Source organism: Quercus lobata, chromosome 7 (assembly GCF_001633185.2).
Source record: "Quercus lobata isolate SW786 chromosome 7, ValleyOak3.0 Primary Assembly, whole genome shotgun sequence".
NCBI classification, from domain to species: Eukaryota; Viridiplantae; Streptophyta; class Magnoliopsida; order Fagales; family Fagaceae; genus Quercus; species Quercus lobata.
Window position 1 is genome coordinate 11914503 of NC_044910.1, and position 72089 is coordinate 11986591.

At 35.4% G+C, this 72089-nt stretch overlaps 4 protein-coding genes and 2 long non-coding RNA genes across 6 annotated transcripts; 5 read left to right on the plus strand and 1 right to left on the minus strand.

Moving 5' to 3' along the window:
* The first annotated feature begins 2153 nt into the window (after positions 1-2153).
* On the plus strand, positions 2154-4825 carry LOC115954065 (probable serine/threonine-protein kinase PBL12). The gene is made up of 6 exons (XM_031071920.1): positions 2154-2367; positions 2542-2759; positions 2861-3005; positions 3747-3874; positions 3977-4097; positions 4394-4825. Exons 1-6 carry the CDS (start codon positions 2238-2240, stop codon positions 4735-4737), a joined length of 1086 nt encoding a protein of 361 aa, XP_030927780.1. The 5' UTR covers positions 2154-2237; the 3' UTR covers positions 4738-4825.
* Positions 4826-15453: 10628 nt separating this feature from the next.
* Positions 15454-16576, plus strand: LOC115952604. The gene is made up of 3 exons (XR_004083481.1): positions 15454-15562; positions 15661-15805; positions 16536-16576. It is a non-coding gene; the product is annotated as an uncharacterized LOC115952604 (long non-coding RNA).
* Positions 16577-22058: 5482 nt separating this feature from the next.
* LOC115951588 (receptor-like protein 7) lies at positions 22059-24692 on the plus strand. The gene has a single exon (XM_031068762.1). The coding sequence runs from the start codon at positions 22059-22061 to the stop codon at positions 24690-24692; it is 2634 nt and encodes an 877-aa protein (XP_030924622.1).
* Positions 24693-24740: 48 nt separating this feature from the next.
* LOC115951589 (receptor-like protein 34) lies at positions 24741-25355 on the plus strand. The gene has a single exon (XM_031068763.1). The coding sequence runs from the start codon at positions 24741-24743 to the stop codon at positions 25353-25355; it is 615 nt and encodes a 204-aa protein (XP_030924623.1).
* Positions 25356-39864: 14509 nt separating this feature from the next.
* On the minus strand, positions 39865-40814 carry LOC115954330. The gene is made up of 2 exons (XM_031072256.1): positions 40491-40814; positions 39865-40422 (listed from the first exon to the last, which is right to left on the minus strand). Exons 1-2 carry the CDS (start codon positions 40653-40655, stop codon positions 39865-39867), a joined length of 723 nt encoding a protein of 240 aa, XP_030928116.1. The 5' UTR covers positions 40656-40814.
* Positions 40815-45271: 4457 nt separating this feature from the next.
* On the plus strand, positions 45272-58916 carry LOC115953750. Its single transcript, XR_004083781.1, has 3 exons — positions 45272-45522; positions 57439-57550; positions 57748-58916. It is a non-coding gene; the product is annotated as an uncharacterized LOC115953750 (long non-coding RNA).
* The last annotated feature ends 13173 nt before the right edge of the window (positions 58917-72089 follow it).

Genomic DNA, 72089 nt, shown 5'->3' on the forward strand with positions numbered 1-72089 from the left:
CAGTTTACAACTACAAAGGTTAGGCCCTTTTGTAGCTGTACTCTGGTTATGTAATATATTATAAACCCGATTTAAAACACTATTATTATTTTCGTGTGTGTTCTAGTAAGTATTACTATTTACTAAAAAAAAAAAATTCCCATTACATTCTATTTCATTCTTTTCCATTCCTTTCCCTTATTTAAATACATCCCATTCCATTCTATTCCTTTTTGATCCCTTATGATCATTCCATTCTATTTCATTCCATTCCCTTATGAACTCCCAAACGAAGCCTAAATAACCTTGATTGGATATTTTAAAATAAATGAATGGAAATGAATGAAAATAAATGGAATGTAAGTAATCTTCTCTGGGAGCAACATGGAGGAAATGAAATGAAATCATTTTATAACAATATTACTATTAGACCCCTATTTTAAAATAAATGGTTTAATATATAGGGGTATTTTGAGAGTTTTAGTAAAAAAATTATTAAATTTAATTTCATTCCCTCCCATTCCTCCCAATTTCAGGGGGAATGAATATTTGTGATTTTAAGGGAATAGAAAGGAATGAGTGTTCCCTCATATTCATTTCATTCCCTTTATTAAAACTCCCAAACAAGGGAAGTGAAGAATATTCTAAAATTATTCTTTTCATTCTTTTCCATTCCATTCCATTTCCTTCTCCCAAACGCGGCCTAAAGGAATATAGGAGAATTGTAACCATTCATATTCCAATCTAGGCATACCCATTTTGTCCCTATTTAAACCTAGATTGCACAGATAATTTCGAACCACAAAAATGAGAGACCTTTAAATAGTAGTTTAGATATAGATTCTATAGAAGATAGATATAGATATATAGTATAGATATTAAAGAATACACACACACTAACCTCATCACACGTGCTCCACACGTGCGATGAAGCTTTTTTTTTTTTTTTTTTTGAGTTTATTGTAATTTTTCAATTTAAATTTATCTATTGTAAGTGAGGTTACACATAAATGAATTTTTAAGAAACTAAAATTTAAGAAAATTTAAGAACATAAATGCTAGGATTAGTGTGTTCTAGTTTTTAGGAAAAAGTGAATCAAACGTGTGTGAGATATATTTAAATTTAAATAGAGAATGTCCTAATTTTTAAGAAAAAAGTTTCTCTAGTAGTTTTTTTTTTTTTTTTTTGAATTTTGTTGAATTACAATTTTAACCCCAGTTTTTATTTTTTAAGAATAAGGATTATCTAATTAGATTAGGGGTATTTTTGAAACTATAACTAACTTTTTGAATCCTCTAAATATATAGAGATTAAGAACATTTTAAATTTGATAATAAAAAAAAAAAAAAAGAGCATTTTAAATTATAGGAGTTTTTATGGGAGTTAAATGTGGGAGAGCAAAATCAAAAGTGTATATATCTATTTAGTTGAGTCTTTTTTTTACCGAATGTGAGGTTGTTTTTATTTTTTATTTTTAAATAAAATATTAGAAACCTGTGTTATTTACCTTATGTTTCTAATTTTCTTTAAAGAAAAAAAATGTTTTGATTGTTTAGAATAAGTGGGTTAGTACTTAGTGGGAGCATTCCCATTTTTGTAGGCAATGTATTTTTTTTTTAATTTATCTAATATTTTGGAGTTTTTAAATTAGTAATTTTACATATCTAACCTTACTATTTAATATTTACAAACGGATAGTTTTGAAGGTATTTGGATATCAAAATTAAGGATTTTAAATATAGGAAGCCTTTTAAATGATAGTATAGATATAGATACTCTCAAATTTTATTTTAAAGTAAAACATAATTTTGGTCCCTAAACTTTAAAAAGTTCTTTTTTCGCCCCTAAACTTTGTAAAGAGTTTTTTGAATAGTATAAAGACAAAAATAAGGATAAAAAAGAATTTTTTTTAATAAGTTAAGGATGAAAAATAAATTTTTAATAAAATTTAAGGATATAAATAAAAAAATTTCAATATTTTATGGGCGGAATATGATTTTTTTAATAATTTAAGAATAAAAAATAAATTTTTTAAAGTTTAGTAATAAAAAATAAACTGTCTAAGACAGTGCTTTACACTTTATTCTATTTAAAATTAAAGAAAACGGTTTACATGCGGTATATATTAGGTGTCCGTGTCGGAGTAAAGGGTGGGAAATATTGAGTAGTGAGTAGTGATGCTCATAGGAAGGACAAAGGAGCGAGAGAAGAGAAGTTTAAAGAATTAGGGTTTTGGTGTTGTTTGTTGCTGAGAAGAATGGAAGTGGAAACCAGGGAATCGTTTATCTACCATAAGGCTTTTCTTGAACATAGAGAGCAAGTTATACAACGCGACCGTCTCGCTCCACCCCGAGTTTTGCCCGTACATAAATCTCTTCCTTCCATTGGTATCTACTTTCTATCAATCAATTGCGTTTTTATTTTATTGGGGTTTGTTTACATTCTTCTCATTAATCTACATTCATTCATTCTCTCTCTCTCTCTCTCTCTCTCTCTCTCTCTCTCTGTGTTTTATTTAAATAATTGAAGAAATTCTGAATCTCTTGTGTTGTGTTGGGTAGGATCTCACAAGCCGCTCTTATATTCAATGGAAGAATTGGCAGATATGACTGACAATTTTAATGAAAAAAATTTGATTGGAGAAACCTTATTTAGCAAACTGTACCGTGGGACAATCCGACATGGCTGGCTTCCTTTTGAAGATTGGGTTGTCACTGTGAAGATTTGGGATTATACTCTACCAACATCGTGTTATCTCAACGCAAATGAAATTACTAATGTATATATGTTTTTTACTTAATTAAGTTCTTGCAATTATTTTTTGTGTTTCTTGTTTTCGCATTTGAAAAAAGTGATCATTTTTTACATGATTTGTGACAGGAAGAAGTAATGTTTTTAACACAACCAAGTGCAAAACAACATCCAAACGTGGTAAATTTGTTAGGCTATTCTAATAGACGCTTCCTTGAAGCTGTTGTTTATGACCTCAATCCTTTGGATACTGTTCATAACTTGGCTACCACAGGTATTACTATTGTTGTTCTATTTTTTTGCTATAAGATTGGCTCCATCTAAATGTCTCATTTGTACCCAATCCATTGTTATAGGAGAAGTGACATTTCAATTCAAATCAATTGGTATAAATTAAATATAATTTTGGTGGTGCGCTAGATTTTTACCATATCTCAAATTTTGGAGTAATAGAATAAGACTCCCAAATGATTGAAAATAGCATATCTTAAAATTGCCAATGAGTTCTAGCTCAACTACCACCTCTTCCCTTTATAACTGCTATGTGGGGGTGAAGTCGTGGGTTCACGACCCATTGGGTGTGTGAGTAACTTAACAATTTAAAAAAATTGGCATTTGATATGTACCACAAATCCACTCTAATTTTATATTTTAACTTCTCTCCTTGTTCCCGCTTTACTTTAAAATTTATTAATTGTCATTTTTTTCAAACTTGAATGTGGATTTATATTATGGATGAAGCATCTTGGAAAACATGGGATGGTCCAACTGGTGGTGTAAGATTTATTTTTTGGGGGGGGGTCCCAGGGATGGTATTTTAAAGAAAAAACCTTTTTTTATTTTGAGGTCACAGGTGATTCAGTTGTAATATGGTAAATACATTGGACTTTTTTTGGAACGTAGTGAATTGGTTGTATTTATCCAGATATGTTAAAATTTGGTAGTGAAGTTATAATTTTTACTTTTGTAGATAAATTGTTATTACTGTCATTAAATTCTTTATGTTTGTGTTTAGGTAGTCTTACTTGGCTTCAAAGGATTAAAGTGGCTCTTGGATTTGCTCGTGCACTTGAATTTCTTCATGATCCAAAAAAGCCTTATTTAGTGCGCAACATTAACGCAGCTCATATAATTCTTGATCAAGTTCAGTAATTGACTCTTGATAGCTATCAGTAAATCCATCTTTTTCCCTCTTTTTACTCTTTTTTTTTTGCTTTATCCTTGACTTTTTAATGTGATGTTTAGGATTGCAACCCAAAGATATTTGACTTTTCAACCATGAGCGGAGGTATTCTTGGTAAGCTGACTCGCCTCAAAGAGCAACTGTTGACTGTTGGCTATGATGATCCAGAAGACTTCCCCTTAGGTATTGAGGCTTGAAGTTATATGTTTTCAATTCAATGCATGCTTTTAGATTTGTTCATCTAGTGTTAGTATTCTACTTTCTTTCTTTTCTTCTCTCTTAATTTTTATGCCGTAGGAGTTGGACAACTTCATTATGGACCAGGCTGTACACAATGTAAAGCATTCATCATGTTTTGACGAGCTATAACAGCATTATGATAAGAGCCTCTAACGGCTTACACTAATGGATTTATCTAGAAAAACTATGTTTTTTTGAGTATTTCTTACTCACTGCAAATTGATTATTGAGTTTGTCAGGTGGACCAGAGGAAGGTGGATTTGAGGTAACCTACCACGATGTCTTCTCTTATGGTGTTGTTCTCCTGGGGCTAATAACAAAAAGAATTGTGGACAAGGAAGATACTCTGAAGACTTTGGTTTACCGTTGGGCCTGGAAGCACTATAGGCCTAATCGTTATCTTGTGCATGAAAGCCTTGTTGAAGACCCTGGCTTTTATGCTTCTGATGGAATAATGATAACTGAGCTTGCCATGCGCTGCATTCAAATAGAACTTGATAAGCGTCCTTCCATGAAGGATGTTGTCAAGCGTCTTGAGGGTTCACAAGCTGTTCAACTTTATGGCAATGTAGTTGGAATGTAAAAACAGATGATACCTGTACTGATCAATTTGGGAATTTGGGACTTTAGAAGGATTCAGTTATTTCTTTATTTGATTTCACTACCTTTTTATAGGATTACTTGTTCTGTATCAATTGCAGTTACGAAGTTGATTCGTGTATATGGTTTCAGCGTCGCATGAGGTCCGCAAATATGATGTATATTGCATGGGAAGCACTGCTGGAAGAACAAGTTATCACATTTTTGTTTACTTGTGCATTTGATTGGATTTGGGGTCAGCGCTTCAGACAACGAAAAAGAAGTGAGAAAAAGAATAGAAGTAGCAAGTTGCTAATAGATGTTTTAGATAGGGTTGTAAACTGAGCTCTTTTTGAATAATTTGAGCTTTACTTAGGAAAAGGCTTGTCTGTGTTTATTTAGCAAATAAAGTAAGTTTAAGCTAAACAATTATTTAAAACAAGCCAAACTCAAACATAGAAATGTGTTTGCAAATAACCTTGTGAACATGAGGTTCGATATATATATATATATATATATATATTTTTTTTTTGTGGTCAAAAGGAACTTATATTAAGAACTAACTGGAAAAACCAGAGGCAGGACAAAGCCTGTTACAGAAAACACCCAAGGAGTCAACCTCAATCAGAGGAATCAGCTCGAGGGGGAAAAGAATGCACAGAAAAAAACAAAGATTGAGCCAGACCAAACTTAGCTAAATGATCCGCACATTTGTTAGCTTCCCGGAAAATATGCTCAACACGGACCTCAGGGAATTGATCAATTAAAAGCTTGTAGTCATCCAGCAGGGGAGAAATCATAGTATTGTAGTATGAAGACTTATTAAGAACTTCTACCAGCGACTTTGCATCAAGTTCAATCACAACAACACCAATGTTCAGATGACGGCAAAGTTGGAGACCATCCAGGAGAGCCCAAATTTCAACCACAAAGCTGTCAGCTCTACCAATCTTCCTAGAAAAACCCATCACCCAATTGCCACGATCATCCCTTATCAAACCACCACCAGTTGCATTACCTGCCGAGAATGTTATGATTTGATTTCGCACCACAAAGCAAGAACTCAGTTGCTAATTTAGTTACCACCATGTCAATATTCGGGTTGGGCCTTTTGTTGGAAAAACAAGCATTGTTTCTTTGCTTCCATATCATCCATATCGCATAAGGGAAGAGAATGTTCCAAGGAAGACCGGCTGCATTCTGGGAGGACTTGAGGCTAGAATTAGAAATCAACCAATCTTTAATGCCTTGGGAGAAGAAAGAAGGACACAGATAGCTGGTTCCAAGTTTAAACCAAATCGGTTTGACCATGTTACAATCCCGGAGGGCATGAGTTAAAGTTTCAGCTTTAGAATGGCACATCGGGCAGGAAGTATCAATAAGGATTCCTCTTTTTGCTATAACCTCCTTGACTGCAATACTATTGTGCATGCATCTCCAAATGAACATCTGAATTCTAGGCAACGTTTGGAGTTTCCAAATCCAAGATCCAGCAAAAGATTCTGCTTCCATAAGATTTGAGGTAATAAGATAAGCACTCCCCATATCAAAACTCCCTTTTGGAGAAAATTTTCATGCCAACTTATCATTATTCCTTGCTATAAGAGGAATCAGGGTTGCTTGGATTTCCTCTAATCCCTAAAGGGAGGTTGAAAGGGATCTTCGACCAATCCCATCTTCCCATAGATATCACATCTTTAAGCTTGAGGGTGGCCAAGTCTAGAGGGAGGGGACCCTGAATGAGGGCTCTAATGGAGCCAAGATTAGACCAGCAATCAACCCAAAAATTGAGGTTGCTCTCGTGCCCTGGGATCCACTTTAACCCTTTTTTGAAAGTATCCTCACCTTTCTTCATACCTTTCCAAGTAGGGGAGCTTGGGAGATTAGCTTCATTCCTCGAGTTAATTCTCTGCCTCGTACAATATTTATATTTAAGAACCTTGACCCAAGGAGCATCATTCTCAGTGTGAAATCTCCAGTTAAGCTTGGCAAGGAGAGCTGTATTCCTGCCTTTAGCCGATTGCAATCCCAGACCTCCCAACTTCTTTGGCTTAGTGACAGCATCCCAATTGACCCAATGCATTTTCCTAGTATGATCAGAGGATCCCCATAAAAAGTTCCTATTGACCCTATCAATGCTCTTGAGGATTTTATTTGGGAGCGAAGCCTGCTGCATGACATAATTTGGAATGGTAGAGGAAGCAGCTTGAATAAGCACCAACCGGCCAGCCATGGAGAGTAAATTAGCTTTCCAACCCGCTAACTTTTTCTTTACTCTATCTAGCACAAAATCAAAATCATGCTTCCGAACCCCTGCATGTTTCAACGGAAAGCCCAAATACTTGCCAAGGTTGTCAGTAGAGTTAAAGCCAAGCATATTAGAAAAAAGGTCTCTTTGATCAGGATCTACATTAGGCAAAAAGAAAACACGGGATTTTGCTTCGCTAACCTTCTGGCCTGATCTAGAACAAAACTCCTGAAGAGCTTCATTAATAGCAATACAATTTTCCATATCAACCTCAGCAAATAAAACCAAGTCATCTGCAAAGAAAAGATGCGAAAAAGAAGGCCCACTCCTTGAAGTTTTAATTGGAATCCAAGCCTTGGTAGCACACTTATCTTCAATTAGGTGACCCAAATATTCCATACAGAGAATGAATAGATAGGGCGATAGCGGGTCCCCTTGTCTGATGCCTCTAGACGGCCGGAAGGATTCTAAGCAGCCCCCATTGAAGAGGAGAGAAGTTGAAACCGAAGAGACACAACTCATGATAATATCTGTAAGCTTGCTAGGAAAGTTGAACTTAACAAGCATTTCCCTGATAAAACTCCACTCAATTCTGTCATAGGCCTTCTCTAAATCAATCTTGATAGCCATGTACCCTTTCCTTCCTTTTGCACGACCAATGGTGTGAATTAATTCTTGAGGTTCGATATATATGTATATACACACACGCACAATACTAGGTGCTAATATGGTTAAATATAAAATAATTAATTGAACTTATATTCATCTAAAAGTTATGGGTATTAAAACATAGAGGAAAATACATTTTTGGTTCCTATATTTTGGGCCAATTTCTATTTTAGTTGCTACTTTTTTAGGGAACCTAAGTTGGTCCTTGAAAATTAAAAACTACTACTATCATGACCCAAACCAGATACTCGGATTTGTAACTATGACCGACATGCTAATATCAAGCTTGAGCTTGATTGTGGGGGCCCGAGGACTAAGGAATGATAAAACCACTAAGACCATCACTCGTTCCTTAGGTGAAAGCACTTTAAGCCCGAGGAGTGGGGTTGCCAATGGAGAGGAGGGGAAGAGACAAAATACCTCCTAGAAATCTGGACGAAGAGAATGGCATTTAGAGAGAGAGTCAAGGTAGTTGAGAGAAGTTTCCTGTGAAAGCTCACCTACTACCTCGCATTACAATTTTATCAGTTGTATTGATGAGGAAATGACCCCTAAACAGTAAGTTCACAGCTAAGTAGCTCCTTCTACCACATTCAATAAGAGTCTAATGGGACAAGTGTCCTAAGGAGGAACTAAAGGATCGCAGATGGAGGGCTAGGATGCAAGAAACATGGGAGTAAATAAAGGAAGAGAACTTCCAGATGAAGCCCCAGCAAAAAATCAAGAAAAAGATATTAGAACAAGAACAATAGGAAGAGAGAGAGAGAGAGAGAACAGTGTGTAACCTGGCATAAGAACATTGTCCTCGAGTGAGTTTGTAAGAAACCATCAATATACTTGTTTTTAACTTCTGTTCATTCCCTTCCTATTTGAATCTTCAGACTTGAGCCTGACTTATTTTATCCACTCTCTAAACAAATATTTATCTGTTTAGGCCTAGTTGGGTGGTACAGGCTTCACTATTCTAGGTTGGTTTGGGCCCCTAATTTTCGTGTCCTTACACTGATATTAACAAGAACTTACTATACTTTAAACAAAAGCTTTCCTCTTTTCTTTTTCTTTTTTCATTCTTATTTCTTTACTTTCTTGATATAAAATTTTCACTTAATATTTAGAACATCTACACTATAATCGAGGAATAACTTAATCCACCAATTATTCAAATTCCATACTTTCACATAATACATCTTTGATTACACTAAAATATACAACTCTCATCAATAGATCCTAAAATACATAATACTACAAAGCTAAACATCAAACTACCAAAATAGGATTGTACTTTTAAAACTAAAACCAGCTCCTTTCAAAACTTGACTCAGGCTTCCTCTGCTCTAGGATAAAACCTATTAACTAAAAGAGTGGAAATGTTGAGCTACACAACTCAGTAAGATTAAGTTACATGAGAATTTAATAAGAATGCGTATAAACCAAAGCATTTAATTTTATGGATATTCAAATAGGAGAACATATTTTCATGCATAGTATTTTATACTATTCATAATAATAACTTACATACTTTTTATAGAAATAATTGTACTTTTTCTTATCAGAATAATATAACAAAAGCCTTTTAGACTGTGTTTCTTTCATTTCTTACAATGTTATTAAACTTAATATTAACTCTTTAAAATCATATATACTCTTATTAAAAAAAATCATATTCTCATGTGGTTTTTCACATTTTTTTTTTTTTTTTGCTTTTTTGTGTCCTTGTTTCATCTTGGGCCTTAGGCCCATCTCATACTCTATTTGGGCGTTAGGCCTCTTCTTGCTTTGTGTTGGGCCTTAGGCCCATCCTTGTTTTGTCTTGAGCCCTAGGCCCATCTTGTTTAACATCATGTGTGTTTGCATGTTTTGTTATGCTTGTTTGCCCATTTGTTTTTGTGTTCATCCATGTTGTTATTTTTTGTAATCATATGCATCTTTGGTGTTTGATGTGAGTCTTGTGTGATTATGTTTTGTGTTACTAAACTTTTGCATACATCTTCGTTGTTCATGTAAGTTGTGTGTGATTTTTTATAGTTTTTTTTTTTTTTTATCACATGTTTCTTTGGTGTTTATGTGAGTCTTGTGTGTTTATTTGCTTCACTCTTGTGTGAATGTGTGTTCTTTTTCTTATGTGAGTTTGTGTATGTTTTGCATTCTTGCATGTTTGCATGAATCTTGTGTGTTTGTTTTTGCAAACCTTGTGCGATTTTGTGTTTGTGTGAGTCATGTATGACTATTTGTGTCTTTGGTGTAAATTGCTCATTCTTGAGTGGCTTGTTTGTTTTTGGATGTAAATTGCTCGGTTGAATGGTCCCTTTGGTGTAAATTGCTGATTCTCGAGTGATTTGCTTGTGTTTGGACAGAAACTGCTCAATTGAGTGGTCCCTTTGGCGTAAATTTCTCATTCTTAAGTGGCCTGTTTGTGTTTGGACGTAAATTGCTCGCTACAAGTGGTTCCCCCAACTTCAAGTAGAGTCCTTAAAACTCAAAAGCATCTCAGATTTTCTTTTATGTCTCTTAAGGTACATTTCTTGTTTTCATGATTGCTTGCATGTATGTGTGTCATGAAGGTGAAGTTCTTAAAACTCAAACAGCTCATACTTTCTTTTATGTCTCATGTGCTTTTCACACTTCTTGTTAGAATTGCACTAATCACCTTTTTTAAGCACGCCCCCATGTTTGTACAATTGCCTGCATGTTTGTCTCTTAAGACTTTTAACTATACTTGTAGTGCAACCAAAGTTAAAAGAGGGGCAACTATAAACGCCTCATTTTGTACTCGTTAATAAATTTTGGTCTCCAACCCTAATGATGAGCTTGACATACGTCAAACAAAGGTAATTAAAGAGTTTACAATAGTATGAAAGTAATCACAACTCAAAAGTGCTCAAATCGCTTTGAAAACAATGCTGAAAAATGACATTTGCTCACTATTTTGACCATACCTTTTGATCCACAAATAATGTCTAAGTGAGGTTAGTTTCATTGGAAAGTAGACATCTTGGGCTTCAATTTGAACAAAAATTTTCCCTAATTTGAATTTATATTAAGTGAGTTATGGCAATTTGAATTCAGGCCATCAGAGTAGTCAAATTTATAGTACGCATATGCAGGAATCAAGTGTGTGTATACACACTCATTTTTTGGGTAGTGGAACTTCACTTATAAGGGCCCAAAACATCAATATTTGATGTGGGCCGGCCCCTAAACCCTTGTGAATGTCCAAAGACCTCTAAATAGCCCCGTAATTCCTAATTTTAACTTATAAATACTCATCTTATGTCTCCAATCAAAACTCTCGCTAGAGAGTTTATTTTTTGCCTCCATCTTCTCTAAAACCCTAGTTCTCTTTTCTAAAACTCACACACAACACCTTAGCACTTTCTTTACAAATTCAAAACCCCTCTTTAGTTAGTTCTATGACAGAAACTGATGTTCTAATTTGATTTCTCAAAACCTTTTCAAAACTAATTTGATTATTCTTGTCCTCTCAATCTAATATTTGTGTTGGTCAAACAATCTCTAAACTCATAATCTTAACCAAGATGAGCATTCTTTCCATGGATTTTTTTTTTTTGTTTTGTTTTGTTTAGTATGATTCACATGAGTTTATTAATATAGTTTTTCTAATTGTTGTATTTTTTTTATTTGTTGTTTTTAATTCTTTTGATATGTATCAATATGATTTTAGGTTGCTTATAATCTGTCCTTTATTGTTTTTGTGATTTTATTTGGTTCTTACGTTATATTAACATGTTCTTTGTTTTGATGTTAGTTTAATTATTGACATGCATTTTATTTGATTGTTTTGATGTTAGTTTAATTGTTGTATTTATTTTATTTTTTGTTATATTTATTGTTAATCTAACCATGATGTAATTGATCATATTTATTGTTAGGGTTTTTCATATGTTTCTTTAGTTTTGTTTTTGATTAAATCATAAAAATGTGATTTTACAGTTTTTGTGCTAAAGGATGCGTATGCATCATTATGTATGCATGTGCATGGTTTCGACCATGTGTACGCATAGTTGAGTATGTGTACGCACCCGAAACATAGATTAGGGAAAAATCTTGTTTTTATTGTTTTAATCATTTTTCACATGTTATTTGATTATGTTTGACTCTATTTAGGTTAATTATTTGTGTTTAATTATTTTCCATGTTTGTTTGAGTCTTTTTCTCATGTTTGGTTTATTTGAATTTTTTTCCTGGTGTGTTTTATTTAATTGTTAACTTTCCATTTTTAATTTATTTTGTTTAATTGTGTTTTATTTGTTTTTTATATTATGATGTAATCTTTAACATGTTGTGTGTGTTATTTTATTAAGTGCGTGATGTATGTTCAAGTTAAGGATTATGGATCTTTTAATAACTTCTTTATCTAAGTATGCCTAGCAACACATAATGGAGGCTAGTCCGCAAGCTGGGCTGTTTTGGATGCCTAACACCTTCCCAAGTCGTAGACAAACTCTGGACTCATAATCTAGTATGCAGACCTATGTATGTAAGTGAGTGATCCAAAAGGCCCAATATGATTTCTAGACCTAATCTAGGCGATGAATCAATTTTTCACCCTCCGCCCTATCCACTCCAAGGGCGAGACGTACTTCCTTGCAGCCACAGGGGGAGGTTGGCATCCTCCATAAGTTGGCTATTCCCAAAAAGGGCAGGTGCAATAGAGTCCATGCCACTTTTAATGGCCAATCATATAACGTTTTCCATGGAAAGCCAGTAATTTTGACAACTACTGGCCGAGTTCAGATCATACCAGATGACATAACCTGAAAAAATTTCATACTTATACATCATATTGAAATTCATACTTTTACATAACATTTCATAATAATAGCATTTCCATGATTTTATTTGAATATCATGTTCATGAAATATGTAATAACATAATATGCTTAAATCATATACATAAGGTTTTGAAAGCTCATGAACATATCTTCATCTAAAACATGATTATATTTCCATGATTTTAGTGCATAATACATTTTAAAATAACCTCATGACTTACCAAATTCCCATATCACTTATTTCTCACCTGAAAGTAGAGGAACCGAGAGCCTAAAGTTGAAGGAGCTTAGACTTGGGAGCTGGTAACACCTAAACCAAATATCAAAGCTTATTATTATCAATTCTCGCTTAAGCATAGCCAAAGAAAATCAAGGAAACCTTCTTAATCATTAATCACACTTAACTCTCAAAATTAAGGAAATCATAATCCCATCTCAAAGAGATACGTACCCAAAAACATATTATGCATACATCAAACAAAATAATGTACCAAACTAAAGAAAAACCATCATTCTCATATTTATATCATATCTCTAGTGAAGCTAACTTCATTTCAAAATGTGCTTAAGATTAGGGCAATAATGTATGCATAAACATAAAATCCGTTAAGCATAGACATATAACCATATACACTCATATAGCAACACACAACACATTGAACAAAACAACAACATGAAAATAGCAGTAGAATGGTTTAGAAACCCTTCTTTGAGTACTAAACCATGAAACCAAGGAATTAAAAATTTATCTATGATCCAGATATACCAAATGATGAGCATACTAATTTATAACTTAAATCATTCACCCTAACTTTAGAATTAAATCCTCAAAGTTAGGTATGTCACTTATTGTTCACTACTTATTCTAGCAACATATACTTCACTTATAAAATACAAATGGGCTATCAATTCACATCCATTTTCATGCCAATTTACAAAGCCACTCTTATGGATTTCTCATAGATCCATGTCATTTTTAGAGCCAAAGCATAAAACCATGATTTACGCCGAACCTTGTCTTCTCTAGTTTACCAGATCCCGTAATAGCCCATTGCATCAACCAAATGAATTGGTCCCTTCCAAACTGCTTCCCAAGCACCAAAATACCTCCTCACTGATATAAGTATGGTGAGATAAGGATTTAGCTAAATGTACATCTCAAGAATATGTCAATGGAGAGGGTAAGAGTAGAGAAATTTGGAGAATCAAAGGATTAAGATTGTGGATGAGTCGATCTTGTTTTTATCTAGGGTTTCTCTCTCAAAATTCTCTTTGGAAACTCTTAACATTTTGTGGGTATAAGAGTATTTATAATGGTGTGTATGAGGAATGCGAAAAGTCATATTTCAACTAAACAGGGCATTCTGGCAACTCAAGCTCGCGACTGGAACGAGTCACGAGCTCGCGAGGAGGCCCATATCAGGCTGTTGGGGTAACCAAACGAAAGGAAGAGTGCCTTAGTATTCGTCCGAGGACAAAATCCTTCTCGGCGATATGAGTCCGAGGACGATCAGGACGCCATCTTATTACAAACATACTTCGGAGCTACGTCACCGCTAAAGGTGGGATAAGGGACCAAAGGTAAGAGAGAGAGAAGGCAAACAAATATCTATGGCAACAGTTGCCTCCGCATTAATTGCCTCTCAACCAACTCTTTGGCCGCATTAATGTGGAAGTGATGCCTGAGCAGTGATGAAGCATCCTTACAACTGCTAGAAGGAGGTTTTAGAAGGTGTTAGATGGGACAGAAAGAGATCCCCTGAACCCAACCTACACGTGTGTGGTGAAGATAGAATGAAGAGGGCGGTATATAACATGAAAGAAAAGCATGCAGAAAAGGATCGGAACATAAAAAAAAAAAAACAAAAAGAACACTTAGGAAAAAAGCTTGAAAACCACAGAACTGTATTGGTTTCAAAGAAAAACAGATTGTTATATCGGCTCTAATCTATCTATAAACGTGAGGTTGAATCTTTTTACTTTTAAAGAAGTTAATCTAGTTCTTGAACATCCACGCTCTACAAATTTTATTGTTTGGGCCTTTTTAACGTACAAACCCAAGACCGGTTTGAGATCGTTACAAATTGAGGCCTTACAGGTAATTTTGAAGGTATTTGGACATCAAAATTAAGGATTTCAAATATGGGAAGCATCTTAGATAATAGTATAGATATAAATATTCTCAAATTTTATTTTATGATAAAATACTATTTTGATCCCTAAACTTTAATAAAAATTTGTTTAATTGTCATCCCTAAACTTTAAAAAGTTCTTTTTTCATCTCTAAACTTTGTAAATAGTTTTTTTGAATAATAAAAAAAAATTAGGATAAAAAAAGGGTAAAAAATGGATTTTTTTTAATAATTTAAAGGTAAAAAATGAATTTTTTAAAGTTTAAGAATAAAAAACAAAAACAGACTTTTAATGGAATTTAGGAAGTAAAATAATACTTTAGTATTTATTTTATTTAAAATTAAAAAAACGGTTTACAGGCGGTATATATATGGTGTCGGAGTAAAGGATGGGAAATACTGAGTTGTTAGTACGAATAGGAAGGACAAAGAAGCGAGAGAAGAGAAGTTTAAGAATTAGGGTTTTGGTGTTATTTGTTGCTGTGAAGAATGGAAGTGGAAACCAGGGAACCGTTTATCTACAATAAGGCTTTTCTTGAACATAGAGAGCAAGTTATACAACGCGACCGTCTCGCTCCACCCCGAGTTTTGCCTGTCCATAAATCTCTTCCTTCCATTGGTATCTACTTTCTATCAATCAATTGCGTTTTTATTTTATTGGGGTTTGTTTACATTCTTCTCATTAATCTACATTCATTCTCTCTCTCTCTCTCTCTGTTCTATTTAAATAATTGAAGAAATTCTGTATCTCTTGTGTTGTGTTGGGTAGGATCTCACAAGCCGCTCTTATATTCAATGGAAGAATTGGCTGATATGACTGACAATTTTAATGAAAAAAATTTGATTGGAGAAACCTTATTTACCAATCTGTACCGCGGGACAATCCGACATGGCTGGCTTCCTTTTGAAGATTGGGTTGTCACTGTGAAGATTTGGGATTATACTCTACCAACATCGTGTCATCTCGACGGAATTGAAAGTTTTAATGTATATATGGTTTTTACTTAATTAAGTTCTTGCAATTATTTTTTGTGTTTCCTGTTTTCGCATTTGAAAGTGATCATTTTTTACATGATTTGTGACAGGAAGAAGTAATGTTTTTAACACAACCAAGTGCAAAACAACATCCAAACGTGGTAAATTTGTTAGGCTATTGTAATAGACGCTACCTTGAAGGTGTTGTTTATGACCTCAATCCTTTGGATACTGTTCGTAACTTGGCTACCACAGGTAATAAGGTATTACTATTGTTGTTCTATTTTTTTTGCTATAAGATCGGCTCCATCTAAATGTGTCATTTGTACCCAATCTATTGTTATGGGAGAAGTGCCATTTCAATTAAAATGAATTGGTATAAAACTAAATATAATTTTGGTGGTGCGTTATATTCTTACCATATCCCGAATTTTGAAATAATAGAAGAAGACTCCCAAATTGTTGAAAATAGCATATCTTAACCACCTCTTCCCTTTACAACTGCTATGTGGAAGGTGAAGTCGTGGGTTCATAACCCATTGGGTGTATAAGTAACTTACCAATTAAAAAAAATTGGCATTTGATATGTACCACAAATTCACTCTAATATTATATTTTAACTTCTCTCCTTGTTTCCGCTTTTACTCTAAAATCTATTAATTGTCATATTTTTCAAGCTTGAATGTGGATTTCAATTATGGATGAAGCATCTTGGAAAACATGGGGTGGTCCAACTGGTGGTGTAAGATTTATTTTTGGGGGGTGGGGGGTTAGTTTTTCAAGAATAAACCTATTCTTATTTTGAGGTAACAGGTAATTCAGTTGTAATATGATAAATATATTGAACTTTTGTTGGAACGTAGTGAATTAGTTGTCATTTATCTAGATATGTTAAAATTTGATAGTAAAGTTATAATTATAAATCATTACTTTTGTAGATAAATTGTTAATACTGTGTCATTAAATTCCTTATGTTTGTGTTTAGGTAGTCTTACTTGGCTTCAAAGGATTAAAGTGGCTCCTGGATTTGAGTACGACGTTTTCCCAAATCATCCATTACTCCACAAACATGAATTTACAATTTTACTCTGAAAACCTTTTCTCTAACGAAAAACAAACTCAAAGTAAAGCTTAATTTCTACTGGAATGAAAAAAGAGCGTAGCGAGAAAACCCTAGAGATTGGCAATTTGAAAATAGAGGAGCAGAATTATTGACATAAATAATAGAAAATTGAGCTCCGAAGGGCTTACCAGTCATTTTCTAGGGTTTTGGATCTACAGTACAGTGAGCAAGTGAACCAAAATAAGAAGTGTTGAGCTCAGAACACGAAGCTTGGAAAAATGAAGAAAATAAACAAAAACAAAAACAAGGAGCTTCGAATTCAATAATGGAAAGAGAAAGAGCAAGATTTTAGGGGTTTGAATCAGAAATCTAGGGTTTGGCGTTTTTGTCCGAAGAATCGTCTGGGGTTGGAAGTTAGAACCCCAGTAAAACCCTCTATGGATCGAAAGGGAAACGGACAGAGAGAGAGAGAGAAAGAGAGAGATCGGTGAGTCTGAGGGAGAGAGAAAAAGGGAGGAAGGTGGTATTTATAGAAGGGAAATAGAAGAAAGAAAACGATAGGAACACATTGGGTGAGGTAAAGGAAACTGACAATTGCTGTCTATGCTTGACAGCTATACCCCATTAGATGTGCAAATTATTTGAATCAAAATTTTGGATCAAATTTTGATTATTTATGTAATATTATTTATCTATACTATTATTTAAGAGTTTTTTTGTTTGGATTCCTAATTTTTTTATTCAAAAAAGTTCTTACACTCCTATGTTTAAGTAGGGACAAAACTAAATGACAATTCGGTAAAAATGCAACTTTAACTCCTATTAAAACAATAGGACCACTCTCCTGTTAATTTTTAAATTACTTTATCCACTTATAAATTAAATTTTCAAAATAAATATTATATATATAATAATAATAATAAAAAACTCTACAAAATAAGATTACTAACCAAAAAAAAAAAAAAATAGCCTCATCTCTTCTCTATACTATTATTTAAGGGGATTTCCCTATTTGGATTCCTCATTTTTTTTTTTTTATTCAAAAAAATCCCTACACCCCTATGTTTAAGTAAAGAAAAAATTAAAGGACAATCCGGTAAAAATGCAACTTTAACTAGCCCACATGGTCAGGACACACCTTGTTTACCTAAGTCTTTATGGAGTGGTTTTTAGTCAATTTGGCCAGGCTAGGGTGGGTGTGGTAATTTGAGACCATGAAGGTAGGGTGATAGCAACTTTAAGCAAACAAGTTCAACAACCACTAGGACCTTTGGAAATTGAGGCCAAAGCTATGGAGGCTGGGGTTTCATTTGCTTGGGATGTTGGTATAAGGGAAGTGATCCTTGAATGTAACTCCAAGATCATGTCTGATGCTCTCTTGAGTTTATCCACACCACCTATTATTATCTCAAATATCTTAGTTAGGGTATATCATTAGCTCCAGGATTTTAGAGTAGCTCAAGTATCGTTTGTGAGGCTTCAAGGTAATAAGCCATCTTATATTTTGGCTAAACATGCCAAAGATATAGTCAATAGTGATAATTTTGTAACCTGGATAGTAGAAAATCCATCACTAATTGAGTCAACTATCACTCATGATGTACTAAATTTATCTTTGTTGTAATAAAGTTACAAGTTTTCTATAAAAAGAAAAGGTCTTTATAATTATAATTATTGTAATTGAGGGTACATTATTGACTAGCTTTTCTCTCACGTCTCAGACTTTTGAAAGCTAGGTTGTGTTGACTAGCTAAGTCATATAGTAACCTCTTTTTTTTTTTTTTTTTTTAACTTTCTCAGATCTTGTGAAGTAGGATTTGAGACTTTACAATTTTTCCACATTAGCAATATTAAATTAATAATAAAATTGATAAAATTCTAAAGTTAATTAATTTTTAAAAAAACCCTACAACCATATAACAAAGGTGAAACATTAAACTTAAAAACCCTAAGCAAACCAAAAGTCTTTGAATATTTAACACATTTTTCTCTTATATTTCTATATTTTATTTATTTATTTATTTTGAGAAACAAACACACACACACAAAAGGAAGAGGGAAAGGAGTTATATTTCTTTATTGGTTATCTATATATGTTTATTATGTTTCAATAATTTCTAGGCTTTGATACTTTTTTTCTTTTTCTTTTTTGGTCTTTTGGATGTTTTAACATATGAACTTTTGAGTTTTTTTTTTGGCAATATTTAAACGTATTTAGTGAATTTTAATAGCTATAGCCATGAATTATTCTTTTAAGGGATTTTTTTTGCCATTTAGCATCATTTTAGCCACAATTTCTTTAGTTGGCATGTTTTTGAAACATTTTAGCAAACTAGCATCCCGAGTTTCTTAAACTGAAGTTCAATGAAGGAACTCACGTCTAATGCACTCGATTTTGATGCTCTAGTAGAGGCTGATGTGGATCTTTTGTACACGTGGAACTTGAGTCTTTAAGACTCAAGTTTTGTTTTGGAGCAGAAGAAAGAGTTTTGCAGGTGGGTTTGGTTTTGCAGGTGAGTTCACAGAGATGGCAACAGGTGGGTGGGTTTGATTTTTGTAGGTGACTTCACCAGGTGGGTTTGGTTTTGCCGTGGGTTTTCTTCTTCTTTATGGGTATGGGTTTGTTCTTGTCCTTCTTCTTGTCCTTCTTTCTTCTTAGTTCTTCTTCTTCGTTTCTCAAATTTGTAAAACTAAAAAATGGACTTGAGTCTTTAAGACTCAAGTTCTACTTGTATAAAAATATCCACATTAGCCTTCCAGAGCATCAAAATTGAGTGTGTGAGACTTAGGGCCTGTTTGGTAGGGTATTTCAAACACCTATTTTCAATTTTTAAACAACATTACACACATTTTCACATACTTTTTCACTCACACGTATTTCATAAAACTACAAAAAATACTACTCAAACTCCTCTACCAAACGGGCCCTCAATTTCCTTCATTGAACTTGAGTCTAAGAACTTAAGATGCTAGTATGCTAAAATGTTTCAAAAATATGCCAACTGACGAAACTGTTGCTAAAATGATGCTAATTGACAAAAAAATCCTTCTTTTAAGAATAACTCATCTTTCTCTTACATTTCTCTATTGTGTAGTTATATATTTTTTGTTTTATTTTTGTAATTTCTATGCACTAGATCTTCTCTGTGGAAGTTTTAACAGCCAAATTTTTCGGTTCACTTTTGTAATAATTGAAGCTGTCTTGCAGATTTCAACAACAATAGATATGACTTATTCTTTTGAGGGTAGTTCATCCTTCTTTTATATTTCTCTTTTGGGCAGTCATATTTTATTTTATTATCATTTTTGTTTCAATAATTTATAGGTTTTGAATCTTTTTTTTTTTTTGGCATTTTGAAAGTTTTAACATCTACATTTTTGTGTTAGTTAGTGCAATATCTGAACATGTTTAGCAGATTTCAATGATTATACCATGAATTATATATTCTTTTGAAGGTAACCTATCTTTCTATTATATTTCTCTGTTGTGTAATTATATATAATTTGTTTTGTTTCAATAATTTCTAAGCAGTGAATCTTCTAATTTTTTAATATTTTTTGGCATTTCGAAAATTTTAATATCTAAAACCAATTGGTAGATTTTTTATAAGCTATTATACGTTGAAGCAATGACTTCTTTATCAAATTGTAACAAAAATTGAAGTCAAACCGGAGAAATTCATGCAATGGTATAGTTTCATAATCAATTTAAGATTTTATATAATTATTTTAGTTTACCACACAAACAGGTAGGTTCCCGTGTGTAGCACGGGTTTGCGACTAGTTCAATGTATTTTTTTCTTATTTTACACCTTTATGTAATTAGCCGGTGCATCACAACGTAATCTCAGTATTACACTAAGACGTAAGACTTCCTAAAACTTTTTATTATTACCACCATGCACCCTTGACATAATGGTCGGAGTTCAAGTTTTACACAAATATACACTTTAAATTAGGCTAGACTAGAATTTTTATTTTGTATATAAAAAAAATTATTATTATTGTATTTTCTATTTGATAACAAAACCAACCCTAGATGTGGCTTTGGCCGTGAACTATGGGAATTTTGAATGCCATTGCAAGAACTTTCTTTTATTTATTTATTTATTTATTTTATGTAGTATTTTAATTTAAAATCATGGCCCAAGGGCCTGAGCTAACAAGTAATAATCGAGTGCAAAAGGTTGTATCATTTTCATTTTTATTTAGAAAGCAAATACGTGACATTATTAGCTGCCATTGTGTGGCTTTGCATAGTCCATGCTTTCCCTGTATTACTTGCGACTGGCTGCTCTTTTGATAGACACATTTTTTTATTTTTAAATATTTTGATAGACACAAATTTGTCTCACATAAAGGGTATTAGAAACATTGATCAACACATTAACAACGAGTAAATAATATTATTAAATTAGAAGTGATTTTAAGATGCATTAGAGAGAGAAACCTATATATATAGCACAATCCTTCAAGAGCAAAGGAATGAATTTAAATTCCACCCCCCCCCCCCCCCCCCCCCCCCCAACACACAATAAAAGGACTTCACATAAAATATAACACCGAAGATGAGCTTAAAAACGTTGAAATGAACATTGAGCTAATGAGCTCACATGATTAAAAACATTATAAGCCTTCTAAAAATGCAGCAGTTAGTTGTCCAAGTTTCTGCAAAAGCTAGATTAATCTAATAGTTTGAGACCTGCAAATGTTCAATTTAATCTAATGGCTCGAGTCTAAACATACCAGACATATCTGCACTTCTAGATTTTGGGAATAAAGCTACCCGGCCAAACATCCACATAAGAAACAGGTGAAGACCAACACAACCGTGAAGGGAAAGAAATTCAAGTCAATACCGATGGCTCTTAGCTAGCCCACATGGTCTCAGTCGTTTCAAATTAATATATGGGCTGTTTCTGGGACCAATTTAATTCAGACCATGTGGGCTAGCTGAGACCATCTGGGCTGTGACCTGTAAATGTTCAATTTAATCAAGCTCCATGGAATTAATAAATTTTTTTTTTTTTTGAATTCAACAATTTGGCACCATAGTACTAGTAGGAACTAGGAAGCAGGTGAAGACCTTCACAACCGTGTAGGGAAAAACATTCAAGTCAATACCGATGGCTCTTAGCTAGCCCACATGGTCTCAGTCGTTTCAAATTAATATCAGTCCTTTCAAATTAATATATGGGCTGTTTCTGCGACCAATTTAATTCATATGGGCTGTTTCTGCGACCAATTTAATTCAGACCATGTGGGCTAGCTGAGACCATGTGGACTGTTTCTGGGACCAATTTGATTCAGACCACATAAAATAAATTAATATATTGACAGCCCTTGTGTGTGCATAAATATCCATTCATTTCTTCAGTTTATCAGCTCATGCCACTTGCCTCTCAATTTTCCATCAACTTTCTCTTCGTGTTCAGCATAGGGAAAATGAATCCATTTCTACCATTCTTCCTTGCCTCTTTTTTGTTCTTCATCTCACATTCTCAAACTACTTTGAATACTTCCTCTCAATATCGTTGCCTTCCTGACCAGAGATCTGCTTTGCTGCAACTGAGGCAAGAATTTGTTGAAAAGAGGACAACTTCTGATTTCTATGGTGTTTCTTTTTATCCAAAAATGAAGTCTTGGAAGGCAGATACTGATTGTTGTTCCTGGGATGGGGTAGTATGTAATGCCGAAAATGGTCACGTCATAGACTTAGATCTGAGCAACAGTGGGCTTTGTGGGCCTCTCAAGTCTAACAGCAGCCTCTTCAGCCTACATCAACTTCAGAAACTCAACCTTGCCCTCAACAACTTCAATTCCTCCACAATCCCGTCTGAGTTTGGCCAGCTTGTAAGGTTGACTCACCTCAACCTCTCCTTTTCCTCCTTAACCGGCCAAATACCGTCGGAAATTTCATGGCTGTCCAATTTGGTTTCACTTGATCTCAATTTCAATTCGGTTGTTGATGTTGATCATCTTCAAACTCTGTATCTCAGAAGAATTGATTTTGAGGCACTTGTCCAGAACATGACAAATCTGAGAGAACTTCAACTAGCCTCTGTGAACATTTCATCCTCAGTACCTCAATCCCTGGTAAATTTATCTTCTTTGACATCTCTTTCTCTTTCTGGCTGCAGTTTGCATGGGCAATTTCCCACAAATATTTTCCTGATGCCCAAGCTGCAAACCATTGATCTATCATCCAACGACCTTCTCACTGGCTTTCTACCGGAATTTCATTCTGGCAGCTCCTTGGAGAAATTGGATCTTTCTTATACAACATTTTCCGGGGAAATTCCAAATGCAATAGGCAACCTCAAGTCGTTGAATATTTTGGATCTCAAAAAATGTAACTTGTCAGGGGAAGTTCCCCTTGCGATCTGGAATCTGACTCGGCTTTCTTCTCTTTCTCTCGCAGGCAACAATTTTCACGGTCAACTTCCTTCCACATTGGGAAACCTCGCAAATCTCACTAATCTATCTCTTGACAGTAACCTTTTCCATGGGGAAATACCATCTTCACTAGGAAACCTTACACAACTAGAATATATATCCCTTTCTAATAACAGTTTTGATGGCAAGTTACCTGTTTCACTAACAAATCTCACTCAACTCCAACAAATAGATCTCTCCCAAAACCAGTTGATAGGTCCAATCCCGTTTGAAATGGGCAGACTTTCCCAGTTAACTTCCATCTCCTTAAGTTTTAACTCACTCACTGGGATCATCCCGTCATCTTTGTTTACAATGACTTCATTGGCTGAACTATATCTATACCAAAATCGATTGACTGGCCCTCTCAAATTTCAAAATATATCTTCATCCCAATTATGGAAGATCGGCTTAAGTTCTAACTCAATCACTGGGACCATCCCGTCATCTTTGTTTACAATGACTTCTTTGACTTTCCTAGATCTATCCCAAAATCAATTGACTGGCCCTCTCAAATTTCAAAATATCTCTTCATCCCAATTTGATTCCATCTACTTAAGTTCTAACTCACTCACTGGGACCATCCCGTCTTCTTTGTTTACAATGACTTCTTTGACTGACCTAGATCTATCCCAAAATCAATTGACTGGCCCTCTCAAATTTCAAAATATCTCTTCATCCCAATTAGAATTCTTGGATATGAGCAAAAATAAATTATATGGACCAATTCCAAGGTCAATCTCTAATTTCCCTCATCTGCAATATCTAGATCTTTCTTCCATCAACCTTAAGGACATGTTGGAGTTAGACATTTTTTTCGAGCTTAAAAGAATTAAAGCTCTCATTCTTTCAGGTAACAATTTGTTAATTTCAAAAGGAAAGATCAATTCCACCCTCCCAAAATTCGAAACTTTGGGGTTGTCTTCTTGCAACTTAAGTGAATTTCCGATTTTTCTAAAAGTTCAAAATGAATTAACGTATCTAGACCTTTCTGATAACAAAATTGAAGGCAAAGTCCCCAAATGGTTCTTGAATGTTGGGAAGGAGGCATTGCAATCACCTTGGAAAAATCTGGAATATTTAGACTTGCGTTCCAACATGTTTCAAGGCTTGCTTCCAATTCCCCCATTGTCTACAAAATATTTTTTTGCCTCAAACAACAATTTGACTGGAAGAATCCCTCCAATGATTTGCATGCTAAAAGCTCTCGAAATCCTTGACTTGTCTAACAACCAGTTGATTGATCAAATTCCACATTGTTTAGGTAACTTCAGCAGCTCCCTTTCAGTATTGAATATGAGAAACAACAGCTTCCAAGGAAAATTACCTGGAACATTCACAAAGGGAAGCAATTTGAAGACGCTAGACTTGAGTCTCAACCAAATAAAAGGGAAGATTCCACAGTCATTGGTAAATTGTAGAATGCTTGAGGTTCTAAATCTTGGAAATAACAACTTGAGTGACATCTTCCCCTTTTGGTTGGAATCTTTGCCAGAATTGCGAATTCTTATCTTGCGAGCAAATGGATTCCATGGTTCTATCCAGAGTCCTCATACCAATTTTGGCTTTTCCAAGTTGCATGTTATTGATCTCTCTCACAACAATTTCTCTGGCATGTTACCATCGAAGTACTTCAACACCTAGAATGCAATGCAATTGGCCCCTAAAAATAGAAATTCAAAACCAGAGTACATGGGCTCGGGTTATTATGAAGACTTAATAAGGGTGATTAATAAGGGAATGGAAATGGAACTGGTAAAGATCTTGACCATCTTCATAGCTATTGATTTCTCTAACAATAGATTTTATGGAGAAATTCCAAATACCATGGGAAATCTCAAGGTATTAATTGTACTCAACCTATCAAGCAATAGTTTCACTGGCCCTATTCCATCATCCTTTGGGGACTTAACTCAGCTCCAATCTTTGGATCTCTCGCAAAATAAGTTCCTGGGAAAAATTCCTCAACAACTAGTAAGTCTCACATTTCTTGCATATCTAAACCTCTCTCTTAACCAACTTACAGGTCCAATTCCTCAAGGTAGCCAATTTGGGACATTTCAAAATTCCTCATTTGAGGGGAACTTGGGATTGTGTGGCTTTCCATTGTCCAAGAAATGTGAAAATATTGAGATACCAACTTTTGAGCCTAGACAAGAATCATCATTTGGCGAAGGATTCAATTGGAAAGTGGTAGTGGTGGGATATGCTAGCGGACTGGTTATTGGATTGGTTCTTGGACATGTTATCATCTCAAGGAGGCCAGATTGGTTTACAAGAACTTTTGGAGTGAACCTACACAAGTGAAGATGAATGTAGTAGACTAGTAAAAATAGTAATTGTAATAGTTTTATTTAAGTGTTCAAAAAATAAACTTGGTTTAGCCAAGAACCTTGTAGTTTTGTGGTATTGTGTAGTTGCCTCATTGAAAAGAGTTTGGGCTTAAATCCTCCGACCCCACTTAATGTAAGCCCACCAAAAAAAAAAAACTTGATTCAATGTAACGTAATAATAAAATAATTAAGGTTAGCTTCTTTGGCTGCATTTTGTTGTACTTTGTAACACAGAGTATTTATTACAGAAAGGCCAAACTCTTCGTTAATATGCTCTGATTCAAAGAAAATTTTCTTCTTCATAAGTAGTACTCAGGAAATTTTCTTAACCCATAAGACGTAAACAATAAAGTTTTATCTTGAACATTCATTTGGTACATGTATAACATAGCAATAAAAAAAAGTCCAACTCTTTGGTGAGAACTTCTTAATGAGTCTACATAGGTTAAAATGAATATGAGCAAACTGTTGAACTTTTAGTACAAGATTCAATAAAGTGGTAGATTCTTCTTAACTTGGAGTGTATGGAATTTTCTTTCCCACAAATGTTACCTCTTTTCTTCATATAAACCCAAGCAGATCTTATACGCCATGATATATGTATGAACTATGAAGTGTAACTATATAAGCTGTAATTCATGATAATGGTCGTATTGCTGTACGCGTGACGAATGGTCTGGCGGGTCAATTAATCCATGGTAGCTGTCACAACTGCACTGGTTGTGTTGCCGTGACAACATGGTGAGACTCACAATTGCACTTCACATGCAGTTCAAACTAGACAAAGAGTGAGGATGAAAATTTATAAGGGAAGAACTTACCAGAAAATTACATTATATCCTTGAAACTTTTAATTGTCATTGTCAAGATGACTTTGTAGAAAACCTAGTCAATACGGTCATTATAGTCAATATATTGTTTGTCAAGACTAAAGGAACCGAAAGTTGTAGATATATAGAGATTGTATTTAACGTTTTGACTCATTTTGAATATGATTGATTACCAAAAATCTTTTTTTTTTTCTTCCCCTAAGAGATGAGTTCAAATTACACCTACTCTAATTGTATAACTCTAAATAATAATACATCGCCTATTAATTTTTTATTAGATTAATATTTCAAAAATCTCACATTTGAATTACATGTTGACTATGTTTATAATACACATACCAAATTTTGTATCAATTGGATACTATTTACCATTTCATCTTAAAATCCATTTTTATGCAAAATTTTAAATGCAAGACTTTGAAATTTTAATATTTGATTGATGATATAGTTATTAATCTCAAATCACCTTAAAATTATGCAAGCATGTAGAGTGTAAGAAAATAAATTTAATCTAATGGTGGATTTGTTAAATCTTAAAAATTTCCATCTAAGAAAAAAATATTAACTGATGTAACGTAACTTAGAGTTACACAAAGTATAACTTGAACCAACTTTACTTCCAATATTATTTTCTTTCATTCTTTTTAGATGAATTGATGAGATTAAGAAAAGATTAATAAGAAGACACATTTCATATGCACAGTGAGATTTTTTCGATAAAAATATAATTTAGGGTTTAAATCCTCTTCCCAATTATCAAATTATTTATAAAAAAATATTTACTACCCAAAAAAAAAAAAAAAGACCAAAAATTTTGAAGGCTTAAAATATAATTTAGCAAAAAAAATATTTTGTTTCTTCAAGCTAACACTGTAACACATGCAACCCCACAATGATGCCCTTCTTCCCAGCAGAACATGAACATCGGTTCCTTTGGTTCTATCCTCCAAGTAGTGACTATTTTGGGAGAAGAGAGATTCTCACTTTCTGCCAAGCAAGGACTGTAGTCTGTGGAGTAAGTCAGTCAGTCTTTCTTCCTCTTCAGTTTAATTGAAATTATAGGTAGCAAATTCATGTTTTGGATTGATAATTTGTAGGTCTAAATTATAGAATCTGATTGACATGAATTTTTTTTTTTTAATAAAAATCCTTAATCTGAAAACTCAATGGGTGAAGGAATAGGGAATTTTGATGATTTTCTCCATTGTGTCAAGAAATGAAATTGATGTGTTTCAAACTATAAAAATTATGTATGGGGTGAGAGTTGTTGAATTTTTTATATTGGGTGTAGGGCCAACCATAAACTTGAAGAAAGTCTTTGAAAAAAAAAATCTGTACTTTCCTTGTGCGCAGTCACTTTCATTGACTAAATGAGTTTGGGGAATGCTTAATATGAATATTAGAAAAGGAATTTGATGTTTGGTTACAATGGGTATATGTTTAAGGTGATTTAGGGTTCTGCTATGGGTGTTGGGAAACATGGGCAAAGAGAGGGGCTGACTTTTGGGAGTTGTTGTGGCTTAATTTTGAGGATTTTGGGGGATAGATTTAAGAATTTTTGCCTTGAGTGGGGATATGAGTTGTCATTGGGTTAAAATTATCACATTTTGGTTTAGATTGCACGATGTTGAGTAAATTAGAGAATGAAGTTTGAGGGGTTTACATCTGATCAATTGGTGTTGTATGTGTCATTGCAGTGAGGAAATGATAGATCATCTTTTGATCCATTGTGAGACTGCTTATGCTTTATGGAGTGAACTGTTTATGATTTTTTGGATTCATTGGGTTTTGCCAGACAAGGTAGCATCCCTGCCCTTCTTTTTGGAAGGCGCAATTGATTCGAAAAGCATTCTTCAAATGTGTGGAATTTGGTGCATGCGTGTGTGATGTGGTTAGTGAGAAAGGAGCGAAACAACCGTACATTTTAGGAGACTGTGAGACCTATTAATCAATTGATTGGGCTTGGACATGGTGTTTTACCAATTGTACTTTGATTTTTGATTTCCAACTTTCTCTCAAGTCTTTAGATTAATTTGTCTCTATTTTTTCAAGGTACTTTATGTTCATCGTCGTGAACATAGAGTAGTCCTTTTCATTTTCAATAAGATTCTATTACTCATCAGAAAAGGGAAAAGAGAAATTAAAGCGTAGTGGTAGCTTAAGTTGTGATTTAGGATTGGCAAAGGAATTGAAAACATAGGAGGTTAGAAGGAACCATCTTAATACCATATCTAAACCTTTGAGAAATATGGCCCGATCTTGGTCGCGGCCTTATGACGGAAAATTTAGCAGTAAGGGTGTTTTTGTTATTATTATAGTATCCTGAGATAGTGTCTAATAGTGTGATGTGTTGATGTGCTTACTGATGTATCATTGAACCTATCGTTATAGGTTCTAACTAGTGGGTTTTGGAGGGTACTGATGTTGGCTACCTAGTGAGATATTAAGGTAAGAAGTATTTATTAATTTGGGAATTTTTCTCAAAATGGTTTTGTTTATCAAACTTTTGTGTTCATAATGGGGGATAATTTTTTTTTTTTTTTTAATTTATTAAAAAAGGGGAGAATCATTTATACATACATATACATGTCATCCCTTTACTCCTTAAATACTTGCTATGGATATGATAAGAAATCTTCGGATAATTGTTTGCTTTAAAAATTCTGTGGGACGAGCTAGATACCTTATGTGTGTTGTGATACGTTATGGTGATTTTTAAGTTACATGTGTTTCTCTAGATAATTTCACCCAATTTACTCACCATGTTTGATACCTTATGTGTGTTATGATGCATATTTTTGCAAATGAGTGAAATCTTAAAAGAAGGTTTTTGTTTTATAATTAGCTTGTCCCCCACACACCAAAGTTAGCAACTCCTACGTACTGAGTTATCTCATCCCAATGAGCAAAATCTCAAAAGAAGGTTTTTTTTTTTTTCCTTCTTCCTCCTCCCTTGGATAGCATTATTGTTTTTAGTAAGAGTATATAACAATCATACGAAATCTCTAGTTGAAATGAGTGTCCATATTCTGTATCCAAAAGAACAAGAAATACTAAAAGGTTTAATGACACAAGTAATCTAGGTCAATTGAGCTTTGAGCAAACTACTCTTTAGATAAGCCATTAGTGGATAAAACAAAAGGGCATGCAGGCTTACATCTCTTCTTCCAACAATTTGTATATGGAGTTAAATTTGTTAGGATGTTAGCTTTCACTTGTGATTCTTATGGATTCATTGAACTATAGTCGTATATCTAGTTTTTTTTAATAGAATTTTTCATTCATTAAAAAATAAATGCAGGGTAATCATGACAAGGATTCCAATTGTTTAGCAGGCAGAAGCAAACGTGTAGCCATTGGACATCCAAGATATCACTTTAGATTAGGCTACAAATGCTTAATCTGAACAAGTGATTTAAGATGCACTAGACTAAATGATGGTGAACCAGATACTAGCTAATGGCCCATTGATTACCCGCAAAAGACGACACAGATGTAATTATAGTGGTTTAAAATTAAGTAATAAAAAAGAGAAGCTTGAGACTTTGATTGTGAACTTCCAATGTCAACAGTTTGAGAATGGCTTATGTTTTTCTACAGTATAGAGTAGCAATAAATAACTCTTTATCGTCATGTCTGTTTGTAAGGTAGCTTATTCTCCTTGTAATCCTTTTTAGTTTAATGACGTCGCTGTTTATCAAAAAAAAAAAAGGTAAGGTGGATATTAATTAAATAACTCTTCATCAATTCTTCTCTTCAATTTAAATTGATTCTACATAACATGCAGCTTGTTTCTTGATTGCCTTTAATGTCCAGGCATTTAGCGAATCTTTAACTCACATGTTCAAGCACATATAAAGTTGATGGCTAATACCGGCCTTATGGGAATATCAACTAATCCTGCATTTTACTACATAAGAGGGAAATTCTAGATTTAGTTTTAAATCCAAGACCTACGGAAGAGGACTACTAGTATTACAAATGTTCTCTACTGCTTGGTCTTCTCCTGTTGGTAGTAATGTTCGAAAATTGCCTACTCCAGAGTTGTCATATCATTAAGGCTGTTCATCTTTGTAACTATTACTAGATTTCATGGATCACTTTTAAATCTACAATTGTAATTTGGTAGTAGGCTCTGGTTTGAGCTTTCATTTTCTTTAATAGAATTCTTGATGCAGGACAACCTAGGCTTCCCACGTAAATTAACAACTAATCCTAACCAAACTCATATACTAATTCAAACAAAACAAATAACTATGTTACAATATGAAATTATCCACACTGAAATTATCTACTAAAAATCTAAAATGAAATATTGAAATAACTTTTGGTTATACTCTTTCATCAATTCTTTATTACTTATTCCAAAAAAAAAAAAAAAATAGAGCTAGACTGTAATTATTCAGTGGTTGGTTATTTCTTCTTGAACATTCATCAACTTTTTCTTTCTTTTTTTTCTTTTTTTTAAAAAAAAAATTCCCTGTGTTGTATTTAATCATTGAGGAGAACTGAGCACGTTGTATGTACCATTTTCAATTTATCAATTGAAGCTTGATTCCAAAATTCAAATGACTCCATTCTAACTTTTGATTATCAAAATCACCTTTTCATTATTTCTCATATTTCATTTTTTACTTTTTGTCTGAACCATTATTGGCTATATATACCAAATTTGCTTCTAGATTAAGGATTGGCAAAGAGACCAATGACTAGATCTAAAAAAAAAATTGATGGCCAATCCAATCCTCGATATAGGCAAAATCATGAAAGTTGAAGTTGAGCAAAGCATTAAAAATGTTGACAGCAGTAGAGAGAGAGAGAGCTTGTAGCATGTTAAAACTAGCAGGCTAAATTATAATATTTACGTTTTCTTTCAAGAAAAGCTTTACCTAAAATCCAATTCACTTTTGTAACTTTAAGTTTGTTCAGTTCTATCTTCTAATTTTTAACTTTATTTAATTAAGTCCTCTCATTAGGTGCCCAAACAAAACAACCTAGCATTTGATTTTTTTTAATTGCTTCTATTTAAAAAAATTCATAAAATTAAGGCCAGATTACACTTTTTCACCAAAAACTATCACCTTAATTACATTTCACCTCATGAACTATCGAAATGCGCAAGACCCAATTCTATTTCAATGTTAACTTTGTTTTTGTTGTATGTTTTGATCTTAGTATAACAGAATTTAGGGCTATTTTTAAAATTGGGATTGACCATGCATTTCAATAGTGTAGGAATGAGAAAGTATAATTTTGCTCTCAAATTAAACTCTAGTTAATAACAAAAGGCAGTGGAGTTTTTTTTTTTTTTTTTTTTTTTTTTTTTTCTTTTTTTGAGATTACAATGGAGTTCTGTATACATTAAACGGTTTGGGTTAATAAAACAAGGGAAGAGGAATTTGAAGAATTAGGGTCTTCATTATTGGTAAGAAATGAGAATGGAGTTGCAATTTACGGAAGATAATATGAGGCCAGAACGCTTGAACCATTTTGTTTCACTGTGCGCTTCTATAGTCGAATTTACATTGGTACGTACTTTCTATGAATTGCATATTGTGAAATTTTAATAATCATTTAAGCATTCTAATTGAGGGGATTAGACTAAAATTGCAAGACTTCTAAAAGGCAAGGATATCACATGTTCTTCGACAGGGTAATTTTCTTGCTCATTTATTGCCACAATATGCTAGGCATGTTGTTAGTTATGTAACTTGGATAGAGGAATCTCCTTATATGGTTGAGTCTATTGTGACTCATGATGTAATGTTGTTACCTTCGTCTTAATAAAGGTCACCATCTTTTTATCAAAAATCATAATAATAATCATTTAAATAGGAATACAATTTAAGTTAGTTATCTCAACTAAATTTTAGTCAAAGAGATTAGAACACAAAATTTGCACCGAAAACTATTCTCCAAAGAAGCAGCCAGAAGTTTCATCTTCATCATCAAAGAAAAATGATGAAAAAAATTGAAATTGGGTTGGGAGGTAGAGAGGGAGCACTGATAGGAACTTATAAAAATATTTTTATAGATTTTTATGTGAGAATATTTTTTCAAAAAATCAATTTTCATTTGTTAATTACACACTTAATAGAATTTTTTTAACGAAATTAGATAAAATGCCTAAATTGAATAAATTTGAAACTTAAAGAACTGAACGAAAGTAAAGTTAAAGCATATAAATGAATTTCAGTCAAATTTAGAGTGTATCATTTGCATTTCAGCAAAAAAAAAAAAAAAAAAAAAAAAAAAAAAAAAAAAAAACAACAACAACAACTCGATTGAACGAAAGTAAAGTTAAAGCACAAAAACGAATTTCAGTCAAAACTTGAACATAGGGTCCGTTTGGATTGAGTTTATTTTTACTGAAACTGAAAACTGAAACTGAAAACACTGTAGCAAAATAATTTTTAAATGTGTGAATAGTATCGTGAGATCCATTTTTAATGAAAAAGTTGCTGAAAAGTGGAATCTGTGGGTCCATAAACAGTGTACGAATATACTGTTCATAGTTGACTTGGTCAAATAGTGCGGCTGATGGAAAAAAAAAAAAAAAAAAAGCTTGAAATCGCAACAAAACTTTCATCCACTCTCAGCACAATCCAAACGCCCTCAGAGAGTAAGTTTTACAACATCAACGTCTCGGTCCACCTTGGGTTTTGCCTGTCTGTAAATCTCTTCCTTTCATTGGTATCTACTCTCTCTCTCTCTTTCTCTCTCTGTGTGCTATTATTCATTACACAAATGTCGACATGCTAATTGAAGGAACTCCATTTGTGGTGTTGTGTTGTGGCAGGTAGGATCTCGTAAGCCGTTCTTATATTCAATGGAAGAATTGGCAGATATGACTGACAATTTTAATGAAAAAAATTTGATTGGAGAAACCTTATTTAGCATAAAATAATGACACTAGGCATGGGCAATTTCATATTCTATACATAATTATATTTGAATATATAATTATAATTTCAGGTGTCTTACTGGGCATGGGCAATTTCATCAATCCAATGGTTTTTCTAAAAGCTCAGATTTATCATTTTAGGGGTATTTTGGTAATTTTGGATGTCCAAAGGTATATTGGTAATTTTGAAAGTGTAGGGGGTATTTGGGTCATTTTGAATATTTAAGGGTATTTTGGTAATTTTGGAAGTCAATAAAGTATTTAACTAGCTTTAGTGGTATTTGGGTCATATTGGGTTAAATGGGAGGGTTACTAATTAAATAGGTTGGGCATGTAATAAATAATTAATTTATGGGTCATGCTAACGAGTGTCCTAAGGGCACTCGTTAACAATTCATTTTAGGAAATGTTTGATATCACTTTTATGGAAAATGAAAAAAACTATCAAAATATATATTTTTTTTTCATTTTCCATAAAAACTTTTTTTAAATGAATTATTAACGAGTGCCCTTAGGACACTCGTTAGCATTTCCTTTAATTTATATATAAACGGGTCATAAATAAATAATTACACACCCAACCTATTTATGACTCAATCTGTCCATTTGTCACCCCTCATTATGACATTGTTCTCCTGGGGCTAATAACAAAAAGAATTGTAGACAAGGAAGGTACTCTGAAGACTTTGGTTTTCCCTTGGGCCTGGAAGCAGTATAGGCCTAATTGTTATCTTGTGCATGAAAGCCTTGTTGAAGACCCTGGCTTTCATGCTTCTGATGGAATAATGATAACTGAGCTTGCCATGCGCTGCATTCAAAGGGAGCTTGATAAGCGTCCTTCCATGAAGGATGTTGTCAAGCGTCTGGAGGGTTTACAAGCTGTTCAACTTTATGGCAATGTAGTTGGAATGTGAAATGTGGGGGAGATCGACTTGCTCATAAGTCAAGGCTAGGCTTTGGGTTAAAGTAGAGTATACTTGTCCTGTAATCGAAGTGTGAATTTGGGATTTTACTATGCTTTAACAGATATAAACTGGGCTGAGATTATTTATACACCATGAAAGGAAAATGTTTCTTTTGAAAACTGAATTTTGAAGGATTCCCATCTTTCTTTGTTTGATTTCATTACCTTTTTCTTGGTTTGCTTGTTCTGTATCAAGCACAGTTACGAAGTTGATTCCTGAATATGTAAAGGTTCTAGTTCTAGTCTAGCGCAAAGTCTGCCAATGTGATGCATATTATATGGGAAGCATTTGCAAGAAAAAGTTGTCATATTTTTGTTCTCATGAACTTAGTGTTGGGGTGCATTTGATTGGATTTGGGTTCAAAGCCTCAGACAACAAATAGAAGGGTGAAAGTTACTTTTGGACATTTTTAAATCCAAAAGATGTTGGCTGAAAAGGAATAGTGACTGTGCTGGCGTAACAAAATTATTGTGCTTTAATTATTGTTTTCTACAGATTCCTTATTATCTTTTTCTTAAACGTCGAGTTTGATATATGTGAGAAACTGCAACCTCGAGATACCGGGTATGGAAGGGTTTAGCCATGTATTAACATTTCTCAAAAACAGTGGTGTGACAGATGATATTTCCCTCTTAGTTACTATCTAAGAAATTACAACGTTTTGGTTCGTAGTGAAATTCTAAAAGGATTTGAATTACATAGATAATGCTTGGTCTAGAAAAATTTATCTAAATTATGTAAATTGTAATTTGTAAAATTTTATTTTTATGTTGTTTCTTGCTAGCTTGAGAAGTTATTTGGTGCGAAGGTTTGATAAACCTTATATGGCTATCTTATGGGGATCCCCACCCTAATTGAATGGCAAGAAGTAAACTTGAATGAAAGTAGTTTTAAGTGTAAAATATTTGACTTCAATATATTTCATGATTGATAATTATGAAGGTGTATTCTTATTTTTTATAATTTTTAATAGCAAAGACAAAAGTTTAACCATGGAGAAAATTATCTGTGATATTCAGAAATCCCATTTTTATTGTTCATCAGGATGTGGACATGCCTGCTCTTCAGGATTTTCAAGAGATGTAACATTCCAATGGCAAATGCATGCTTTTGCATTAAAAGTAACCCTTAACGGAGTAATCCCTTATCTCGGATCGGAGATGCCAACAGGGCGGGAATCCAAATGGGGGACCTCTATGTTCTTGACATCTTGTAGAGTTTCCAACTGGCCTGGCATTGGCCATTGAGAAGCAAAGCAGGCGAATGGAGATATCACTCTACTGCTTTGCACGGGCTATTGAGAACTTCTTCTCATGTATTGCTGAAGATTGATATCTAACACAATCGAAGAATTTTAAGAGACTGATGTGGTGGTTTTCAGCTTATTAACAGCCATCATAATGCACTGCTATGCCCAGGAAAGGGAAGTGTTTGGATCCAAGTACTAGAATGTTCTTCGTTGGATACACTGCAAAAATAGCTAGAAGCTAGTTTTGCTTTTAATTATTGAGTGGTTTAGGTGTTTATTGTTTAAACTTCTCTCAAAGTGATTGCTAGGAAGTTGTATTATGTACCATTACCATAATTCTTGTAGCATAGTTGCTACTACTGATGTAGGGTTAATACATTCCTTGTTCATTAGTAACTCTTCACGCTTAAAAAAGAAATCAGAACCACATTTTTTCTCGTGTCATCTTCATAGTTGCCACAAATTGGTTGAATTGGTGCTTTCAAAAGATATTCCAGTGTTTTAAGCCTTGTAATGCTTAAAGGCCTTGGATGTTTTGGATGCTTCTATGCTTTACTCTATTTTGGAGGGTTGACAAGCCAAAGGGAAAATCCATTTCTCACTGGCAGGAGGATCAAAGCTTTAAGGTATCTCAAAAATTCAAGATTTCTCAAAGATCAAGTTCCACCAAAAAAGAAAGAAAAAAAACCCCTCAAAAGCGCGTTAACTTAAATCATATTCAGACTTCATCCTCATGAGCATGTTGGGAATGCCAATCGGGACAAACTAAGAAGCCCTTCCTCAAGGTGGAGCTAAATAGGACTGCTTTGTTTTGTTTTTTTTTTTTTTCATAATCAAGAGATTATATTATTTTAATATCGAGGCATCAAAATATAAAAAAAAAAAAAGCATAACAATGTTCAAAGGCGGACAATCAAAGATTGTAAAATTTTCTCGTTGATTTTCCCCATTTTTGGCTAATTTGTTTGCAAACTAAACTACAATTAACCTTCACTCTTGGAATTAAACCTATAAGGTACCTGCAATCGTATATGAGGAGAGAGTGAGTAGTGTTCATGCAGTATTACCTCGACATCCACACTATAAACACTCTAAATAGTTTTTTTTTTTTTTTCTTTTTTCTTTTTTGAGGTTAGACAAGCAGTTCTAAATAGCTTTTTCTTTTTCTGGTTTTGAGGGAAAGGTAAGTACATGATGAGGATAAAAGGAGAGCTTAAACCACACGGACATAAAGCCGACGGTTTAATACTTTTTCTTTGGGCGTAGCAGACGGTGCTTATGCTGACGGTCATAGTATCAGCTGACTCCGTGGTTGACGACTCAAATGCTGACGGTATAACAAAGGTGACGGAGGAAAATTGAGGCTGACGGACCGGGCACAAGTTTACTTGCTTTCCACGCTAGATAATATTTAAAGGATCCCCATAAGGAAAAGATCCCGTAAAATACGCTCAAAAGGACTCCTATAAGGAAAGGACTTCTACTCCAAGGTAAAGAGGTCAACCTTCTACTAGTATAAAAGCCCAAGCATCCTCACAAACTAGGTACGCATAATTTACCCTCTCTAGCACTCTAGAGCAGTGAGAATAGTTCTAACTTGACCTTCGGAGGGTGTTTGGCCGGTACCACACCGGTACTCTCTGCTAGGTTCTTCCTTTTCGTTGTGCAGGTGCCGTTTGATCGTACGAGGAACGTGTGACTCACTGGTGATACTATTTTCGGCTTCATCAGTTGGCGCCGTCTGTGGGAAACGTAGCACGTTCTCGCTTCCTAGACAAAAGAGTTACATGGTACTCACTCGCTCAATGGCGACTACCAACGACGCTCAAGAAGAAGAAGCCCCTACGACTGCTCTTGAAAGACAGGTGAGGACACTCGCCGCTGCCGTAGAGCGCCTCACCAAACAAAATCACGACCTAGAAGAGCAACTGAGACAGAAGAATGCAGCCCCCAACAACCAAGGAGCAGATCAAGAGGGAACTAGCGCCGACAGGAGAAATCAGGAAGGCCCCCAGGCCAGCAACGCCCCGAGCAAACCAGAACGGCAGAACACGAGCATCCCCTCCCTCGCAGAGATTGCTCCGCCACTTGTTATCGCGGAGATGCAGGCCATGAAGGAACAAATGGAGGTCATGATGAATGCTCTCAAGGGACGAGTATCAAGCGACCTGGACGACCTTGTCAACCGAACTGACTCGCCGTTCACCGCCACCGTCAACTCCTACCCTTTACCAAGCAAATTCCGCATGCCACAGATAGACAGTTATGACGGGGTCAAGGACCCGCTGGACCACCTGGAGACCTTCAAGACCCTAATGCACCTTCAAGGAGTAGCGGACGCCATCATGTGTAGGGCCTTCCCTACAACACTGAAGGGCTCAGCGAGAATTTGGTTCAGCCGACTGGCACCAAACTCCATCGGCACCTTCAAAGAGCTCAGCGCTCAGTTTACCGCACACTTCATTGGAGGCCATCGATACAAGAAGTCTACAGCGTGCTTGATGAGCATGAAACAGCGAGAAGATGAAACTTTAAGGGCTTACATCTCCCGCTTCAACAAAGAGGCACTCTCAGTCGACGAAGCCGACGATAAGATCCTTGTTGCGGCATTCACGAATGGCTTGAAGAAGGGAAAATTTTTGTTTTCCCTATACAAAAACGACCCTAAGACCATGTCGGAAGTGCTTTACCGCGCCACGAAGTATATGAACGCTGAAGATGCCCTATTAGCTCGGGAAGAAAAGCCCAGGAAAAGAGAACGACAAGAAGACAATCGGCAAGACCAAGGCCGCAAGAAGACAAGAACAGGAGACCGGAGGGAAGAAAGACGCCCTAGACCAATGGGGGGAAGGTTCACAAGCTTCACTCCGCTAACAGCCCCGGTGGATCAAGTCCTTATGCAAATCAAGGACGAAGAGGCTCTGACGTTCCCAGGAAAACTGAAAAGCGACCCCAACAAACGTTCCAGGGATAAGTATTGCCGTTTCCACCGCGACCACGGCCACGACACGGCTGATTGCTATGACCTCAAGCAGCAGATTGAGGCCCTTATCAGACAAGGAAAGCTGCAGAGATTCGTTAGCAAGGAGAGAGCGGATCCCCCCGCACAAGACCAGCACCCCCGACGGGACAATGAGCGACCGAGGCCTCCGATCGGGGATATCAGGATGATCGTAGGAGGAACGGCTGCCGCCGGGTCATCCAAGAAAGCCCGCAAGACCTATCTTCGGATGGTACAAAATGTTCAGCTGACGGGAGTCGTGCTGAAGATAGCACGGAGAGAAGGTCCCATAATCGGATTCTCAGAGGAAGACGCGCGACGCCTTCACCATCCACATGACGATGCGCTCGTCGTCAGCCTGCGTGTGGGGGACTACAACATGCACCGGGTGCTGGTCGACAATGGCAGTTCAGCGGATATTCTATACTATACAGCGTTCCAGCAGATGAGGATCGACAGAGAGCGGTTGATCCCAACCAACGCCCCGCTTGTTGGCTTCGGCGGGAGCCGGGTATTCCCATTAGGCGCAGTCACATTATCCGTCATTGTAGGCGACTACCCTCGACAAATAGCCAGGGACGTGACATTCTTGGTGGTCGATTGCTCATCAGCCTACAACGCTATCCTCGGGCGACCCACGCTCAACTCATGGAAAGCAGTAACCTCCACCTATCACCTAATGATCAAGTTCCCGACTGATTACGGAGTAGGCGAACTGCGCGGGAGTCAGATGGCCGCACGCGAATGCTACATAGCCATGATGGAAATGGAGGATCAGGTTCAGGCTTTAAGCATAGAAGAGCGCCAGACGGTAACAGAGCCGGTCGAGAAGTTGGAAGAGATACCCCTTGACAATTCCGATCCTAGTCGAACGACCAAAATTGGAACGCTCGCTAACACCACGATCCGTCAGGAGCTCGTAACCTTCCTCAGACGCAACCGGGACGTATTCGCGTGGGATCATGAAGATATGCCGGGAATAGATCCTTCAGTCATGGTGCATAGGTTGAACGTATCGCCCGCCTTTCCACCTATCAGACAGAAGAAAAGAGTGTTTGCCCCCGAGCGAGACCGAGCCATAGCAGAAGAAGTCAGAAAGTTACGGGAAGCAAGTTTTATTAGAGAAGTATACTATCCCGACTGGTTAGCAAATGTGGTGATGGTCAAGAAGGCGAGCGGGAAATGGCGGATGTGCGTGGACTTCACCGATCTCAATAAGGCCTGCCCCAAGGATAGCTACCCCCTCCCGAGGGTCGATATCCTAGTAGACTCCACGGCTCGACACCAGCTGCTGAGCTTTATGGACGCCTTCTCGGGGTACAACCAAATCCGAATGCATGAAGCCGACCAAGAGAAAACGTCGTTCGTAACCAGCCAAGGCCTCTTCTGTTACAAGGTGATGCCCTTCGGCCTAAAAAACGCAGGCGCAACGTACCAGAGACTCATGAACAAAATGTTCGCGCAGCAGATTGGGAGGAATGTCCAAGTCTATGTGGACGACATGTTGGTGAAAAGCCGAAAGGAGGAAGATCATCTAGGAGACCCCGTCAGCTTTATCCTTGGCAATTTGTGCCGCATCTGAAGACTCGGCAGGAATAGTGACGGCTGGCTGAGCCAAAATAACTCCGGCATCATTAAGCAAAGAGTCCAAACTAATAGGTCCGTCACCTTTGTCAGCAACAGTTTCACGAGCAGGAGTCATCGGCACGGAGGCGTCCATGGTAATTCCGGATAGATCCAACTCTGGATAAGCTGACGCTACCTGCCTCAGACAATCGTCGAAACCTGTGCCGTAATAATCAGCGCAGGAGTCAATAAATGACTGGGTTGTCTTGAATTTTTGGACCGCATCAGTCCCAGCCGTCTCTACTTGTGCACGTAAGGATGAAACCTCCTCCTCAAGCTTCTTCTGCTGACCCTCAGCCTCTCCCAACTTCTCCTTTACATCCTTCAGCTCTGAGTTTAAGAGACGGACGGCCTCCTTATATTGCGCTTGCTGATCCATCAGATTGGCGTTATGCCTCCTAACCCGAGAAACGACGCCTTCTTTGGCCACGCACCGGTCTTGAAGTGCTTTTACACGAACCAAGGCCTGAAGGAAGTACAACCGTCAGCCATAAAGCAAGGCAAACATTAAATTAATCAAAGTAAAAAGCATACCCGTGCTATGTCAAAGAAAGCTGACGCCCCCAGGTCTTCCGTCCCTAGCTGAGCACAAGGGTCAAGATCCGTCTGTTTTATGAGGGATTCTACCCCCTCAACAGCATAATCCTTGTGGGTCAGCAAGCAACGGGGTCCCTCAATGACGGGACCAGAAGAGGTCATCACTCCTTTCCCAGCACCGTGACCAGACTTGGGAGGCGACTTCGTGGAAGGCACATCCCCTGCACTGACAGCTACCTTCTTAGAAGGAGGATCGTCCTTTCCGTCAGCCTTCCTCTTAACTGAACTCTTCAAAGAGGAATGAGGGGTTGACGCTCCTTCTTTTCCCTTAACTTTCTCCTCCTCCTTCTTACGGGCAGCAGCAGCCCTCACCCTTTGCTTCGCAGCTTCCATCTCTACACAAAATAAATTGACGGATCAGTAATAGCCGACGAAAGAAATAAACCGACGGGTCATGTAAGGCTTCGACTTACGTTTACGAGAAAATTCTTCCAACTTCCGAGCTTCAACCGTCGGCTCTGGACCCCCACAATACAAATGGAGGGTGTCTAGGGTGATCAAGTCCCTACACTTCCGTTGCTCAAGCGATATGCCAAGTATCCGACGGATAAATTCCCTTTGTTCGTCAGATATCTCCGGGCGAGCACTAGCTGAAATAAAAGGGAATAGACGGTGTTAAAGGAGACGGACTCAAGAAAACTCCCTGATAAATGAAAAGAGACGGTAAGAAGAAAGACAAGGGGGCAACCTGACTCCCTAATATAGGCCCAAGTGTTATCAAAATAACCGCCAGGTAGTGTATCCCACTCACCTGGACGGCACACCCAATCCGTCCCTTTAACAAAGAAAAATCTATTCTTCCAATTTCTATTGGAGTCTGGCATATCAAACACTAATCTTAAGCTCTTCTCACGTGGAGCAAAATGGTAAGTCCCCTTGGCAGATACTTTATGCTGGGGTCTGTAGCAATAAAAGAACTCGTCTAGCGAAAGCTGACGGTTCCCCCCACTCAAGCGACCCCAAAGGATCTCAGCACCAATAAAAATCCTCCAGGCATTCGGAGCAATTTGGCTGACGGACAATCCCAAGAAATCCGCTAGACGGTGTAAAGCCGTCAGTGGTAATCTAAGGCCAGCAGCGAACATGGCATCGTACATCCCCACATCAGCAGTCCTCCCTGTATAACACTTCTCATTTTTTCTAGGGAGACGGATAGGAATGTGGTCTGGGATTTGGAAACGGGTACGCAACTCGTTAAAAACTCTGTTGCTCATCTTTGGAAGGAATTTATTGACGGCCCACTCCTCCGGGAGGATGAAGGGACGGTTACCTCCAGAACTCCCTGAAGTTCCATCACAGGACTCGTCGTCACCTTCATCCTCATTTCCGTCACTACTAACCTCGTTACCCTCGTCCCTACTCCCGTCACTATCCGACTCCTCGTCGCCTTCATCCCCGTTCCCGTCCACACAAATTTCCTCGTCTCTCCTCTCGACCTCAACCTCACTTAACACTTTATCCCTAACTTCCTCAACTTGGCCTTCTACATCAATACTAAGGGACTGGGCTGACGTTTCCTTTCCTGACGATTCAGAAAAGCCGTCGGACTCTTGACCTGAGCCAAAGAATTCGTCGTAGCCCGCTCCATCGAGGACTGACGACTGATCACTCGACGCGTCACTCGACATCTGACTACCTACAAGTGACGGATATGCTCTAAGTTCCTAGACTGACTTTGTTTTTTCAGGAAAAAATAAAAAAGGGAGAAAAAAGCGAAGAGAAGGAAAGAAGAACTTACAGGTGAAGCAGATCTTGAATGGATGGAACGACCTTGAAAGTGACGGTGTTGATAACAGCTGACGGATCAAATTGGAAGTAAGGGTGACGGATTCTCTCTTGAAAAACCAGCGAGGTTGAAATGATGAAATGAGTGAAGAGGCGTGGTATTTATACAAGAGAGAAAACGCACGGAAGACGAGGCGACGCCCGCGCCCAGAAACGAGGCCAACGAATGAATGCCACGTGACCTTGCATTTAATAGCTCGAAGATCGAGGAGTCGTTCATATTTGATTTTTCCCTAGTCATCTTCTAACTCCACATGCTGACGGTCTTATTCGTCGAACATGTAGAGTAGGGGGCAACTGATGAGGATAAAAGGAGAGCTTAAACCACACGGACATAAAGCCGACGGTTTAATACTTTTTCTTTGGGCGTAGCAGACGGTGCTTATGCTGACGGTCATAGTATCAGCTGACTTCGTGGTTGACGACTCAAATGCTGACGGTATAACAAAGGTGACGGAGGAAAATTGAGGCTGACGGACCGGGCACAAGTTTACTTGCTTTCCACGCTAGATAATATTTAAAGGATCCCCATAAGGAAAAGATCCCGTAAAATACGCTCAAAAGGACTCCTATAAGGAAAGGACTTCTACTCCAAGGAAAAGAGGTCAACCTTCTACTAGTATAAAAGCCCAAGCATCCTCACAAACTAAGGTACGCATAATTTACCCTCTCTAGCACTCTAGAGCAGTGAGAATAGTTCTAACTTGACCTTCGGAGGGTGTTTGGCCGGTACCACACCGGTACTCTCTGCTAGGTTCTTCCTTTTCGTTGTGCAGGTGCCGTTTGATCGTACGAGGAACGTGTGACTCACTGGTGATACTATTTTCGGCATCATCAGTACATTTATTGAAGAATAAAATCATTTTGAAATACAGCTTCCAAATCTAGTGGTAGCTAATATAGAATTCCAAGTTATATCAAAATTATTTTAATATCTAGGGCAGGCCCAAGACCCCACTATAATGTCAATATGTTTCTACCTCTAGTAAAAAATAGTCCATCATAAAAGGTCCAAAATTTTATGAAAAATTCATTCTATTAAATGGTTGTTCACTTTTTTTTTTCAAGAGTAATGCTAGGAATAATACAAAATTTATTATGATCTTACAAATTGACATATCACCAATCACAACAAAAAAAAAAAAAAAAAAAATCGGACATTCATTAATTAGGTTATTAAAGTTCATCAATCACAATAATTGTTACATCTTATTGTAAACATTTTATAGTAGTTGTAGCATTTTTCTTTTTCATTTTTAACAATGCCTCCAAAATATAAGACCAATATAAGCCCAACCTAATTGAAACCCTAATGGTCTGTTTGGAAGTTTAGAGAGGGAAGAGAGTAGAGGAGAGGAGAGTAGTGGGGAATGGTTCCCCTTCACCTTGTTTGAATGTTTTTAAAATTAGTAAGGGAGAAGGGAGTAATTAGTCCTTCCCTTTATTTGGATGTTTTAAAAATTAGGATGGAGAGGAGAGGAAATGATTAAAATAGACAAATTTACTCCTATTTGAAAATAGACTTGCAACATTGGTCTATTATTAATTTAGAAAGGGTAAATTGGGAAATTTATCTAGTCAATAATTTATTTACTCTACTCTCCCTCCAAATCTCTCTAATTTGGAGGAATTAAAAATGAGGGGTTAAAGGTGGTTGAAACCCTTCTAAACTCCTCTCCCCTTCCTTAAAAAACTTCCAAATAAGGTAATTGAATTACTCTCCCTCCCTCTACTCTACTCCTCCTCTTTTTTTAAACTTCCAAACAGGCCATAAACTATTTTCCAAAAAAATATAAATTACAAATATGTTAATAATCAATGATGATTAATCTCTCCTAATAGTTTAAGACTTCAATTTTTGAAAACTGATATCCTAAATGATAGATTGTCAACATTAATCATATAATCTCCTATAAAGCCACACACCAAACAATATCTATATTTCTCTTAACAACAAAATATAAAATTAAACACTTGGTTACAACTTTACTTAATGATGCATTGCCTTATATCCAAGAACTAAGATAAAATAAGCCTCTCTTTTTTAAAATAAAATAAATATTTTTATACTCTTTAGTTAAAATTTGAGGAGAATTTAAATGAGAAACGATAGGCTTAATTCGAAATTTTGTTTTTAATTTTAACATAAAATTTTATAAATATATTTTATTTCACAAGATAGTGCATGTTTTATTTGATGTGGAATAAAAAAAAATTTTATTTTCATTGTTAGTCACTTTAATATTTTCCATCAATCACTTATATTTTGACATATAAAATACCAAAATATAAACCAATATATTTGAAATCTTATAAATCAAAGGATAATGTTTAGTTACAAAATTGGTTGTAACCTAAGACTACAACTTTACTTAATAAAATAAAAATTACTACATATTTTGAAATTTTAACCGTTGAATTGCATATTCTTTACACTCATAATACACATGTCAAATTTTGTGTCAATCAGATATTATTTACTATATAATCTATAAGCTTATATTTTATGCATAATTTTAAACTACAAAAATTTGCAATTTAAACAACTTATTAATAACATAGTTATTAATCTTTAATTTTCTAGAAATTTTGTAAGTATAGAGAATATAAAAAAAAGATATAATCCAATGGTGAATTTGTCAAAATTCACTTCTAATAAAAGGATATTAAGTAAGGTTGTAGTTTACAGTTACAATCAATTTTATAGCTAATCTTATTCTAAATCAAATTGCCACTAAAATTCATGGGTCAAAATGGTAATTTACCAAGGAAAAAAAAAAATGATGAAACAGACACTTGTTAAACAACCACACTGTGATAGGAGGCTGCACGGGATACTAGTGGAGTGCTCCACACCCGACCAAAGTTCAAAGTGATAAACATAAAATACGTAAACAGAAGAGTTCAGTTTTGTCCTTTTTTGAGTTATTTTGTCAGACTTTTGAGTTATAATCTAACCCAACCACCTCCATGGCTTCATCCTCTAGAGTGTTTTGCTTTTTCTTTTTATTTTTTATTTTTTTCATAGTAAAAAATAAAAAAACAAAAACTTTGAGTTAATCTAACCCAACCCATCGCCGTACTCAGATTTGGAACCCGCTTTGATGATCTGGGGGACACGACACTTGAAGATCGGCTTGTGAAAAACCTGTGGGATGGTCGATTTGGTCGCCCTTCTATCAGTGTAAGTCTTGCAAATTCTTAAAAATTTGATATTTTTTTAAGTTTCATGTATTATTCTTGTGAAATAGACTGAATCATGTGAAACGCCGGTGTTATTTGTTGTTTCTCTAGATCTGTTTTGGTTTTTCAGTGTGGATCTGCTATGATGTTTTATCATTGAGCCTCTCTGAACCCTCATATGTATATGTTTTTATTTTTCCAGAAAGCAGGATATTACTATATTTAATCAGTTAGTCTTTATTTTGGTCATTTATTATTATTTGTTTTTCAATTTGTAAACTGTGAACTATTCTTTTAAATCAGAATTAACATTCTTTGAACATTTTAGATCAGATTTTTTAGTCAAATGATTAAACATTGTACAGTTAAATTATAACAACTGTTTTTAAAATTAAGAAAATTTAATCAAATTGTAAATAATAAACGTTACTTTACGTGCCTAAACATATCCAAGTCAATATAAGCAAAGAAACTTGACAAATGCAATAAGGATCTCTAAATGTTACTTATTAAGAAGATCTCAAACTGTTAACCACAAAATACACAATTTTAACTTCGAAAAATGAATGAATAAAAACAGTGTCCAAAATATATATGTGTATATATATATAAAATAAAGAAGGTCTTTAATATATATAAAATAAAGAAGGTTTTATTAAAGAGATTTAATTATGTATTTTTAGGAACATATATCTTGAACATGCTTTGGTTAATGTATGATGATGCATTAGTAATGTACTTAAACGTATCTATTTTTGGGAGCATATATCTTTAATATGTTTTTGTGTAAGTGAAATAAGAGGTAAAAATGATGATGCAGTCATTTAGATAAAATTAATATATAATTATTATTTTTTTAATAAAAAATATTGGAGGATGGGTGAGAGAGGATTTTTAAAACCCAAGCCCCCCTCCCCCCCAACCATCCTTGCTTTCGCTGCAAGTTATTTGCTACTTTTTAAATACAGTTTTTGGTTGTATTTTTTTTTATAACCTGGTTGTAGGTTGATATTGCTGTAGGCTAGGAATTTTAGGTTTTTGATTAAAACAAAAGAAAAGATCACAAGCTCTCTTCCCCCCCTTCCCTCCCCCCTTCTCTTCTTTCAGACTCCCCTAAAAAATGTATGTATGTAATGTGGTTTATTTTTTTTTTAACATGAGCAAGAACTTTTATCTAAACCAGAAAAGCAGGGATAAATAGGCTACTAGCACAGCCGCAAACAACCAACCACATTATACCAAGTCTAACTCACCTCCTACCACAAAACCAAAAACAGTTTTAACACAAGACATGTACAACAAAGCCAAGCAAAAACTACAACAAACAGCAAGCTGCCACCTAGATCAGATGATGCCCCTAAATACAAAAAATGGGCTGTTCCAGATAGAGGAAATGACACTATGTTAAGAGTGTTAGGGGTGTTTTTTAGTGCTGCTAATCGTGGGACATGCTTCCATAGACCTATCCACCAACAATACCCTCCTCATTGAGCAAAGAACCAGTGGGCTCCTGCAGTCTACAGAGCTCTACCTTCTCTCCCATCAACAGGAGGATCCTCACCCTGATCAGTCCTGAAAGAAGTGGCCAATCTCTTCTGATTTCTCCTCCACCTGGGAGAGGGGCACTTCACTACTGTAATCCTCACCTATAGTGGGCTCGGGCTCGGGCTCGGGCTCAGGCTCAACCATTGGGCCTTTCCCCTTATCTAAGCGTGAAGCATGGCTGCTACTTCCATTTCCTAGAGCCATGACTAAATCTGCACCAAAAGCTAGGTAGAAAAAATTGTCAGTGATCAAGAATAATACACCAAATTACGTGCTTGCAAAAACTATCTCATTCAAAACAAAAATTTTCAAGATTTAGTTTTGTCTAATCAACAAGAACTTGATTGTCCTAAATTGAAATCTACCCTCAGATTTTAAATCAATAAGGAATTGATCTTGAAACCTTCATATTTTTTTAGATTTAATTAGGTCTAATTAACAAGGATATGGTTGTCCTAAATTGAAATCTACCCCTCATTTGCTAATCAATGAGGAATTAATCTCTAAACCTTTACATTTTTCCAAATTGAATTAGGTTTAATCAACAAGGATTTGTATGTCCTAAGTTAAAAGCTACCCATCAATTTTATAATCAATGAGGAATCGATCTTAAAACCTTAACATTTTTCCAGATTTAAGTAGGACTAACCAACAAGGATTTGGTTGTCCTAAAACTTCTTCAAAAACTATACGATTATCAATTCTAGAAAACATTTTTATAAAAAATAAGGAATTTGCCTTTGAAAAGTATATTTTCAAAACCATGGAATTTTTCCCCCTAGAAACACCTTATGAGATTCCATGGAGTTTTCACTTTTGACAACTTTCTTCCTTTTAAACTTCTCACCACTCTGAGCATAGTTCTCCAAAATCCCTTAAATTTTCGTCCCTTCGATAAATGAAGTTTTTTCTACCAAAATCCATGGAATTTTTCTTACCCTTTGATAAGAAAATTCTTTTTTTCAAAACTCCATGGAACTTTTCCCTTTATTTTTTATAGATAATTTCTCTATTCCAAAATATATATAAAATTTCTTGTTTAATAGAAAGAGCTACTCCAGAAGCTTTGAGAACCAAGAAAGAACTATTCTATAACTAAAGATGTTTTTTCTTACTTCTCTTTTTGCTTGGCTGCCTTCATTGGGTTTTTTTTTTTTTTTTTCATCTCTTTTAGATTTCATTGATCATTGTGCTCTACACCATGATTGATGGTCTCTAGTATATGTCCTGTATACATTGTTTTTTTTTTCAATAAATTACGTTATTTATCAAAATAAATAAATAAATAAATAAATAAATAAATAAATAAAGCTCCAAAATTGGTTTTCCTTGAATAAACCCCAAAACAAGTTTAAAAAATAACTCCTTTTAATAAATATCCAATTCCGAATTCCCTAAAAGACACGTTTTCACTTTCATCTTGAAATTCACTCCCCCCCCCCCCCAAAAAAAAAAAAAACCTACTTTTTCAAAATGCTATTAAAAAAGTAGTGCTTTGTCCATGGCTTAAATCAATTGAGACCATGGAGTCCAAATCAAACCAACAAGCTCCCTTTTCCCAAATTTAGTCGCTGTGTTGACAAAGAAGCTTCTACAGATACCTCCTTATCAATGGCAATACCATACAGCCTTGTTTTTGAGGATTTGGATAGTTCTGGTGATCAGATGCTTGCTTCTTTTAGTGGAACTCTTTTTGATTGGTCTCAGGCATGGGGACTCACGACTAGTGATTCTCTCCCTTCTTTTCTTAGCTCTCTTTCTCTTTGTAATTAATATGTTGATTGTTTTTTTTTTTTTTTTCTCTGTTTTCTTCTTCTTGTATTTTCTAGGTTTGCTCTATGTTTTTCATGCATAGAGTAGCCTTTCGTATATATAACATTATTACTTATAAAAAAAGAAGAAGAAGAAGATGGGTGTCATGGGGTACTTAACACCTTCCCCATATGTAACCGAGCTTTGGAATTCATGATCTTTCGTTCAAGACATTATTTTTTTTTATCTTAGTTTAGGCTAGGATAGTGTTGTTAAAAGCGCGCTTTAAGTGTGCTTAAGCTCAAAGCTCGAAGCCCCAAGGCTCCAGTGCTTTTTGCCTCAAAAGCTAAGCTCATTCAAAGAAGCACGCTTTAGGCGCGCTTTTTCAAAAAGCTCAAAGCGCGCTTTTTGGAGCTTTTTTATATTTTTCAAAAAAGAAAAACCAAAACTGAATTAAAGCTATAAGATCTTGACATTATTGATATAAACGATTGATTTTGTATATTTTTAGTGTAAATTACTTATCAAAAAAAAAAAAATATTTTGAGTATAACTTGTCCTAAAACCCAACCCACAACCTCCCAGATCTTCTCTATTTTTATTTTTTCTCCTTAAAACAGTAACCCAACTAGATCCTTGGTACCAATTACCATGTTGCAATGTCCTCATATTCTTAGCTCATTCATGGAAAAAAAAAAAACGTATGATATAATATATGTGGTAATTGTTTAGTAACTTTAGTGGTTGATTTTGAACATAGCAAACTAATTCTTCCAGAGTTATAGTCATTAAGTGATTAAATTATTAACTAATATTACTCCCTCCGTCCCACTTTGTTTGTCCTCTATTCCATTTTGAGATGTCCCAAAATATTGTCCTGTTTCTAAAAATAAAAGTTATTAGTTTACTAATGTTCCTATTATACCCCTAAGCCTCATTAAGAATAACTCCTTTTAAAAAAAGCTAATAAATTTATTTAAGGGTAGTTTTGTAAACTTATATATTTTTATAAGGCAGACAAAACAATAAATGATGTTCTCTTAAAATGTTTGACTTTTCAAACAGGACAAACAAAGTGGGACGGAGGGAGTACTAATTAGTCATAGGGCATTATAGATATAGGAGATTTAAGAAAGGATATTACATGGAAGTACTGATATCTAGCTTATCCAAAAAAATAAAATGACTTGACTAGCAATTTTTGTGTTAAAATTGCAAAAGTAGGGCATATCTAAAAGTTATATGAATTATATAAAAAATTTTATTTCAATTTATATGATAATTTGATCATTTGATTGTTGCATTTCTCATTAATAATAATTTTTAAAATATTAAAATTATTTTTTAAAAATGTGCGCTTCACTTCAATTAGGCGCATGCTTGTGCTTTGCGCTTTGCGCCTAGGCTCCAAGAGCCCTTTGCGCTTAAGTGCGCCCCTCGCTTTTAACAACACTGGGCTAGGAACCCTTAGGATTCCCTTAGCTTACTAGGAAATCAAATCAATTAGAAATAGGTGGCAAATCACACTTTTAAAAACTCAATGGTTGATGGTGACTTCCTTAAAATTGTAAAAGGATGAGAAGATGCACTCTTACACACATTGCTCTCACTAACACAAAAGTCAAAACTGTATCCAAGACTTCAAAGCGGTGGGAGTTGGTTCCGAAATACGGTGTTGACAGTTCCATCACTGCAATTACAGCCTAGGTCTTTGTGATTGTTGAGACTTCTCCCCCCTCCCATGAGCTTGAGTCAGCACCACAAGTATGCCCACCAGCCAAAGCATAACACTCAAGCCTCATTAAGATGTTGAGAGGTTTGGGCTTTGGTTTTGTGTGCTATGCACTTATGAGTGGAATTCCTAGAGCCTTCAAGGAGTTGGGCTTCATCAGTCCCAATAGATCCATCCACAAGTCTACCATGGCCTTTAGCTGTTTAGCAACCCAGCGAGACTTAACTCCGGTTTTATGGTTCAGTCTATATGACTTTGTGTTTCTCATTGGGTGCTTTAGAAATTCTTAAGGCAGTGTGGGCTAGGGTCCAATAAATACTGAAAATTCAAGTGGGTCTGCCTAATTCAGAAGTGGCAGATTCAAATGTTTGACTTGTGCTCATTTGACTTAAAAGCAAATCACCCAAATATCTCCTTCCTACTCAATGTATCTCCAGGGTTGGAAAACTGCTGTACATCCTGCTGATTATTCCCATGGCCATTGTGCCATATTCTTTCCAAATCAAATCACTCCTTTCATCGGTGACTGGCCCAGTCAGACCGTTGCCAGCACTGTTTTCCACCTCCATTGCCGATAAATTTTCAACCAGAAAAAGCTATGCAAATTGACTCTAAACATCATCCATCCTCCTCTATTGATTCTTTCCAGTATTCTTATGCAACCTCTCCGCAACCACTATGATACTCTGAGATCTCCACATAGTACCTACTTATCAAAAAAACGATTTCCTCATAGTACCCACCCTTATTCAATCTACTATGAGTCCTCACATCTTTGTAGTTATCGTGAAAAACTTTGAAAGGTTCCTTCCTGTGAAAACATCATCGCATCTTTACAAAGCAAGCAAGAATGCAGTCCAAAGCCTTGCATCCAACCCAAATCGATCCTTTAAAGTTCCCGTCTCTCCTGAATTGAATACTGATCCGTTCCTCCACCCTTGTTTTGTTGCACTAGGTTGTGCTGTAGTGGATGTTTTAGATGTTTGGGTGGTTTGGGTGGCTCAAGCTGTTGCTGTGAAGGATGTTTCAGTTTGTGCTCAACAGATTAGATTGTTGAGCTAGTTTGGGTGGCTATGGGAATATAAGCTGTTGGAGATCTGGCGTATGGGTATGAAATTGATCAGGTGTAGGCCACGAGAAAAAAAGGAGGTGGTTGGAAAAAAACACGGTTTTCGATAACTAAAAGGTGTCAATGTTGGGAAATGGTGTGGTATTTGTAGTGATAGTGGTGGCGGTGGTCGAAATGATGGTGTTGGGGGTAGAGGTGGTGGCGGTAGTGGTAGGTTATTTATATTAGAGCTGTCCTACTTCTCCCTCCCCCCAACCCCCACCCAAAAACCAACTGAATTTGCTTGATCATTGGCCTAGGAAAATTTGAGGAATTTGTCAACGTGTGTTTGTGGTGGGTTTAGGGTTATGAATGAAGAAGAATTAAAAAGAAATTTAGGGTGTTTGGGGGGCTGTATGAACAATACCCGTGAACAGTTAGGAGTAGGTGCTTGCTGCTTGTCAAAGCCGTAGTTTGCTATCTACTAAACAGACCTGTGAAACTACCTACTAAATGCGCCTTCAATGTCTGCCCGGCCCTTATCTTTAATCTTAAGTAAAGCGAAGTCAAATCAATGAGCGAACAGCCCAAAGAAAGAAGAGAAAAGGAGGAAGGAAAGAAACCACAAAGGCCAACATGCCTCTATGCTCAAAACACTCAATTTTAGTAATCAATTCCATCTCCTTTGAATACATTAATAATAGGACTCTTGCTAGTATTGGGACTCTGGTACTCCTAGATTCACTAGTACACTAAAACCTAATAAAATAATAACTTGGACCCACATAAAATAAACATAAGATACTTATGGCCTGTTTGGTTCCTCCTAATGTTGTTTTCAGTTTTCATTTCTAAAACTCTGTTTTCTGCTTTCATTCTCAAGAGTCAAAACTTGTTTTCCCAACTAAAAAATCAAGTTTAATTGTTTGGCACCAATTTTCTGGTCTATCTTTTTTCTTTTTTTCTTTTTTCTCCCCATTTAAAAACGTAAAAACAAACCAATGGTTTTGTCTCTTCTTCCCACTATTTAAACCCACACGCGCGCGCGTACACACGGAGACAACCTATCAGAAAAATAGAGAACCGCAAAGCAAACCCAAAACCATCTTAATCTTGCCCATTTCACGGACCTGAAACCCATCTTGCGCAATATCAGCCTCAGTGAGCATCAATTTTGCAGAGGTGACTGAAGCAGACCCAAAACCCACAAATTTCTTCCGTTGCCACAACACAAATTTTCCTTTTTGCTGCCCCAACAGTCTCAAATTTGAGAAATTTTGTCCAGATTTTGTTTCGGTTCCTTGCAGCTCTCTCTCTCTCTCTCTCTCTCTCTCAAATCTTATGTGTTTTATTTATAAGGGTTGGGGTTTTGTTGGATTAATCTGAATTCCATTTTTTGTCTGTTTAATTGGAATGATTTTGCAGATTTTGTTTCATTGATGAGGTGAGAATCTGAAATTGTGAGAAGAAAATGAGATTTGGAAGCTCAAAGAGAGAGCTCTGTTACGTTGCTTTTGTGGTGGGGGGGGGGGGGGAGAGAGAGAGAGAGAGAGAGGGAGAGGTTTTTAACACCAAAAATTTGTTTTCATTTTCTGTTCTCAAACATGTATTTTTGGATCTTCTTCTTGAAAACAGAGAACAAAAAATGAAACCGAACATGTGTTAGGTGGTGGGGCCCACAGGAAATGAAAACTGAAAACAAGGTTTCAGGAGAACCAAACAGGCTCTTACATCTCCTAGAAGACTCTAGACTCAATGAAATTACCAAAATAACCTTACTAGAGTTGCTGAAATTACAAATATGCCCCTGAATATAAAATTGTCTATAACTAATCAAATAAAAACCCAAATAAAAAACTGTTTTAACCCTAAAAGGCCCAACCTTTACCTTTTTTTTTTATGGGTAAAAATAATTCTATTGAAACAAGACAACCTCATTAAATAGTCACGAAGTAGCCTAAAGAAATATGAAAGGAAAACTATCTACTTATGGATAAAATCTATGAAAGAATTAATAGTTACCATCTGTGAGACCCGACACCCACTCATAAAGAGAACTGACTAAGGATGCTTGCAATTGTTTGTGTTGATGTGTGTTCCACATCTTCAAAGATCCGCCGATTTCTTTCCCTCCATATAGTCCACATCAAACATGAAGGAGTAAGATTCTAGATTGCTGAGAGGGAGGGAGAGGTTTTTAACACCAAAAATTTGTTTTCATTTTCTGTTCTCAAACATGTATTTTTGGATCTTCTTCTTGAAAACAATGAACAAAGAATGAAACTGAACGTGTGTTAGGTGGTGGGGCCCACAGGAAATGAAAACTGAAAACAAGGTTTCAGGAGAACCAAACAGGCTCTTACATCTCCTAGAAGACTCTATACTCAATGAAATTACCAAAATAACCTTACTAGAATTGCTGAAATTACAACTATGCCCCTGAATATAAAATTGTCTGTAACTAATCAAATAAAAACCCAAATAAAAAACTGTTTTAACCCTAAAAGGCCAAACCTTTACCTTTTTCTGATGGGTAAAAATAATTCTATTGAAACAAGACAACCTCGTTAAATAGTCACGAAGTAGCCTAAAGAAATACGAAAGGAAAACTATTTACTTATGGATCAAATCTATGAAAGAATTAATAGTTACCATCTGTGAGACCGGACACCCACTCATAAAGAGAACTGACTAAGGATGCTTGCAATTGTGTTGATGTGCATTCCAATTCTTCAAAGGTCCGCCGATTTCTTTCCCTCCATCTAGTCCACATCAAACATGAAGGAGTAAGATTCTAGATTGCCAAATTAGGTCCCTTACTCCGCCACTCACATAATAAATCAAGAACCTTCTCCAGTAGTACCCACTGAACCTCATCAAACATCTTGAATATCAAACTCCACAACTCAGAGGCCACATTATGATGAATCAAGACGTGAAACTTCACTTGGAATTGACACATGGACCCTATAATGTAACTCTTGAAGAGCCAAATTTGCAAATGAATAGCATGTTAATCTTCCATGGCTGCATCAAGAATATTTCGGGATTGGTCCATGTTTCATAACTAACAGCCATCCAGTCTGTTCCTTGGACCTGGCTTTAGAGTTGGCTCACTTGACCTTCCTTGGGCCATGAGGCCCCCATGTAATTATTAGTGTTTTTATTTGATTTTAAATTTAGAATGGGCCTATTACATTTCCTAAATTTACCCTGCCAATCACACTTTTGTCCTCCTGCAATCCTAGTTCCTAATTTACTACCACATGATCTCTGCCCATTGTAATAACCACGCCCCACTGCTCTCCTAATCCTCCCTGCTTTAAAAACTTCAATTTTTGATCTCCAATGTAGAGGAATTGTGACCAAGTTAGTGCTATGAACTCTTGTCGTCCCCTTCGATATTTTCCTTCTGGTACATGGTTACTCCTAGGCAAGAACCTCTATGGAATTTCAACAATTCCCAAATACCAACCTCCCTTGTTCTCATGGTGATCTACATGGACAGCTTAGACATGGCAAAACGTGCGGGTCGGGTCGGGTCGGGTCGGGTCAATCGGGTCACGGGTCACGGGTCACGGGTCAAAAACGGGTCATTTTAAGCGGGTTGAAATCGGGTTCGGGTCAATCGGGTTGCGGGTCGGGTCGGGTTGGGTCGGGTTGACCCGTATTTTTCACATGAAATTTTTTTTTTTTTTTTTATTTTTTTTATAAAGAAAACAATATGTATTTGCCATTTGGATAGTTATGCAACATATTACTTGATGTAAAATGCATTATTTTGAATTCACTACTTATATCAAGAATAAACTCAGTTAAACTTATTAATATTTATTCAATAATTTTAAAATTATACAAATCCTAACATTGCTATCTAAAACAAAACAACACAAAGATAAGTAAAACAAATATACAAGTTTTATTTTTACACAATATCAACATTCCAAAAAAAAAAATTACAAATGACTTATTGGATAACTCATTTGATAAAGAATAAAAACATATAAGAAAGTTACAATTTTAAAAATTAATTTTATAATCTATTATCAATTGTGGTTGACACTCTATTTCAATTTGAGATATACATTAAAGTTTGATTGCTTACTTATTTATACCTAATCTCTTTTATGAAGATCATATCATTGTTAAGCAGCATACACTCTAGGAAATATCATAATTTATTTTGAAAAGCTGTTTATTTTGAACATAAATTGTTAAAAAATAGATCTAAGCATTCATAATTTATGCTAATTTGATACTTTGGCTTTACTATTTTCACACTTGTGAATGTGTCTCACACATATTTACAATTTTAAATATATTTTTAACTTTACTGTAACCATATTATCTTGGCATATACTTTGCTATTTGATATATAAAACTTTTTACTCATTACAGAATACTCAACCATTTATTTTTCAATTAATTTGTATGCAGTTATGTAAATGTATCAATTGTTTCCTTAAAACTCACAATAAACAATTAAATCAATATTGTCTTAATTTCACTATTTTTTTTTTTTTACCAAAAAAAAAAAGTTTTTAAAAAATGGTTTGGGTTCGGGTTCGGGTCGGGTTAACCCGTCAAAAAAAAACACGGGTCGGGTCACGGGTCAACCCGTTTTTGTTTCGGGTCAAAAAATCGGGTTCGGGTCGGGTCAGGTCAGAAAATTCTGACCCGTTTTGCCATGTCTAGGTCAAGTCCATTGAAGCAAAATTCAAATGTTTTCATGTTGGTAAAAGTATTCTTTAAGTGCAAAGCATAAAGCACCAAGGCTCCAATGCTTTTTGCCTCTATAGCAAGGCACATTCAAAGAAGCGCACTTTTCTATAATTTCCCAAAAAATAAACCAAAACAGAATCAAGCTATAGGATCTTAACACTATTGATTTAACCATTGATTTGGTATATACAATTCAATGCTATGGTGTTCTGATATACACTTTCCTACCCCTACAACTTTACAAATTCTATAAGACCCATTTGGGACTGCAATCGCTCCACAGTACCGTTAATATTATATTTACTAATTCTTATAGACTTATACTGGTTAACTAATTTTTTTTATAGATAAAAGATAGAAACTAATTGAATTATGAACTAATATTAGTCATTAGTCATAGGGCATTATGGCTACCGGTTATTCAAGAAAGGATAATGCATGGAAGTGCTCATATCTAGCTGATCCAAAAAACAAATTTGACTAGACTTGCAATTTTTGTGGTAAAATTGGAAAGGGGGAGGGGCTTATAGAATGTTATTTGAATTATGTAAAATGCCTTTTTTTAATTTATATGATTATCTGATCACTTGATTATTGTATGATCATTAATACTTTTTTTCAATTTTTTTATATAAAAATGTGTGCTTCACTTGAAGGAGGCATGTGCTTGCGATTTTACACTAAGGCTCCAAAGGCCTTTGCACTGAAGTGCGCCCCATGCTTTTACCAACACTGTTGCTATGTACAAATCTGTTGCTTCTTTATGCTGCCAACTTTTTCCGTTTCAATTGGATGTATTGTCATGGTACATTTTAAAATTCACCAAAATAATAAGTATGGTCCTCTATAAGTTGAAGTATCTATTGGCTGGAGCAGCAAGTCATTTGTGTAGGCTCTGTAAAAGAATTTAAAGTTGAATGTGCTAAAGTTTTGTCATTAAAGATCTGCAATCTCTCAACATTTCTTCAATATATAGTATGAGCTGTTACCACTACATTTCTCTTAAAGGAATATATTGGAAGCTGTTCATCGAGTGTTTTTCGCATAGTTTTTGTATGTATAAACAAGTATTTTGTTTGATACTAAACTATCATACACTCTGCACGAGGCTTTTGCAGAATCCAGGATTGGTAGTTATAGGCAGCCTTATTCCCAAATTTTGGAGATGCTGACAAACACTTAAACCTACAACTCATTGCTTGGTCAGAGGGCACATGTCATCTCTCTAAGGTCTGACGTTTGTGTTTTTTTTAATGCTATGTTTTTAAATTCTTAGTGCTGCTGATTTTTTATTTTTTTTTTATTTTTTATTTTTCATTTCCTAATTAAAATTTAAGATAAATCATAGATTTGATGTTTATTATTGTTTTTGAAATATAAATACTTACTCCGAGATAAAATCTCTGACATAGATTGTGGTCTTACAGCCATGACCTCATGACCGTGAACTGTGGCATGGTTGACAAGATTGAGATATTCAAATAGCTTCTCATGTAGAACTGATTCTTCCTGTCAGACAAACAAAGTTTACAATGGTGAGTGAATCAAAATTTTACAACTTTTAAGAATGATTGCGGTGCATATAGCACACAAGTATGGATGGAAGTAGAACAGTAGGTTCCCAAAAAATTTCACAATCGTTTGAGGTCACAAGTTATTAATGGTGTATAATAAAATAGTATCAATGGTGGGCCCATATAAGACTCAATAATAACCTACCAACTTAGTAGTTGTGACAGAGATCTTCTTCGAACTTAACGCACAAGTGACAAATAGATGGAATAGCAGAAAATAGCATCTTTATAGCCTGCATATTCTTGCCTTAAAACTCAACTATTTGGCACCTCATGGTGTGTCCATAATATCCAAGATTCAAATCCTTCTCTCCTATTGTAACTATTGGATTAAAAATAAAAACCTAGCAGTTTTGAAATTAATTGTGAAAATTGTAATGTCTGTAGCATGTCTTGAAACAATAAAAAATAGCATGGGGAATTTAATGCATAGCATTACATCACATTACTAAAAGCATCTTGACCATACAAACACTATTATGGATCAAGCTTTAGGATAAGTAGAGTATCATCTTTCAATAGAAAATTAGGGCTGAAACTTGATTGGAGCAATGAATTCAAATGGCATATGCAGTTGAAGGTGACAGCCCCAAGTACACAATTCTGTTTCGGTTGGGTTTATACACCCATGTATCTCCTGATGTAAAGGTTGCAGCAGTGGTTTGTTTTGTTCAAAATTTTGTAATTAGCAACAACGATTCATCTGGGTGGTATTCTAATGGAAGTTAAGAGCCTAGAGGTATCATCCACCTACGTTTCCATGTATTTGGGATTTTCAGGGTCATAACCAATCAAAGTACAAGTTCAAGACACAAAATGTGTATGCTAATTGAGAGCTCTTTTACATCATACATGTCTGTCTAAGAATATATTAACATTCTTTCCTTTTGAGTTGAAAAGGTCAAGAAAGAATGATCACAAGATGTCTATTCTTGAAGGAAATAGCCTTGGCATATTTCTACAAATAAGTGGGCAACACGTGGTTCCACTTTATGAAAGTTTCTCCCAAAAAAAAAAAAAAACCAAGAAAATAAACAAACGTTATTAAGGTAATAATAAACTTATTTGTGGGTCTTACATGCAACTTTTGTTCCCAATTAACGGCAAAAACAAATAGATAGTGATGTCAATTGTTTCCATTGATTGCTTCTTGTGAATGGCTCTAGGGTTAACTCTATGGCAAGGAAGAGTGAAGGACAGCCCAATTGTGTGGTTTCAATGTTTTATCATTTGTCTTTGTATCCAACAAATATGTTTTGGTGATTTTTGTTGCCAATGTCTTTTTTTTTTTTTTTTTTCAATGATTTTATCCATGTAGGAATTTAAACCTATATGCATGTTATAAATTGCATGCTATCTTGCAAAGACTTGACAAGGAAAAAAAAAAATGTATATTATACAAGCTAAAAGGTTAAATTACTCACTCTCACAACATGCACAACAAAAAGGGCATGGCCAATGAACAAAGCATCTAAGCTGGTTGGCCTGTGCAGAACAAAAGATAATAAGAATAGTATGAAAAGAAAAGGCAGTATCTGGTCGAAACTGAGAGGAATTTTAAAAATACATTTGTAGTGGCATTATTTACCTTTCTCCAAAGAAAAAGGTCTGATTCCGAAGCAATGTTGATAAACCTTTGTAAGAGAGAGATATTACCTCGCAGATCTGATCATCAATTTATTCAAAAGTATAAATGGCACATATGGTATTGGCACAGCCATAACGATCATGAGGTAACAAAAAGTCTTAAAACTTAAAATACAATATTTGGTAAGATTCCAAGTTGGTTAGGTTGGATCCAGATTAACCTGATCTCAACCCTAAATTCATTCAATGTTTTCCGAAGTTCTATACTGTGTTTAATAATCCCACTTCGCAATTTTGTAATCAACTGAGTTGGTTCAATCAATTCAAGAAGTGAACTCTTAATACAGAAGGTAAATATTCAGAACTATTTAAATCATCTTTTAAGAAATACTTTAGAATTTGCAAATTGTTCAATGTATCAGTTAGTATCACTATATCGGAGTTTGTTTGGGTCACAAAATAGTCAACCCCATAAATTTTACAACAAAAGCTTGCTCGATAGATCTTGATATGGAGAAGGTGAGTTTCAACTTGGCCAAATTGCCCAAATAGCAATCTAATAAATTGGGAGCAAACCTCTTGCATGCCACACGCTTCTTTGTCTCTTATCTCTGTTCTTTGGTCCATTTCGAAGGTCAAAGCACTTGACAACGAACTACAAATGAGATTTGTTCCCAATTCTAGATCTTCTAGATCTTCATCAGAGAGCTTGAGTCCACGATCCAAATCTATTGCACCCAATTTATGATGATGAGCAACATACCATACTGACCATATGGTTTTAAATATAAAGAATTTTTCCATAAGACACAAAATATGGATTATGAAAATAAACTATTTGAAACTGAAAGAAGTCTCTAAGAGAAGAATTTGAAAAACAATTAACCTGGGTAAGCATGTGAGTGACGAACTATATCAAAATCTACTCCATTGAAAACCTGATGGCTATACAATGATCTTGCATTGCATTCCTGAGGAGAAAATGACAGCGTATCAGTATATCCCCCAAAAAAAGTGAGCAACATAAATATGGACAAAGACCAAGCATGAATTAGATGAATATTTTATTTTATTTTATTATAGGTTTTCGCAAGACCACATAGGCCTATGCCTTGCAATAAACTAGTTATGAACTAATAATTAAAAAATTCCATCACCTATTGGAGCTTGTTCTATTTGGCTAAAATCAACTCAAATTTACAAATGTCATAACATTATTATCAAAGTTAACTAACGATAAAATATTTCCTCATATTGAACTTTGGGAAATAGCCAGATCACCAGCTAAGGCTCCAAAATGACCACTTAGTGACACTGGAGGTAGGGGTGTAGAGAATAGCAGGAGATCATATTGAACCTCAAATATATGTGTGTATATATCAACCAATTAAAATATGCGAGTTGTGAGTCTTCCTCCTTTGTTTCATTAATTACAACTCTTTTTGGAGGTATTTATTTTTATTTTTAATTTTTTTTAAGGGGAGGGGATTTCTTTTTCTCTTTAAGCTTAAAAACTCAAACATGTAAGATGAATAGTGTCTGTAGATTTCAGTATACAGAGCCAAATGAGTAAATAACAAATCAACCAAAGGCCAAGGAATAACAAACCATGAAACAGAAGGCTCACAACTCATTGTCCCGGAATTTCTCGTCTGAGGACAGATGTTTGTTGAGATGCTTTCTCTGTAAATAGTTCCCTAATTTGTAATTTACAGAAAATCCTAATTGGAATAATTAATCTGATATGTCATTTTGCCTCGGCCATAGCTGAAAATTTGTGATATGAACAGAAAACATTTAAAAAAAGAACCAGCTTTCATGCTGTGACCGATGCTAAACTCTTGAGGCAATTAGATTTTGTCCAATAAATAAGGTGAAGGCACTGAATGGCCAACTATTTAATTGAAAAAAGGCGACATTATGAATTTGATAATGACAATAAAAAGTATTAATAAAGATAATGAAGAAGGTTTGTGAACCAATCCAGCAGGGGGCTTTGGAATAAGAGGTTTGATGTCTTTCAACCAATCTTTATTAAGAAAGTGACTGGTTTTGTCACAGAGAAAAGCAGTGGACAGAGAATCTGTAGTGAATAGGATGACTGGCGTTCGAAAGCTGGTACGGGTTGTTATGGTGATACCTGTGGAAGTGTATTAGAATGGGTTGGGATCAATTTTCCAAGCTTATAAAATTTGAAGTTGGTAGTGGAAATGATAAATGGGTTTTGACAAGACTGACGGTGTGGTGATGGGGCTTTGTTGGATGCATTTTCATATTTGTGCAAAATTGCTCAAAATAAGGAGGCTCCTATGGCGGATTATTTGAATTGGAATGCGACTAATATGCAGGATATCACTTTTATGAGAGCTATTCAAGATTGGGAGATGAAGACATTAACAACTTTTCTTAATCTCATCTATTCAACAAAAATACGAGCAAAAGACCGGGCCTGCTAAATGCCAACATAGCAGATTATTGGAGGCAAAATCTGTCTTTTTACTTTTTGATGAGTAGTGATGTTTTATTGAAGAAAAATAACATGTGCATGTATAACGAACACAAACAAGCCTAACAAATCACAAAGAATAAGTCAAGTACAAAAGTATATTGACTCTTTGAAATCAACAATGAAATTGCTATTGATAAAACCCCACTTGTGAGACCAATCAAACAACAATCAAAGAAACAATGATTTTGTGTCACCAAATTTCCGCATTTTCAAAAGTATGACAATTTTGCTTCCTCCACAAAGTCCACATCAAACATAAAGGAACTAGATTCTAATTATCTGAGGAATGTTTTCAAAACCAATTCATCCAACCAAATAAGAGATCAATGACCTATTCCAATAGCAGCCACTTAATACCAAAAATATTTGAAGACAAACTCCACATTTCATATGCAATCGATCATTTATAGATGTTTCCACACTGCATCTGCACATAGAACACCATCCTACTATAATAAACCCTCTCTTAATTAGATTATTACATGTAAAGATCTTCCATCAAGCTTCTGTCCCTACAAAGAATGAATTTCTCCTTCGAACCTTAACAAATACTCTTCGAAGGGAAAGATTGGTACCCACATAAGGCAACTTAATGTGAGCAAGCATCAAATTTACCACTCCTGTTTGATCTCCAATTCATTCTGTCACAACCCTCTCTCTAAGGGAGTAAAGATGAATTCAGAAGGAGTTTATTGGCTCCAATTCCTAAGCATTAAAATTCTATGAAATCTGACATTCCAACTCTGTGCCTCCCCATCTATCAGACTAACCAACATTGAGTAAATGATGCATCTCTAGCTATTAAGCGTGCATGTTGTTGGAATAATGATTAAATTATAAAATTCATCATTTTCTAACAACTTAAACTTTTGAGATAGTTGATAATTTATCATGGTATCAAAGAAGGTGGTCCTGAGTTCAAGTCATGTCGCTTTTTTTTACCTCCCATTTAAAAAGTTAAAAATCCCACATGTTAGGGCCACTTATTATGAGGGGGTTTGAGCCCACACATGAGGGGTATTATATTAATGGTTAAGTGATTTAATATACCATTTCTTACTAGTTTAAACTTTTGAGACAACTAGTAATTTATCATAGCATCAAGAGTCTACCTCCCATTTAAAGGTAAAAACACCATGTGTTGGGTCAACTTATTAAGGGAGAATTTGGGCCCACATGTGAGGGGGAGTGGTTAAATGATGATTAAATGAGTAAACTCATAATTTCATAACAACTTAAGCTTTTAAGACAATTGATAATTTATCACAAACAATTCTATTGGAATATGGTAATTTTAATCATTTAACCACATACTTTTAACACTAGTATCTAATAACAAAACCTTCAAAGGATGATTCCCATACCAATTGTCATGCCAAAACAATACTTAGTTACCATCACCTACATCAAAGTCCACATTATTTAGAAGTTCTTCTATACAATGCTTTTGCTGGAGGGGCGAAATCTTTTCCATAGAAAAGCATTTGGAAAAGTAGCTTTCTTTACATAAACGACTTTGGGGAAAATTCTAGCATTATATAACTCATGTAGAAGAAAAATAATTGTTGTTGAATGATGCTATATGTGTAAGAAGGTTTGAGAGACAGTTGATCATTTACTGCTACATTGTGATTATGCTAGAGATTTATAGTGATTAGTCTTATGTCTGTTTGGTTGCAGTGGGTTACGCCTAACAGAGTGGTTGATTTCATGATTTGTTGGCTTGTTGGAAGGCGTGGTTTGCTAGACAACATAATGGTGATATTTGAAGTGCAATTCCTTTGTGTATTATGTGGACTTTGGAGAGAGGGCACCAAAAAAATTGTTTGAAGCATCTGAATGAACAACTAGGGATCTTAAACATTTTTTTTTTACATTACTTGTATGAGTGGATGGCTGATTTAATAGGCTGTTCTTGCTATAATTTGTTAAAGTTTCTTGGTTGTTGTACATTTTGTTGATCTGATTCTGAAGCCATTCAATTACACATCCTTTGTATTTGATGGTGATTTGATGTTTAAATTTTACTTATTATCAAAATAAGAGAGTAAAAGAGGTTGAGCCTTGGTACAATAGTAATTGCCTTCCACCAAAAGTGATAGGTCACAGGTTTGAGTCTGAGAATCAACCTCTCTAATAAATTGGGGTAATGTTGTCTACTATAACCTCTCTTAGATTTCCACATAAGTGGGAGTTTTGTGCATCAGGTATGACTTTTTTTTTTTTTTTTTATAATTAAAATAAAAGAGTAAACGACGATATGGAATCGCAAAACCATGTATGATATACTCAGTGAGCAAGATAACATGTCAGGCAAAGATCATACACCAGCACCTTCAAAGAACCCTCAAAGCGAAACTGAAGTTCCTAAGAAGCCGTAACATTTGTTAATGCTGCTTTTGTTTATATTTCAAAGAAGACCATGCAGCATTGTCCTCACACCACTTATTTATTGACTTTCTACCATTTTCAATGAAAATGGAACACCTTCAGGCTGTGATGCTCAAATGAGGACTTTAGCAGAAATAGTTGACATTGGGCTGCACAAATATGTTAAATTTGTTTTGTCCTTTGTTAAGGTCAGCTAAAGCTTATTGGCCTTTGAGAAGTTTATATATATATATATATATATATATATATATATATATTAAAAAGAAGCCATTTCTGTTTTAAATAGCCACTTTGTTATGTGCATATGGTTAGAAAATGATTAAATTATTATTTTCACTTTTTTCTAATAACTAAAACTTTTGAGATAAGCAATAATTTATTATGGTTCCAGAGTAGGTGGTTCTGAGTTTGTACCGTGTCTCCGTTTTATCTCTCATTTGAAAAATTAAAAATCTCATGTATTGGGCCCCACTTTTTATTTTTTCCTAATGCATGTGTCTAGAGCTCAATGAAAACTTGACTATTTCCTTGAGTGCGTGTGGTCCTTTTCCAAAACATACTAGGTAATTATAGATAAGAATCCTTTAAAAGTGGCCCCAAGATATTGGGAGTTTTGAACCCAAAACTTCATGGATCTCTCTCATGAGGCCTTAGGAATCTCTATACCAACCCTTTGAAGAGAGAGTGTGATGTAATGGAAAGGAAGTTTAATGATAGCAAGAAAGAATGTATTGGGGGGAGGGTTTAGTGATGAGAGCAGGAGGGAGAAGGAAGAAACAAGACAGGAAAGTTACAGCTTTTGGCAATCAGTCCAGTTGGTTCCTCCTTACCTGCCTTTTTGAGGTTGAACCTTTTAGGGAGAAAAATCTTTTCTTAAAAAAAAAAAAAAAAAAAAAACCTTGAAGGATGTGTTATCTGGGCTTTTTAGAGGTAATTGAACTTTTGCGGATCAAATTCATATTTTGATGGGTTGCATAGAATCAAAGCGATAGAAATATCAACCCTACCGCCAACCTTGCAATGGGCATCACTGGTGACAACTCCACTCACCCAATTTGACATCAGCGACTATCGAACCACAATGTACCCTCTAATTATGTTATCTGACCAAGGCAATAGTCTAGTAGAACAGAACTCCACAACCAAGCCTTCGCCATGATTATGCCAAAATCTTACTCTTAAGGTGCTAATCTGCCCCTTAATGGCCTAACTGGTCCTAGGATTGATCTCACTCTAGCCAGTATTGGTATGTGCTGACTCGTTATTGCAAGGCCTGAGACACTGCCTGTACTGGTATGTTTTAGTAGTTATGAATGTCTGAACTTAGCTTATACCCCATTGATTTTGCTAGTTGTTGTGAGTGTATGTTGGCTTGGTTGAGTTACCTGTTGTTGATAACATAAAAGGGCGAGAAGCAGTCTTGGTTACCTAATAGTGTGTGCTAAATTTATGATGCTATGTTGTTTGCTTTTATAAAAGAGTGTGGATCATTTGTTGGTAAGGTCCAAACATATTTTTTCTTCTATTGCTCGGGAATGAATGATGTAGGAGTCTGATGTATAGCTTGGAAATTGATGAAGTGGCACAAGGGTTGCCTGGCACAAGTACCATGTGGCATGGATGGAATTGTCCTAGCTGGACAAATGTTACAAGGAGGCTAGTCAAGCCTAAGGGCTAAATATCACACATGCCATGTAAATATCATAGCTAAATCCACATGTGCCAAGTTTCTTGTAGTATATGAAATTCAAAGAAAAATTAGTTAGAGGCACATGCATATGCTAGATTTTAGGAAGTAGAAGCCATGTGCTTTACTAAATCGAGCATGTGATTAATATGTCAAAAGGGTATTATGGCATGTGATGTGAGTTAACTATGGATGATGTAATTATCCAAAACTAACTCATAGGCTAAATATCCGTGCACACATATTGTAATTCATAGATTGATTCATTGTGAATAGAAGTTTCATTCCTCTTTTCTCTACCCCCCCCCCCCAAATTTCTCTCTCTCTCTCTCTAGAAAGTGCAATTCTTTTATGTATTACATCATTTGGGTATCAAAGCATAGGATTTGATCATTATTCTTGAGTTGAAGGGAAATCATCTCCACCACAGATTCAACCACTCCATTCCTCTCAAGCTATAAGTAGGTACAACCCAAACCATACCTATCCCTTTCCAAGTCAACCATCAGAAATTATAATTCACTTCACAAATTCCTGTCAACCACCATAATTCATACAGCTTTTCGTTTCAGACAGATCAGAAATTCTGGTATGCACATTCTGATTTCTCATTTCCCAACCTCACGAATCCAATAACCCACTCCATACCCAAACCCTAATACTTTCTCTCACCATACCCCATCTAATCTTCCAAATTTGATCAACTTTCAGAAGAAATCCTGATCTGATTCTTGACAAACCTGATCTGCCAGAAACTTTTCTGCAGAAATTTCAGATTCAGATTTCATTCTTGCAGCAACCTTCAACCTAAATTCCAAGATTCTCAATTCCATGACCCATAACCCCAACATAAACATAACAACCTTGATCCTTAACCAAAGACATAACCTAGAAGCCCTCTATACCATTAGGTCAAACCAGAATTGTAGCATTTTTTCCATTGTTCTGCAGTAAGTTCTCCAAGAATCAAGTTCTGGCATCAAGAATTTATTTATTTTTATTTTATGAATAGCATTAAGACTTGATTGAGGTTGACCAATCCCAAACACATCAATGTACATGACCAAACCTATCCTAAAAACACCTAGAAACCATTCAAAACTAGGTCCAAACCCTTCCAAGAACCACAAACAGTACCAAACACACAACTTATTCTTATGACACAAAGAGCAAGAGGAAAAAAAAATCGAAACAACATGTGGCTGTTCCGGAGATGGAACATGAAGTACCTCCTCACATGGAGCCTAATGATGCTTGAAATTACCAAGTCAATGAGATTGAAGAACTTGGGAGGCAGATTGAGGTGCCAACCACACTGGTTTAACAAATGGCTGCTCCTAGCGCTTGGAGTGACCATAGGAGCAAAGCTCAATCCATGGATCACCTATATCAATGAGACCAGCCTATGGAGAAGCATAGGCACAGGTGGGAAAACAACATTAAAGTGGAGATTCCCAAGTTTTCAACTAGAATGAGTGATGGAAGAGAAAAAGGTGAAGTTAATCTAAATCTGACTCAAGGGGCAACCCTCCACATGGTGGGAGCAGCTCCAACATACTGAAGAGGAAGATGAAGGGAAAGATCCAGATTGGTAAAAAATGAAAAAAGTTGTTGCATGAGCAATCTTTCCCTTCAACTAAATGTAACCCTTTATAAAAGTTCTCAGAATCTTCACCAAACAGGAAGTTTCCAAGATTACACAGAAGCTTTCTATCAATTAATAGTGCAGATTGATCTAAATGAAAGCAAGGAAAAAATGATCACTTGATATTTAAATGGACTGAAGCCGTCAATCCAAGACCTGCTAACCTTACACTCCATATGAACCATTTCTGGAGCGTACAACCATGCACTATTGATTGAAAAACAACAAACAAGAGGGTCCTCAATCATTTATATCAATTACCTTGAATTGCTTGGGATTGAACTAATTTTTGGTATCGCATAAGTGGGATAGTTTTGGTGTTAAATGTTTGTAAGTTTAACCTTTGCATCAACTTATCAAAAAAAAAAAAACAAATAGATGTGATATCAAATGTTACTCATCATGGTCAATGAAATACTCCTTCGCTAAGATGAGGCTATTTACTATGCTACACCAGTAAATGATGGAAGTTAATAGAGTAAAATAGACCAATGCAAAATGACCACACTTATTAAAACATAATTTCCATGTCAAAGCGTTAAAACCCAAGAGTTTTGCTACAATTAATTTTAGAGAGTAAAATGAACAACATACATATAACACTAGCATATAGAATTGTAGATTTGACATACTAGTTAAAGCAGAAGTATTTTGAAGTCACACAAATACTGACCTGGTCCTGCAACTCAACCTCTGTAGGGAAGCTTTGCTCTTGCCTATAAAAAGAAGTAATCCACTTAGAATTATAGAGTTACAAACTTCAACATGCCCAAACAGAAATCTAATACACATGCAAAGAAATTAACCTGTAGAATGCTCTAATCTCAAACACAACCATGAAAAACAAAATATATACCAATATTGTGCCACTTTCTGGTTTTTTTTTAACTAAAACAAAATCTCTAATGAAATCCTCCAAAAACAATACTTTCAAAAGATAAATATTCACAAATCAATGAACAAGCAAACTTGTTGCTAAAACCAGCCAATTAAATTAAATAAGCAAAAAGAATTCATTATTAACCTTTATATCTTCTATCTGCTTGTCTCTTTCTTTAAGTTCCTCATTCAATTCATCTATCTCCAATTCCATTTCAATCTATACAAGGAAAATACAAACACAAAATAATCCGTCAGCTTTGTTAGCATCACCTAATGAACCCCAAACACAGAAAATACAGAGATAAGCAAGAATAATTCATTATTAACCCTTATGTATTCCATCTGCATGTCTCCTTTTTCAAGTTCCTCATTCAATTCATCTCTGTCCATTTCCATTTCAGTCTATACAAGGAAAATACAAACACAGAATAATCCGTTAGCCTCGTTAGCATCACCTAATGAACCCCAAACACAGAAAATACAAAGGCCCAAATATCATTAGCAAGAGGACAATGTAACAGTAAATGATCCACAGACTCAACACTACACTTACACATGCAACAGCAATTAATAAGATCAACTAGCATCAAGATTTTTCCCAAAGAAGCTGTTCACACAAAAATACTTGTCCACAGAAAATGACCTCAACACGCACCCATTTTTATATAGAACGAACTGTGAACTTATAATTACCATTCAACATCCATCTCAGCCAGATTCTCCAACTTCCAATCTTGGAAATCTCAAATAAATCTACGGTTCCAATAACGCAGTCCATCCATCCCCCCTCTTAAATTCAAGAGGGAAGATTACACATCTTTATAGTCAGTAATCAAATATAAATTAGGATACAAATCCTTTATTGTCAATTATCAATTAGGATACAAATCCTTTAGCACCTGCCCCATGTTACTCATCATGCCAGAATTTGACCTTCCTCTTTTTCTTTATTTGAAACAGATATTATCAACAAATTTCTTCCAACCAGCTCCTATACCTTTCCAAAGACCACCCTCATAATGTCTTCTAATCACCTCAAAAGTCCAATCCCCCAATGACACCCCATATTACATCCCAATAGACTGTCTTCAAAACTGATGGCTCTCCTCATCAAACCTTCATAACCACCCAACAAAAATTTATTAGAAGTATTGACTTCTTCATCCTTAAACCCCAGATGTTATGGGAAAGGATATTGCATTCAAGTGGCATGTGAATTTCCCATCTTCTAATACCATATAATATTCCATTGATCTTTCCATTCTATTAGCTACATGTGTGGCTAGAGCAGTGTCTGAGCAATACATGAAACTTTCTTGGCTGTTGGACCAAGTAAAAGAACCTCCTAAATGAAGATCAAAGGGATTTTCATTGAAAGATGAAATTAAGAAATCTAACATATCATAAGAGTACGTCTTGCACCCTAATCTTTCAATACCACATTAAAATCCCTAGCACTACACCAATCCCCACCCATTTTGCATACACCTCAAATAGTTCCTCCCATAATCCACTCTTAGATTGTTGCCATCTGCACCATACACTCTTAAGCACACCCAATTGAAACCATCTGCAACATTTTTTGAACAGGATACCGAAAATCTTCCCACCACCACATCAATGCTTTCAACCACCCTTTTGTTGCATAAATCACAATTCTGCCTACTATATTGTTAGCATATAATGTTACTGATGTTGGACAAATAGAGAAATTTGTCTACATGTGGATTTAGGGTTAGAAGAATTTGTGCATCTATGGTTAAAAATTGTTGAAGGAAGGGTTATGGGGTTGTGTTAGGAATTAAAAGATGGTTTAATGAGTTATTTGATGGCAATTTGGTGGAATATAGTATGTGTGAGGTTTTAGGATTTTGAATGATAAAGGAAATGACGGGATTGAATGATGTTTAAAGGCTGTATCAACGGTATCTGTGAAAAATAAAGAGAAGAAGAAAAGTGAGAAGAAAACTGGAGAAAAGAACACATAAAGGCCAACATGCCTCAATGCTTAAAACACTTAATAATTTTATTAGTCAACTCCATCCTTCTTTGATTACAGTTAACAAAAGTATGTACGAATGACTCTTTCTTGTATTAATAATATTAGACTTCTTAGTGTGACTAGCAAATTGAAACCTATTAAAGGCTAACTTGGACCCCAAGAATATAAAATCAAACTTTTTTGCTTGATTTACTTATACCCACATCAACTTTCATTGGTAATTTAAACATGCACCACACCCAATGGATCTTGAAACTTCTACCCACATCCTAATTCACCATGGACTCTAGATTTTAGAGTCATCTAAAAATCCTCGTTGCCGTGACCTCCCACTTTGCAAACTCACTTATATTCATGTTTTTTTCTTTGATGGCCTGAAAAGTGACAGCACCTAATCCTCAAAACCTTCAATTGACGTACCCTTATCTACTAAAACCCTTCATGTTTTCAACACCATTCCAATTCTTAACCCCAATATATATATACCATTAAAAAAAAAAAAAATCTATTTGAGTTCAAATACTAGGCCTTAGCCACATATAATTATTGCTCTTTTAAAAAAGAAAACTACTTATCCTTATCATCACTTATTATTATTGCAGAGAGATAATCTATAAATTCTTCATACTTCTTGGATGCTCATTCCAGGCCAATTGTTCCCAAACATTTGACTCCACTTGCAACAAGGACAGTTCAAGTGTATTTAACTCTCTTGGATTCATGTATCATTGAATGATTTCAATTCCAAATATGTAGTTTCATTCTTCTAACTCGATTATACTGGGTAATAAAAACTTACTAGGTTTTTTTTTCTTTTTGGTTTGTAGGTGGAAAAGCAAATCCTTGAAGCAATCTAACTCTAAGATCGTTTATGAGATATCAAAGTTTTTTTTCCCTCCTATCTACCAGCTTCGATTTTTGATCGAAAAGTTTGACTGGTGTTAATTTGGCTCATCAGTTAACATCTTCTATTACCTTTAATATTACAAGCATATGAAAATTTAGAATGTATAGATCTTTTTGAAAGACTTGCCCAAGAAGTACATTGGTTGAATCAAGTTAAGAATTCAGAGGGATTGAATAGAAAGAGCATTATAAAACAAACTCTTAACTCTTATCTTTCCTGTGATCCTCTCATGCAATTTTTTTATGAGAAAAGTTGAAGGTCCCTCTCCCACAGGATATTATCTTTACACCCCTAGCTTTGTAAGTCAATATGAAGAATTGTCATTTTTTTTTTTTTTTTTTGGCTTGTCTATGATATTGAGCATTCAATTGGTTCACTTTTTTTAGGTGAAACATACATGTGGCCAGTTTTCTAGAATGATGCTGCTAAAGTTTTGGATTTCAGGTATCCAGAAGTTCAGGCGACGCCAATGAAGAGGAAGAGTGTGTTCAAGGATCCATGACTTGGAACTAGGGTGCTATATTAGTATATCTTTGGTATTACTTAAGTTTGCATGTGATCCTGTGGATATGGCTGTGGGATGTG

Coding starts and splice junctions, on each gene's coding strand:
- LOC115951588 (XM_031068762.1), top strand. CDS start 22,059: ATGAATCCATTTCTACCATTCTTCCTTGCCTCTTTTTTGTTCTTCATC.
- LOC115951589 (XM_031068763.1), top strand. CDS start 24,741: ATGGGCTCGGGTTATTATGAAGACTTAATAAGGGTGATTAATAAGGGA.
- LOC115954330 (XM_031072256.1), bottom strand. CDS start 40,655: ATGACCTCTTCTGGTCCCGTCATTGAGGGACCCCGTTGCTTGCTGACC. Junction 40,423..40,490: donor CTTTCTTTGACATAGCACGG/GTATGCTTTTTA, acceptor TACTTCCTTCAG/GCCTTGGTTCGTGTAAAAGC.
- LOC115954065 (XM_031071920.1), top strand. CDS start 2,238: ATGGAAGTGGAAACCAGGGAATCGTTTATCTACCATAAGGCTTTTCTT. Junction 2,760..2,860: donor ACGCAAATGAAATTACTAAT/GTATATATGTTT, acceptor GATTTGTGACAG/GAAGAAGTAATGTTTTTAAC. Junction 3,006..3,746: donor TCATAACTTGGCTACCACAG/GTATTACTATTG, acceptor GTTTGTGTTTAG/GTAGTCTTACTTGGCTTCAA.